Source organism: Schistocerca cancellata, chromosome 2, assembly GCF_023864275.1.
Source record: "Schistocerca cancellata isolate TAMUIC-IGC-003103 chromosome 2, iqSchCanc2.1, whole genome shotgun sequence".
NCBI classification, from domain to species: Eukaryota; Metazoa; Arthropoda; class Insecta; order Orthoptera; family Acrididae; genus Schistocerca; species Schistocerca cancellata.
Window position 1 is genome coordinate 180,272,703 of NC_064627.1, and position 72,089 is coordinate 180,344,791.

Below are 72,089 nucleotides of genomic sequence, written 5' to 3' on the forward strand. Positions count from 1 at the left end.
TAAAACTACCTTGAGCAGTTAAACAGAGAACCGACTCGTGGCGATAACATATTAGACCTTCTGGTGACAAACAGACCCGAACTATTCGAAACAGTTAACGCAGAACAGGGAATCAGCGATCATAAAGCGGTTACTGCATCGATGATTTCAACCGTAAATAGAAATATTAAAAAAGGTAGGATGATTTTTCTGTTTAGCAAAAGTGACAAAAAGCAGATTACAGAGTACCTGACGGCTCAACACAAAAGTTTTGTCTCAAGTACAGATAGTGTTTAGGATCAGTGGACAAAGTTCAAAACCATCGTACAATATGCGTTAGATGAGTATGTGCCAAACAAGATCGTAAGAGATGGAAAAGAGCCACCGTGGTACAACAACCGAGTTAGAAAACTGCTGCGGAAGCAAAGGGAACTTCACAGCAAACATAGACATAGCCAAAGCCTTGCAGACAAACAAAAATTACGCGAAGCGAAATGTAGTGTGACGAGGGCTATGCGAGAGGCGTTCAATGAATTCGAAAGTAAAGTTCTATGTACTGACTTGGCAGAAAATCCTAAGAAATTTTGGTCCTATGTCAAAGAGGTAGGTGGATCAAAACAAAATGTCCAGACACTCTGTGACCAAAATGGTACTGAAACAGAGGATGACAGACTAAAGGCCGAAATACCAAATATCTTTTTCCAAAGCTGTTTCACAGAGGAAGACTGCACTGTAGTTCCTTCTCTAGATTGTCCCACAGGTGACAAAATGGTAGATATCGGAATAGACGACAGAGGGATAGAGAAACAATTAAAATCGCTCAAAAGAGGAAAGGCCGCTGGACCTGATGGGATACCAATTCGATTTTACACAGAGTACGCGAAGGAACTTGCCCCCCTTCTTGCAGCGGTGTACCGTAGGTCTCTAGAAGAGCGTAGCGTTACAAAGGATTGGAAAAGGGCACAGGTCATCCCCGATTTCAAGAAGGGACGTCGAACAGATGTGCAGAACTATAGACCTATATCTCTAACGTCGATCAGTTGTAGAATTTTGGAACACGTATTATGTTCGAGTATAATGACTTTCCTGGAGACTAGAAATCTACTCTGTAGGAATCAGCATGGGTTTAGAAAAAGACGGTCGCGTGAAACCCAGCTCGCGCTATTCGTCCACGAGACTCAGAGGGCCATAGACACGGGTTCCCAGGTGGGTGCCGTGTTTCTTGACTTCCGCAAGGCGTTCGATACAGTTCCCCACAGTCGGTTAATGAACAAAGTAAGAGAATATGGACTATCAGACCAATTGTGTGATTGGATTGAAGAGTTCCTAGATAACAGAACGCAGCATATCATTCTCAATGGAGAGAGTGATTTAAGGTGTGCCGCAGGGGAGTGTCATAGGACCGTTGCTATTCACAATATACATAAATTACCTGGTGGATGACATCGGAAGTTCACTGAGGCTTTTTGCAGATGATGCTGTGGTGTATCGAGAGGTTGTAACAATGGAAAATTGTACTGAAATGCAGGAGGATCTGCACCGAATGACGCATGGTGCAGGGAATGGCAATTGAATCTCAATGTAGACAAGTGTAACGTGCTGCGAATACATAGAAAGATAGATGCCTTATCATTTAGCTACAATATAGCAGGTCAGCACATGGAAGCAGTTAATTACATCATTTATCTGGGAGCACGCATTAGGAGTGATTTAAAATGGCATGATCATATAAAGTTGATCGTCGGTAAAGCAGATGCCAGACTGAGATTCATTGGAAGAATCCTAAGGTAATGCAATCCGAAAACAAAGGAAGTAGGTTACAGTATGCTTTATGAAGCCTAAGAATACCACTGCTCAGACTTTCTTCTCGTTGCCACAGGAAAGCTCCAAAATCAGAAACTCAAAGAATAAACTGCACGTAAATACTCGAAATTCAATTAAATACCACTGCATAACTGAGATATTTAAAATAAGATGGCAAATTATTCATGAACATTCTGAATCATTACCAAAATGAAAATATGTACCGGGTACTTACAATTAAACTTGCCCTATTTAAAACGTTATAACACGGAAACTACACTCCTGGAAATTGAAATAAGAACACCGTGAATTCATTGTCCCAGGAAGGGGAAACTTTATTGACACATTCCTGGGGTCAGATACATCACATGATCACACTGACAGAACCACAGGCACATAGACACAGGCAACAGAGCATGCACAATTATCGGCACTAGTACAGTGTATATACACCTTTCGCAGCAATGCAGGCTGCTATTCTCCCATGGAGACGATCGTAGAGATGCTGGATGTAGTCCTGTGGAACGGCTTGCCATGCCATTTCCACCTGGCGCCTCAGTTGGACCAGCGTTCGTGCTGGACGTGCAGACCGCGTGAGACGACGCTTCATCCAGTCCCAAACATGCTCAATGGGGGACAGATCCGGAGATCTTGCTGGCCAGGGTAGTTGACTTACACCTTCTAGAGCACGTTGGGTGGCACGGGATACATGCGGACGTGCATTGTCCTGTTGGAACAGCAAGTTCCCTTGCCGGTCTAGGAATGGTAGAACGATGGGTTCGATGACGGTTAGGATGTACGGTGCACTATTCAGTGTCCCCTCGACGATCACCAGTGGTGTACGGCCAGTGTAGAAGATCGCTCCCCACACCATGATGCCGGGTGTTGGCCCTGTGTGCCTCGGTCGTATGCAGTCCTGATTGTGGCGCTCACCTGCACGGCGCCAAACACGCATACGACCATCATTGGCACCAAGGCAGAAGCGACTCTCATCGCTGAAGACGACACGTCTCCATTCGTCCCTCCATTCACGCCTGTCGCGACACCACTGGAGGCGGGCTGCACGATGTTGGGACGTGAGCGGAAGACGGCCTAACGGTGTGCGGGACCGTAGCCCAGCTTCATGGAGATGGTTGCGAACGGTCCTCGCCGATACCCCAGGAGCAACAGTGTCCCTAATTTGCTGGGAAGTGGCGGTGCGGTCCCCTACGGCACTGCGTAGGATCCTACGGTCTTGGCGTGCATCCGTGCGTCGCTGCGGTCCGGTCCCAGGTCGACGGGCACGTGCACCTTCCGCCGACCACTGGCGACAACATCGATGTACTGTGGAGACCTCACGCCCCACGTGTTGAGCAATTCGGCGGTACGTCCACCCGGCCTCCCGCATGCCCATTATACGCCCTCGCTCAAAGTCCGTCAACTGCACATACGGTTCACGTCCACGCTGTCGCGGCATGCTACCAGTGTTAAAGACTGCGATGGAGCTCCGTATGCCACGGCAAACTGGCTGACACTGACGGCGGCGGTGCACAAATGCTGCGCAGCTAGCGCCATTCGACGGCCAACACCGCGGTTCTTGGTGTGTCCGCTGTGCCGTGCGTGTGATCATTGCTTGTACAGCCCTCTCGCAGTGTCCGGAGCATGTATGGTAGGTCTGACACACCGGTGTCAATGTGTTCTTTTTTCAATTTCCAGGAGTGTAATTACCACACGAGTACCAGACTCGGTAGCATTCACGTCCAGAGTGTGGGGTGCATGATCTCCACGCGTCACAGCACTACAGTCCAGTTCCAACTATGGCCACCAGGTGCAGAGATCAGTAATCGGAATTCATAGTCTCACACACCTGACCAGTCGCAGCGCATTTGTTGACGCGTCAACATGAGCTTGGACAAAAGGAGCAGGGCATTAGTGGTTAAGCTCTATTATCAAAACAACAGTAATGCTGAAGCTGCACTTCGAAAATATCGCAGACTGAAAGGATTACGGAAGGGTTCTCTTTCTCCTCCTGCTGTGCGGAGCCTGATGAAGTTGGAATCAACTGGAGAACTGGGCGTCGCTCCGGGAAGAGGCCAACGATCGGTTGCGCCACAAGTGGTTGATGAATTCGCTGTTGCTATGGCAGATAACACTGCGCGCAATTCACGATCGTCAGGCAGAGTGCGTGCTGTGTCACGACAGTTGGAAATCCCTTTGTCCACTGTATGGAAGGTGCTTCGAACCATTTTCAAACGAAATCCGCACAAGTTTCATATCTTACTGCAACTTGCACCACAGGACGCACAACGACGTGTTGACTTCGCTCTCCACTTTCTCGCAAGGATTGAAGTGGACGAGGGCTGGCCCTGGACCATCCTGTGGACAGACGAAGCTCATTCTTCGCTGACGGTTGAGGTGAACACACAGAACTGCTAAGTGTGGGAATCTTCATCTCCAGTCACTGTGCATGAAGTTTCTCTGTATGGAGGACGTGTCACCGTATGGTGTGGCTTCACGGTTACTTTCATCATTGGCCCATTCTTTTTTGGACCGGTTGGCGCACAAGGACCAAAGGCGTGCAGTGTGACTGGCCAGCATTACTGTGATATGCTACGCCACCATGTCATAAGCGCCCTACAGGAGAGAGAAGAATTGAACTCAACAGTTTTCATGCAAGATGGGGCTCCACCCACATCTCTCGTGAAGTTCACTTGCTTCTCTGAAACACATTTGGAAACAATCGAATTGTCAGCCGATCGTTTCCAAATGCTTGGCCGGCACGATCACATGATCTCACTCCCTGTGGTTTCCGGTTATCGGGCTACCTGAAGAACAGGGTTTACCAGGGGAACATTCACACACGTGCTGATCTGAAGCGCAGCATATCAACAGACCATGCTTCGTTCTGCAGTGCAAAACGCATTCCTGCGGTTTCCGACTCTTCTGGACGCTGATGGACGCCAAATTGAGCTCCTTTTGTAGCTGTAATGGTACCATTATGTAATGGTATAATCTACCGCAGCCGCACATTAGAAGTGTTTCAATCGAATTGATTCTGTATTATTTCTCTTTCCCATGTCCTTGACATTAATGCTACAAAGTTTGGTATTCGCACGGTAATTTGTTTCCGTTTTATGACGAGTTAAATAGGGAAAGTATAATTATAGCCACCCGGTAAATGCACAGTACTCTCAGCACTAAACCACATCAGTTTCACTCACAATTTTTTATGCCCTAAATTCTCATTACCGAATAAATAAATAAATAAATGAGGTAAATTATATTTTGCTCAGTCTCCTTAAACCCTTTAATTATTTGAAAATGCCTCCTCAATCCACCCTAAGTTACAACACCTTCACATGAATATGCGTGGAAGAGAGGGGAAGAAGGAACATATTTTTTCAACTCTGTTAATCAAGTTACCAAAAACTTAACCACCAGGCAAAATCACATCTCTGGAATTCTGTCTAGTAAAACAATGAACTTTAGCAGAAGACCACAAAAATTCCACCGATGGTTTCCCTTACTAAAGTTTGAGTCTCAAAACAAGTAGCAAATTCACAATTTTCTTTAATCGACAAGAGACAGCTGTAATGAACAAACGCTCACACTTGAAAATAAGTCCCAAGTGGCTCAATACTGTAATGAAACATTGCAAGAAAATCTAGCATGAAAAATAAGGGTCAATATTGCAGGAAAATCCAGCTTTCAGAGCAAAAACTTTCTGCTTCACCACACCGCAAACTATCTACCACATTAACATGAAGAGATCGAATAAGAAAACTGTATTATTTCATTCCATAATGTCCTGACAGTAATCTCCTAATCATTTAGCACTCTATTTCTACGTATTTTCAAACAAACAACAAAAGGAAAGTCAACTGCCAGACAGATTCATTGCGACAATCATCAGAAACTGTAGTCCACCCTCAAGGAGGTAGCTTACAGAAAGATTTCCACAGGCATGAATATCAACTTTTTGTTCCTTTTTTTAAAAAAATACAGTTGTTCATGGTGACGTTCATAAATCGTGTTGAATTCTTCAGTGATTTCAGTTCTTCTCATTCTTAATCACATCAATGCATTAACTCACACAACTGTTATGAAAAGTTCGTGGAATTCAATAATAAACCACAATGCTGCATTATAAGCATCACTTCGAAAGTTGATTTGGAACTCCATTTTTGGGATAGTTACCACAAAAGTTACTCCCGTAGGGCTCACAGCACAGGCTCAGCCTAGGAGTCTATAGGTCCTAAATGCGGTCATGCCCTTAGTGTTACCAGGTGTCCGGATTTAGCCGAACATGTCCGACTTTTTACGGCAAAATGTATATAAGTCCGGCTGTAAGGCATTTGTCAGGCTTCTCAGCGATAAAGTAGAGGACACACAACAAAGGCCAGTTCCTAGGTAATGACGTAAGTGCGAAGAATAGGTATAAAGTGGACTGAGGAGATATTCCATCAAGGTACAGTCATAGGTTCTTCGTTCCCTTGGTTCAACATGTGAAGTTTCGTCCATTTTTTTTCGTCGTATATAGGCGTATTTCTCCGCTTTAGTCCGATTCTCCGGGAGTGTGTACTTTCTAGTTCTTAGTTTTAAAACCAGGACACAGTACCTTGCAAGGTATGATTCGCATGTTAGTTTATAGCTGGTCATGGGCAGAAAATGGTTACTTCTCCAAATCGAAAAGGATTGTGAGTAATTATTGTGCCTAAATATTAGTCTGAGAATCTGAGAATTTTTCCTAGTGTTCGCTAACTGTCTTAAATGTTGAGATTAGTTCAAATTTGTATAAATTTTGTTCGTTACTGTGAAAGAACCAACTTCCAGAAGGTCCTCGTACGTGTACTTCAGGTCGTAATGCATATTTGCTAATTTTAATTTGATCTTCGATAATAATGGAACCCTGAAATAACTTATTTCCGCACGTTACAGAAATGTATGAAATATTAAATGATGAGCACTCAGAAGCTCTTTTCAGTGACAGCAATGCGAAACTCTCTAATTGGGAAGATGATGAATGGTCATTTTTGATTGACGATTATGCTGCTGAGCTTGATGAAATTGACTGTTAAACAATTAGACCGTCAATATGTCGTGCCAGTGCTGGAAAAGAGCACGTCCTCGTACAATGAATTCCTCTGACAGTGAAGATGTAGGTGATGTAGAAAATGTGAAAAAAAAGTCAAGAAGAGCTAGCTAGCAAAGCATTACAGAAGTTAGGTTTTAAAATACTGGCCGACTACCAAAATTTGTTGAAACAAGGAATGCTCAAAATACAGGAAATCTACTTGCATTTTCAAGATAACAGACATTTGCATCAAATGTGGAATGTATTTATGTATTATGAAAAATAATTGTTTTGAAGCTTATGATGAAACGTACAGTAAAGATTTGTTACCTCGCAACGGCAAATTATTGTCAGCATTTATTTCATGATTATCATTTTCTTGCGTTTATAAAGTTGTTTTATGACATCAAAAATGCTGAATAAAATGTTCTTTTTGAAGAAATGATAAAGAAAATACAAAGTAAAGACTAGTAAACTTTCACGATAAGTGAGACTTGAGGACCACATATGTGGACCTCCATTGAAAGGTACCGCGGGACTGCTACGGTCGCAGGTTCGAATCCTGCCTCGGGCATGGGTGTGTGTGATGTCCTTAGGTTAGTTAGGTTTAAGTAGTTCTAAGTTCTAGGGGACTTATGACCTAAGATGTTGAGTCCCATAGTGCTCAGAGCCATTTTCCATTGAAAGGTAACTTGTTTGGACTATTTAATTGATTGAGAATGTTGGCAAAATTTCGTGTAATAACAACATTTATTTTTTCAAACCAGATATTAATTATGCTAAACAAGTTATAGAATCAATTCCCTAAACAACTAACAGATGCTTTAATACTTCACTGGGTGGATACTGGTTCGCAAAGACAGTTTAGTAGGTGATCAGTGATTCAAGTACTCTGGCTCTAACAATGTAGATAACGCAAGCTGAAAAGATCTGACGCTGAGCAGATTCTGACTGATCAAATCTACTGAAGTTTCTCTACATAGGTGCAGCTGAGAGCAAGTGGCGATTGAGATCTGTATGCGCTGACAATGCCGGACCTGCAGTACATTACCCTGTTTACTTCATGCTGCCTTGTGACTAGCAGCTGGCGAGATGTGTGTTGCGGAGGAGGTGAGACTGAAGGCGGCATCTGTGAATCGATCGCGAAATAAATGCAAAAATCTCACGGTCTAGCAATCAGGCAGACGGATCGCAAGTTACTCTCTACCAGAGCCCTGAAATCACGGTAGATTTCAGTGTGTGAAACACCCTTTCGCTGGTTGTCCCAAGGACCAAATTGGCAGTACCAACCACACATGCCAGAGCTTCGACCAGAAGTCCCTTACAAGACCAAAGTCCTGCCTCCCAGTGCTTCACATCTCTCTAGGAAAAAAAAATCCGTTTTCCCGCAAAGTGCATTAACGACATTGTCTTCATCCCATCTTGAGCCAATCACCGGGTTCTAGAGGCGCTAAATCTCCTTTCCCAGAGGACAGCACAAACTCATACCGAACCTGGGCAAGAGTTAAGAAACCTGCATCTCTAAAAAAAAAAGGAAATCGCTTATTACTGGCTTTTTTACGTTTTCGTAGAGGGGGAAAGAGGTGATTTTCTCCAAAGTCGTGTCTCTTCCCATGGCAACAATCGAACAGATACAATCTCAAAGATCTTTATCTAAATCGCCTGTGCCTTGGAGTTTGCTAGTCCGAGCTATGAGGTGTAATAAAGATTGTATCTGTAAACGTTTTTCAGATACTGGAGTGTTCGTATGCAACAGGGGTGGTCGAGGGAAGTGGCTCACTGGCCTACTTGCACTATCGGCAAACACGAAAACATTTGAATTTTTATTACGCGTGGCTCTGCACACAATGCCCGGTTTATGACTCCACTGGATAGACGCATTCCTTTAGACTGTCGCCCCTGCCCAGACTTCTGCTGGCGCCGGGGCGGATATCGCGGCATTGTTCTGCGTGAGCACTGTCTCGAATAGGGGCTGCCCTGTACGTTTGTGGACCTGCCCAGCAAGATTTACTAAGGGGTAGGCTCGCTGCCAATTGCTTTCAACTCCCAACAAGCCATTTCAACAAGCTAAGAATCATAAAAATAACTCATGGTTTTAGCGCCCTACCAGATTCCATCAGCATCTGCTCAGCACGTTAGCTTTCTGGAGTCTCGCTCAAGGTGCGTCGGGTTGTAAAAACACCTTTAATAATTGTCTGTATGCTAAAAATAGGTGGGAGAGTAACTTGTCCTCTCTCACTGCCGCCTACCTGCCGTTGAGTTCTGTATGGGTAGTGTCTCACATCAGCATTGCTTAGTGTGACATTAACCAGAGGAAATCGTTGAAAATAATAGGAGAATCTCATCCTTATAACCGATACATATATGTGAAAAAAGGGAACTTTGCCAGTCACATACTAGCTTGACCTCATTCATTCCAGAGGTCATTCACTCACATGAAGCTACAAACCAGCAGGAGTACATGTAGACATTGCTGCGAGTAGTATGAATTACGTTAGGCCCAGGGGTCATTGCTACATCACAGACTTCCATTAAACATTTGACATGTGGTTAGAAGGTCTTGCAGTAAAGAAATGTACCCATTCACACCATATCCTGAGGTCAGAGACATCTGATGTCGCTTATCATTTACAATGTCCTGGAGTATGAGCTGTTCTCTGCTCATTGATTTACCCCTTCTCTATCGCTCATTTGGTCTCAATCATCAAACACATACATTGTCAAATTCTGAGTTAAGAAGGAAATAACATGTATAATCTGTTTGTCTTGTTACCGAAGTTGTGCAAATTTGTATTATTTTCTATGACATGAAAACAAATACAGGCATACAATCAGTAGCGAGAGCATTATTAAATGTGCAGAAAAAACGTAGACCTCACAATCAAAACAGTTCAGTTGATACATACAAAAACACAAAAAGATATTACATAATGATATTATAGAAAGGTATCCTATAGTTCCCTCCACAAGGATCCCTGGGGAGACAATATTTACAATTGAAAATGTCACATGAATTGAGAACATGGCACTTATGCACACGCACAAACTGTGACTGGTACGACTGAAGAACAGCAATTTGCCCCAGATTGGAATGGCCTCCCACTAAGCGCATGACGTGGCGGAAGTGACGGCAGAGGTCTCTGGCGTTCCCTCTCGTCTCTGGCAGCAACTGGCGTCTTGACAGCATCTGGCATCTTTGGCTTTTCTGCACAGCAGCTGGACCCTGGGCCTCATCCTGGTCAGGCAGCAGTCATCCATCAGGAACTGGCATGACAGTGTTGCATTTGACGTGCAACCCACCGCTGGTGTAGAAATCATTTCAGCTTTAGCAGGACGTGGGACGGCCCTACTCTTCCCGTTCGCCTCTGCATCAGAACGCGTGCCTGCTGGCGCGGGACATCAGATTAGTTCGCCTTTTGTCGACGGGACTCGTCGCTCTCGGCACCTCGCTGAGTCGGTTGTGCTTCGTTGTGGTGCCTCGCAACTCGCTTGTCCCTCGATTAGCGGCCAGGCGGGTCGTTGGCCTCTAGGGGGTTGTTACCGGCGCGTGGTGGTGTCCCACTGTCTGCACTGGCTTAAGACGTACCACCTCCACTGGTAGATGACTAGGCTGTGTGATGTAGGCGCATCAGCTTGCAACGGCCGGTTCTGTAGCTGTGGGTGGTCCCCCACACCTGGGCTGCTGCAGCTGACTCATTACGGCTGCCTAGTCCATTCGCCCCTTTCTGGATGGTGTGGACCGTGACGTCCAGTCTGCTGTGTTGGTTTCAGAGTCTGAACAATCCTCAAGTGTGGTCAAGTGCCACATTCTCTCACAAATGCCATTACATCGATATAATCAATTTACAGAAAAAATTATGAAGAGTAAAAAATTTTATTACATTATTTTTTCTATTTTTTGTAATATTACTAAGGACACAGTATCAAAAAATAAATTAATGACTGCTGGGCCCGTTGATGTAGTATGGACGTACATTATGTGGTGTGAGGTGTCTTTGTTTGTGTGTGCTTGTGTTTTTGTTAGTTTTTCGTTAGTTCTACTCCTGTCATGCACCCTAATTTTACGCTGGCACTATCTCTATACCTCCAACAAATGTGTACACTTCTCCCAATACTAAATACTAACTTATTGTACAACCATACGCCTTCGTTGATACTACCGAAGCGAAATTTCGTTAATTTTACCCCTTGTATACTCCTCTTTTGGCCGGCCGCTGTGGAGGAGCAGTCCTAGGCGCTTCAGTCTTGAACCTCGCTGCTGCTATGGTCGCAGGTTCGAATCCTGCCTCGGGCATGGATGTGTGTGATGTCCTTAGGTTAGTTAGGTTTAAGTAGTTCTAAGTCTAGGGGACTGATGACCTCAGATGTTAAGTCCCATAGTGCTTAGAGCCATTAGAACCATTTGGACTCCTGTTCTATTTTTCGATGTCTGGCGGTGTTGTCTGCTGACGCGGAAGTGGCAAGAAGTGCGTCTACTCATTCAGATACTGGTGATTTGCCCGAAATCTTTGTAGTGGCATTTTATGATTGTCTACACATAATTTCACATAGTATAAGGGTGCCTCCTGTCACTTATAGATTGAATTCCCTAAATAACTAACAGATGATTTAATACTTCACTGGGTGAATTCTGGTTGGCAAAGACAGTTTAACTAGGTGATCATTAAGTCAAGCACTCTGTGAATAACGCAAGCTGAATTAATCTGACGACGAGCAGACTTTGATTGATCAAATCTACTGAAGTTTCTCTACATATGTGCAGCCAACAGCAAGTGGCGATTGAGATTTGTACGCCCTGACAATGCTGGATCGGCACTACATTACCCTGTTTACTTAGTGCGGCCATGTGTCTTGCAGCTGGTGAGATATGTGCAGTGGAGGAGGTGAGACGTGAAGGCGGCACCTGTGAATCGATCGCGGCCACGAAAGAAATGCAAAAATCTCACGGTCTAGCAATCAGGCAGACTGATCGCAAGTTACTCTCTACCAGAACCCTGAAATGACGGTAGATTTCAGTGTGTGACACACCCGTTTGCTGGTTGTACCAAGGACCACATTGGCTCACTTATATGACAACGCGCACAAGGATACCAAACGTCAAGACTGGTAAACCGAAAGCAATAAGTGTGGGTTTGGCAAACAAGTAGTCTGAGACATTTGAAGTCACACTGTCGTTACAGTAAGAACTTCACTACAGGCTCCCCAGTTTAACTACTCGCAAGTGAAGTCAGTATCAGGACAGGTCCAATGTAACATCCGCAGATGCCAGAACTTCGAATAGAAGTCTTTACCAGACCAAAGTCTTGCATCCGACTGCTTCACACCTCTCCAGAAAAAAAAATTCGATTTTCCCACAAAGTGCATGGACGACACCGCCTTCAACCCATCTTGAGCCTACCACAGGGCTCTATAGGTATTAAATCTCCCCTTCCACAGGACAGCACCAATTGATGTCAAACCAGGGCATGAGTTAAGAAACCTGCATCTCTAAAAAAGGGAAACCGCCATTACTGGCCATTTTAAGTGGTAACAGATAGGTAAGAGATAATTTTTTCTGGAGTTGCGTCACTTCCCACAGCAACATGCAAACAGATCTTGAAGATCTTTATCTAGATTGTCTGTGCCTTGGAGCTTGTTAGTGTTGTTCAAATGTGTATGAAATCTTATGGGACTTAAATGCTAAAGTCATCAGTCCCTAAGCTTACACACTACTTAACCTAAATTATCCTAAGGACAAACACACACACCCATCCCCGAGGGAGAACTCGAACCTCCGCCAGGACCAGCTGCACAGTCCATGACTGCAGCGCCTTAGACCGCTCGGCTAATCCCGCGCGGCTGGAGCTTGTTACTCCTAGATGTGAGGTGTAATAAAGATTCTATCTCCAAAAGTTTCTCAGACACCTGAGTTTTCTTATACAACCAAGGAGGCCTAGGAGAGTGGTTCACTGGCCTACTTGCACTGTCAGCAAACAAGAAAACATCTGAATTTTTACTATGCATGGGTCTGCACATAATGCCCAGTTTATGACTCCATGATGTAGACGTGTTCCTTTAGACTGTCGCCCTAGCCCAGGCTTCTGCTGGCGCCGCGGTAGGTATCATGGCATTGTTTTGCTGGAGCCTCATCTCGACATGGGCTGCCGTGTCGGCCCTGTAAGGCTGTAGGCCTGTCCAGCAAGATTTACTAAGGGATGGGCTCGTCACCAATTGCTTTCAACTTCCAACAAGCCGTTTCTACAAGCTGTGCTTAGTAACTCTGCTTTGGCAGCACTGTCTTCGATAGTATCTCCATTGCTATTGTGCAGAGAAGGCACTGACTGTTTCTTGCCGCTAACATACTTCACATACGACCAGAATCTCTTTGGATTTTCTGCCAGGTTTCAAGACAAGGTTTCATTGTGGAAAGTGTTATAAGCATCTCACATTGAAGTCCGCACTTAATTTCGACCTTCTGTATAAGATCGCCAATCTTGAGGATTCTGTGTCTGTTTAAACTTGGCATGTTTGTTTCGTTGTTTTTGCAACAGTGTTCTAACCCATTTTGTGTACCAAGGAGCATTAGCTCCATCGTTTGTTAATTTATTTGGTATAAATCTCTCAATTGCTGCCGATACTATTTCTTTGAATTCGAGCCACATTATATTATTAATGCTGCCGATACTATTTCTTTGAATTCGAGCCACTTATATTATTAATTTGGAATGAGTGGAGGTAGTCTCTCAGGAAGGCGTCAAGTGAATTTTTATCTGCTTCTTTGAATAGGTATATCTTCGCTTATTTTTCAAGAATTTGAGGATTACAATATTCAATGTCGTTACGACAACCCTGTGTTCACTAATCCTTGAATCGGTTTTGACGCTCACTATTAACGCAAGATTATTTTATGCTAAGAGGTCAAATGTGTTTTCACAACCGTTTACTATTCGTGTGGACTCATGAACTAACTGAACGAAATAATTTTCAGAGAATGCATTTAGCACAATTTCGAATGATATTTTATGCGTACCTCCGGAATTAAACATGTATTTTGCCAACATGTCAACGGTAAATTAAAGTCACCACCAACTATTGTCGTATGAGTCGGGTATGTCTTTGAAATCAAACTAAAGTTTTCTTTGAACCTTTCAGCAACTGTTTCACCTGAACTGGGAGGTCGGTAACAGGATCGTATTATTATTTTATTCCGGTTGCCAACAATGGCCTCTGCCAAATCTAACTCCCAGGAAGTATCTACTTCAAATTCGCGAAAAGTTAAACTACTTCTAACAGCAACTAACACGCCACCGCCAACCGTGTTTAGCCTATCCTTTCGGAATATTGTTAGGTTCTTCGCAAAAATTTCGGCTGAGCTTATATCCAGCTTTAGCCAGCTTTCAGTGCCTATAACGATTTGAGCATCACTGCTTTCTATTAGCGCTTGGAGCTCTGGTATTTTCGCAACACAGCTACGACAATTTACAACTGTTATACCAATGGTTTCTGTATCTACGTTGTTCCTGTGTTCAGCTTGCACCCTTTGTGACTGAAGCCCTTCTTGTGCTTTCCCGAGACCCGTTAACCTAAAAAAAAAACACCCAGTCCACGCCACACAGCCCCTGCTACCCGTTAAGCCGCCCCCTGCGTATAGTGGTCACCTGACCTATTCAGAGGAACCTAAAACCTAACCACCCTTTGGCGCAAGTCGAGGAATCTGCAGCCTACATGATCGCAGAACCGTCTGAGCCTCTGATTCAGACCCTGCACTTGGCCCTGTACCAGAGGTCTGCAATCGGTCCTGTCGACTATGCTGCAAATGGTCAGCTCTTCTTTCATCTTGCAAGCAAGACTGGCAGCCTTTATCACTTCTGTTAGCCGCTCTAAACCAGAGAGAATCTCTTCTGATCCAAAGTGACACACATTGAAACCTCCCCTTAGAAAAATTTATGAATTACTGTGCTGATAAACCTCTTACGTTATTTGATTTTCAAACAGCTGAGCAAAACTGAACATACACAGACATTTCTCTATTTATTTATTCTGATAATCACTAAACTGACACGCAATATTTTTAGCCCAACGCAATCTGACTTTCAGTAATCCCTACAAAAGAATGGCCGTGACTAACAATAACCCATACCTTTCGTGTATCACTTACCTCACAAAAACCTTCGTTACTCCAACTACTGCAATACAGCGAGCGCCAATACTACCAGCTAAATAAAGGATTCCAACTACTGAAGGCACTAACTACTGATAGGCACAGTTAGCAAATGAAAGATTTTGATAGAGAACAAACAATGCATTTACCTTGATAGTGTTCAAAAGTCATAATATTCTTCCCATATCCACCACTGCTGGCGGCTCACCAACTGCGCAACGCTACGTGCTGTTCACATCCAACTGCCCAACACTACAATAGCGAATATTCCAACAATGCCAACCAGCCACAGACTGCACACAGAACGGCCAGTGATTTTCATACAGAGCGCTACGTGTCGTTACTCACATAAAAACCTAAACAGCCTACTTACAACATCATTGGTACCGACGTGAGCAACCACCTGCAGTTGGCTTCACCCTGTGCTCTTCATGGCATCCGAGAGAACCCTTTCCACATTTGGAATGACTCCACCCGGTATGCACAGGGAATGCACATTGGTTTTCTTTCCCTTCTTGTCAGCCAAGTCTACATCTACATCTACATCTACATTTATACTCCGCAAGCCACCCAACGGTGTGTGGCGGAGGGCACTTTACGTGCCACTGTCATTACCTCCCTTTCCTGTTCCAGTCGCGTATGGTTCGCGGGAAGAACGACTGTCTGAAAACCTCCGTGCGCGCTCTAATCTCTCTAATTTTACATTCGTGATCTCCTCGGGAGGTATAAGTGGGGGGAAGCAATATATTCGATACCTCATCCAGAAACGCACCCTCTCGAAACCTGACGAGCAAGCTACACCGCGATGCAGAGCGCCTCTCTTGCAGAGTCTGCCACTTGAGTTTGTTAAACATCTCCGTAACGCTATCACGGTTACCAAATAACCGTGTGACAAAACGCGCCGCTCTTCTTTGGATCTTCTCTATCTCCTCCGTCAACCCGATCTGGTACGGATCCCACACTGATGCGCAATACTCAAGTATAGGTCGAACGAGTGTTTTGTAAGCCACCTCCTTTGTTGATGGACTACATTTTCTAAGGACTCTCCCAATGAATCTCAACCTGGTACCCGCCTTACCAACAATTAATTTTATATGATCATTCCACTTCAAATCGTTCCGCACGCATACTCCCAGATATTTTACAGAAGTAACTGCTACCAGTGTTTGTTCTGCTATCATATAATCATACAATAAAGGATCCTTCTTTCTATGTATTCGCAATACATTACATTTGTCTATGTTAAGGGTCAGTTGCCACTCCCTGCACCAAGTGCCTATCCGCTGCAGATCTTCCTGCATTTCGCTACAATTTTCTAATGCCTCAACTTCTCTGTATATTACAGCATCATCCGCGAAAAGCCTCATGAAACTTCCGACACTATCTACTAGGTCATTTATATATATTGTGAAAAGCAATGGTCCCATAACACTCCCCTGTGGCACGCCAGAGGTTATTTTAACGTCTGTAGACGTCTCTCCATTGATAACAACATGCTGTGTTCTGTTTGCTAAAAACTCTTCAATCCAGCCACACAGCTGGTCTGATATTCCGTAGGCTCTTACTTTGTTTATCAGGCGACAGTGCGGAACTGTGTCGAACGCCTTCCGGAAGACAAGGAAAGTAGCATCTACCTGGGAGCCTGTATCTAATGTTTTCTGGGTCTCATAAACAAATAAAGCGAGTTGGGTCTCACACGATCGCTGTTTCCGGAATCCATGTTGATTCCTACATAGTAGATTCTGGGTTTCCAAAAACGACATGATACTCGAGCAAAAAACATGTTCTAAAATTCTACAACAGTTCGACGTCAGAGATATAGGTCTATAGTTTTGCGCATCTGCTCGACGACCCTTCTTGAAGACTGGGACTACCTGTGCTCTTTTCCAGTCATTTGGAACCTTCCGTTCCTCTAGAGACTTGCGGTACACGGCTGTTAGAAGGGGGGCAAGTTCTTTCGCGTACTCTGTGTAGAATCGAATTGGTATCCCGTCAGGTCCAATGAACTTTCCTCTGTTGAGTGATTCCAGTTGCTTTTCTATTCCTTGGACACTTATTTCCCTTGGACACTTATTTCCCTTCCCCAAGGGGCCCCATAACGCGCCTAACGTTTGAGCTCCCAACTACCAATAATCCCACCCTCTGTGATTGCCCGGATCTTGCAGGCTGAGTGGTTTCCTCTGTAACAGTAGAGATGACAGCATCTGGCTCAGCGACAGTGTCAGCCACAGACAGCACCTGGAACCTGTTTGTCAGACAAACCAGAGAGGCCTTACGTGCGGCCGCCTGGGAAGTCTTTCGCCGCCTGCTTCGACCTGGGGCGACCTCCCACTCGACCACAGGTGAGGGGTCAGCCTCAGCGCGAGCAGTAACTGGATTGGCCACCGGTGAGGACCGATGGGAGGGCTCGGACGTGCTGGACGTCCGTTGGATCCCCACAGCCAGCCCACAACAGTGGTGCACATCTACTGTAGCCTCAAGCTGTGTAACCGAAGCCATCACAGCCTGAAGCTGAGAGCGAATTGTCACCAACTCGGCTCGCATGCGCACACAACAATCGCCGCCCCTGTCCAAAGTAAAGACCGTGGAAAACTAAACTATACAGGTAAACGGACTACCGGCGCGTGCTGCGCAACTCTACTGAAGACCCTGGAGAAAACGCAGGAACTGTGTCTAATAATATGTAGATATTCGAAAACCTAATTACCGAAACACTCAGATGAAACTAAATATTTCGCCCCTGATTAGGAACTTGTAATAAGTCACAAAATCGGTTTACTTTCCGACGCAAATGAAAACGCGAGAACAGTGGCTATTAGATATTAAATTTACACGCAGAAACTCAAGAAACTAAAATATTAAAGCACACAGATGATACAATAAAATTCGCTCCTGGTTAGGAACTCGTCAATGTCACAAAAGCGGTTACTTCCCTGTTACTGCGTCTGTCTCGGTAGCGTACTACTGCCTTTACAGGTCTGTTGTTAAACTGATTGTGAGAAAAGAAGCAAAATATCACATTTTATGATTTAAAAAAAAGGTTTCTTTCAGACTGACCACATGATATATAAGCTATGCAATACGAAGTGTTTTCGAATACAGAAAACAGTGAAGTTCTACGTGATTATTTCTGTAACACTAAATACAGTTCTTAAGTTTTGCACGCTTTGTGGTTTTTAGTGGATACAGGAGCGAGGAACAGATGCCGCAACCGTAAGCTAACAGAGAATTCAGGTATTAATTTGTTCCACATCTCGTATCAAATAGTAAAAATAATACATAACCCTGTCTCTGAAGACAGCGTCAGTTGCTAACAGTAGATTTTAATGTAGAAATATATACAGATACAAAAGATTCACAGACCTTTCCCTCTCCAGTACAGTGTCTATTCACAAGATGTCGAGCCAGGGCCACTAGAAAGCCTATAAATGTTATTCAGTTGGTAAACACACAAATTGGGTTAGTGCATGAATGTTTGAACTTAAATACACCCGCCGCTGCAGCCCCGGAGGGGAGATGTTTGCACCTCATTGGCGGCGGCGTAACCGATCATGGCAGCGCCCTCATGCCGCAATGGCAGCTTTAGGTAACGCCGCGGTGTGACTGTCAGAGCGCGTATTCGCCAAGAGCGGCCGATCGGATGGCCGCCGATACCGTACCAATGAACGCGGCTCCGTGGCCGAGGACGAGCACTGCATATCAATATTCATGTCTCGCTATTGGCACATCTGTGTCGTTATCCAGTGCCTTAAGTTTCATGGTGTCGAAGCTTCTTGTAATGAAAACTGCCGTTATCATTTCCGGTTTAAAATATGTCCAACGATATGATGCCATGTTCATTACTGACAGGCGACTCCACTGCATATAGCTCGGATACTAAAAATCGTGTCACACAAATGAGCCAACTAAGTTTTCAAATTATGTGAGAAACTGGCAATAAGTGCCGGTCTGCAAATCTAACTTCGGCGTTTACCAACCAGGTATCCGAAACCCATATCGGAATTCGCAATAAACCTTCAACACTTTAGTATTTTTACTCTACGTCCATAGCCAAACAGAAGCATCTACGGTATGCTGATTTTAATTACATACCTCATGCTGCAATCCATATCTGGTGGTATCAGGACGCAAATGGCCCACGTCTTTCTGTGGTGATGTAGTCTCTCTGAAGTCTCTGAAGTTTGGCTTTGTTTCTTACAAGACACCCAAACTCGCAAAGAGCGTAACAGCCGTCTCTTTGACGTATCCAAGTCGCTATATTCGCGAACAGACTGCAGAAATTCCTTAACTAATGGATTCTTATTCTGTTTCAGAGCACACGATGTCTTATCGACAGCAGATGTTTTCGACAGGAAATCAGAACTAATGCTAGGCAACAGCGCACACGGACGCAGGAATATTGCATTGTTGTAAGTGTAGCCCGGGAGCAACACTACAGAGCAATACCATTTCTTGCAAGCGGAGCTGCAGTGCTTCGTTGCTGACATCGTGCTACCATTTTCAATAACACCGACTGTTTGGAATAATAAAACAAATAAAAAACCCCACTAGATTTAGAAGGGAAGTTCTGAAGAAACTGGTCTGGAACTTAGGTGTTTAATAAACACTATTCTTAGTGGCGAGAAGTCGTTAAACATAAAGGTAACTTAGGGCCTAGCCTAAGGGAGTATTGCATGCCAGTACTTTTCACAAAACGTATAAATGACCTATTGGATGACATCTGAAGTTCCATGAACCTTTTCGTGAATGATGCTGTTGGATACAGAGAAGTCTCAACACGAAGTGCAGGACGACTTGCAGAGGATCCACACTTGGCGCAGGGGTTTGCAGTTGATCCTTGATATAAAAAATGTAGCACATTATTTGGAATAGGCGGAAACCCCTCTTTTTACGATTACACTATTGCCGAATAATTACTGGAAGCAGTCACAGGATTAAATACCTAGGTACATGCTTTCCGTGCGATTTAAAGGCAAATGATCACATAAAACTAAATGCAAGGAAGACAAATGGCATCTGAAATTTATGGTCAGAATGCAAAAGATCTGTACCCAATACACAATGGAGATAGCTTATAAAACCCTCTTTCGACTGACACTTGAATGTTGCTTGTCAGTTTGGGAACCGTACAAGGTAGAATTGATGGAGCAAATAGAGAATATCCAAATAAGAGCAGCACTATTCATCACAGGTACGTTTAGTAAGGACGAAAGAGTCACAGATATGGTCATCCAACTGTCGTGACTGACGCTACAATGGAGATGAGCTTCGCGGAGCGGTTAACTGTTAAAATTCCGATAGTGTACGCGCTTAGAATAATCAACCAATGTACCTTCCTACCACGTACACCTAGAAAAAATACTGTGGAGGTTAAACATGAGAGAATCGAGTTCAGACGGAGCCATGTCAACAATTCTTTTTCCCTGTCACCATCCGCGACTGGAACAGGAAAGGCGGAAGCGACAGTGACACAAAACTCCCCTCGTTATACAGTGTTAGGTGGCGTGTGGAGCATAGATTTGCATGCAGAGAATTCAGCTGGCCGTGGTCAGCACATAGCCATATCTCTAACGCATTAGAAACATCTGGTCATGGATGGCGACAGACTGGCACATCCCATTCGTTCCTATTTATGGTTCAAATGGTTCAAATGGCTCTGAGCACTATGGGACTTAACTTCTGAGGTCATCAGTCCCCTAGAACTTAGAACTACTTAAACCTAACTAACCTAAGGACATCACACACATCCATGCCCGAGGCAGGATTCGAACCTGCGACCGTAGCGCTCGCTCGGTTCCAGCCTGTAGCTCCTAGAACCGCTCGGCCACAACGGCCGGTGATCAAGGAGCGCCATGCTACTTAAAAGATGCAACATTTGCATTCAGCAGTTTCATGCGCTGCTGGTAGAGAGAGAAGCAACTGCTCATATTGCGTCTGCTTAGTCGGCTAATAGCTTTAGCACTGCTAGCGCCTAGAAATTGGCACAACTGCCTAATGTAGCGTAGGGCCCCCGCGAGCCCGCAGAAATGCCGCAACGCGAAGCGGCGTGGGTTCGACTAATGTCTGAAGAAGTGGTGGAGGGAACTCACACCATGAATCCTATAGGGCTATCCAAAAGTCCGTAGAAGTACGAGGGGGTGCAGATCTTTTCTGAACAGCACGTTGCAAGGCATCCCAGATATGCTCAATAATGTTCATGTCTGGGGAGTTTGGTGGCTAGCGGAAGTGTCTAAACTCCGAAGAGTGTTCCTGGAACCACTCTGCAGTAATTCTGAATGTGTAGGGTGCTGCGTTGTCCTGCCCACATACGTCGGAATGCACACTGGACATGGACAGATGACCAGGCAGGATGCTGACGTACGTGTCACCTGTCAGAGTCGTATCTCGACGTATCAGGGGTCCCATATCACTACAACTGCACAGCCTACACACCAACACAGCGCCTACACCAGCTTGAACAGTTCCCTGCTGACATTCAGGGTCCATGGATTCATGAGGCTGTCTCCACACCCGTACACGTCCATCCGCTCGATACGATTTGAAACGAGACTCGTCCGACCAGGCAACATGTTTCCACTCATCAACAGTCCAACGTCGATGTTGACGGACCCAGACGACACGTAAAGCTTTGGTCGTGCACTCATCAAGGATACACTACTGGGCCTTCGGCTCCGACAGCCCATATCGATGATGTTTCGTTGAATGGTTCGTACGGCTTCCTCCGTCGGGGGTTCGAGTCTTCCCTCGGGCATGGGTGTGTGTGTGTGTGTGTGTGTGTCTGTGTGTGTGTGTGTGTGTGTGTGTGTGTGTGTGTGTGTGTGTCGTCCTTAGCTTAAGTTAGTTTTAGATTACGTAGTGTGTAAGCTTAGGGACTGATGACTTCAGCAATTTGGTTCCATAAGACCTTACCCAAATTTCCAAAAATTGGTTCGTACGCTGACACTTGTTGATGGCTGAGCATTGAAATCTGCAGCAATTTCCGAAAGGGTTGTACTTCTGTCACGTTGGACGATTCTCTTCAGTCATCTAAGGTCCTGTTCTTGCAGGGTCCTTTACCGGCGGCAGCGATGTCGGAGATCTGATGTTTTATCGGATTCCTGATATTCATGGTACACTCGTGAAATAATCGTACGGGAAAATCCCTATCTCGGAGATGATGTGTCCCATCACTCGTGCGCCGACTGTAACACCACGTTCAGACTCATTTAAATCTTGATAACCTGCCATTGTAGCAGCAGTAACGCTTCTAACAACTGCGCCAGACACTTGTTGTCTTACACAGGCGTTGCCGACCGCAGCGCCGTATTCTGCTTGTGTACATATCTCTGTATTTGAATACGCATACCTACACCAGTTCCTTTGGCGCTTCAGTATATATCACACGAACACACTCTAAAACTGCAAAGAGATATCGAGTCCTTTCTATTGCCTTTGTAAAGACGTGTTAGCCTAAGACAGTGATAAGAACGTCGCGTAATATGAGAGAATCTTATGCGATATTCTTTTCACATGGATTTAAAAAATATGCTTTCGTTTCTTTATTCTGGTTGAATACTTGTCACTTATGCAGGGTGAGGCGACGATCACAAGCCTGAATAAATGCACACAGAACGACCAAATATATTGTGGTTCTAGTTACAGTTTCCTATAGCGGACAATGTACCGAAATTTCTGACTATCGTACAGCACTTTCTTCAATTTTTTTAGTTGAAGATTTATAGGGACATGTGGAGACATACTAATTTTTACAAATCTTCGCAGATTCAATATTTTATCAACATTACTGCTAATGTTGCATAAATTACAAGCTACGAAACCTTCAAATGTTACTAGCTATAGGTGCTCGTTGTAGGTTATATTCTTGAGGGGTGGCCAGGTTCAAATATGGGGTAAATGGCCAGGTGCTTGCTGTATCTAGGCCTTACCTCACAGACGACGTGTTGCAGCTCTATGAGAGGTGATGGGAAAGGCTAAGGAGCGCCTAAGTGTTTTTCTAATACAGAGGATAGTGGCTCTTCAGTATTCAGACCTGGCGGTTCCAGACGCCAGGGACGAAATGTTATAAATTTAATTTCATCAAATTGGACTAGAAAATTTTTAGTTCATGGATTGTTTTTTGGAAACAGACAGACGTCGTTGGGGAACAACATCTCCACCACCAACAATATCTTCGTAGAACATTACTGCTGCATTATTTTGCATCGTAACCTTAAAACAAGCAGAAACAGAACGACAGTATCGGCCGCATCGTTTCAGAACACAAGCGGCTTTTTGTTTGTATTTAGTTCTCTTCCTCGCACTCCCCGTATGCTCAGATTTACGAAATTGGAATGACAGTAATCGATTATACCTATGGAAGCTCTGATTATCACTACGGAACAGAAAGGAAGTAGTTGCACTGATGTAAGACGCACCATAATTGTTGTTGTTGTTGTCTTCAGTTCTGAGACTGGTTTGATGCAGCTCTCCATGCTACTCTATCCTGTGCAAGCTTCTTCTTCTCCCAGCACCATCATTATATAAATAAATGTATGAGAATGCTTGTAGGAAGAAGTAGTTACTTTCATCTTGTGGTGTTGCGGTTGTTGTTACATATCATAATTCTTCATCCATATCAGGAGCTTAGTTCGCGATGTTGTCGTTATTGGTGGTGGTGTTGCTGTCATGGTGGTGGTGGTTCACAGTCCGGAAATGTGTTCAATGCAGTTCATCACCTTAACCCACCATGTGAGGGTTTTTTCGTCACTGTACAACTACCGAAGCCTGCGTCTATTTGATCCTGTTTATAGTAATCAGTTCTTGGTGTCCCTCCCAAATTCGCATCCCCTCCCCCAACCCTCCCCCAACCTCTTCGTTACACTTCTCTCCATTACTAGATTATCTATTCCTTTGCGCCTGAGGATGTATTCTGTCAACTTATACATTCTTCCAGCCAAGTTGTGCCAGAGAACTCTTTTTCACTCCATTATATTGATTACCTCTTTATTAATCGCTTGATCTACCCATTCAATCTTCAGCAGTCTTTTCAGACGCCATGTTTCACATGCTTGAATTCTCCACTTGTTTCTACTGCTTGTGATCAGACGAATACTGTCCTAAAAGACTTCCTAACACTTTTCAGCAAGGCCTTTCTTGAAACTGCTATATGTATCTCTTAAGCTCTTTGATTCAACTACCATCAGTTATTTAACATCCCCAATACCAGAAATTATCTTCCACTTTTTCTAATCTCAGAGTTATTTGATTCAATCCGGTTACACTCCGTTCCCCTTCTTTTATTCGCACTTTTATTGATCTTCATCTGATAAACTCGTTTCAAGAAGGTATCAAGTCCATTGATCTGCTCTTACAGGTCCATTTGCCGTCTCTGACGGAATTACAATATCTTCGGAAACCTCAAAAATTTTATTTCCTCTCCTTGACCTCACTTGTTTGCTTAACAGACTAATTGTAACTTGCACATACACTTTAATTCTGTATATCTTCCCACTCAGATGCTCTGCACCATCCCATGGAATGTCAGGCAATATTGCTGAATGTATTATTTAACGTCTGTCTTACGAAAGGCAACATATATCCTGAAGATTATGTGGCAGTTTCACAATAGAACAAATTAGTGTATTTTTACTGTCCTTACTAATCTAAAAGAAATTATCCCTTTAATGTGATGTGTTTTTGTAATCAGCGTGTCTGTTCAATGTAATCTGTTATGTAGTGTATTCATCTTCAGAAATTTTTATTTTTCTGATGTAGTACTAAGTAAGAGGGTGATCTGCAAACAAAACTCTAACTTCTAAGAATAAATTAATTAAATCTCTTGGGGTGGGTTCTGTCTAGTGCATCGTCCACTGAATGGTGGTCCTTATTCATACCAACGAAACGTTAAAAATATCGAAAAGAAACAAGAAATACTGTAGATTCAACCAACGGAAAAATGCTCCTATTGGAGCACAAAAAGGCGAATATGATGATGTTTAAAGGAGTCTGACTGAAAAGTGAAGTACTAGCTGCCTCGTTCTACCTTCCTAAAAACCTTTTAAATTTTCCCAAAATTTTAACATTCGAATATATTCGCACTCTTTTTAACATGCATCTCGCCTCTCACTCCTAAAAGCTCCCGTAAATGTAATGTCTCCTGTCTCACAGCCAGTCTTCGTTCTGCCCTCTAATACTGTATCCTCTTAGTTACTGTCACTGTCTCCCTCTTGCACTCTCTTAGTTCTAATATCCCATTCAGTGATTCCCACAGTTGCTCCCTCTTCTCACTGTTACTACCTCTATCTTCCTCGTTGACACTGTCATATTCTGTCTCTCAATATCACTGGCTCTCACTCATTACCAGTTTGTCCTTCTCTTTATTCCCGTCTCAGTGATACTGTCTATTTCACTCTTTTCCTAGCACTGTTCTTAACGGTCGACTATGTTCCACTGAACTGTGTCCCTCTCTTTCTCCCACGCTACCATTGTCCCCTTCGCTCTTTCTGTACAACAGTCAATGTCTACTCTTTTCCAGAATTTATTGCTTTTCCGTATCTTTCTCATTAGCACTGTCTTCTCCTTTCTCAGATTGAGAAAGAACGAATATGTTCGCATGCCACAGTTTTTGGGAAAATTTTTGAAGATGCTGAGGAGGGTGGAATGAAACACCTGGTGCGCCACTTTTCTGTCATAGCCTTTTAAACAAGGACATACTCGCTTTTTTTGTGCTCCGATAGGAGCAGTTTTCTGCTAAGTTCCCTTCTGTTCCATGCCACAGCAGGATATGTCACTCGTACAAAAAGAGCTTTATGGATCAGTACAATTTTTGTGGTTTAGTTATGTGAAACTAAAATAATGTAAAACTAGTTATTACACGTCGTACAGAATTATACGTGTGCAAAAATTTTACACGTGCTTCAGTACTACAACATCTGGTACCCTTCTGATGATAACGAAGAAGTTTTGCAGCATATTTCTTCGTGCTTCCTCATTTTATGAACTACTTTCCGCCTTACACAGTTTCTTAGGTGTGTATTTTACGTTTACAAGTTCGGTACTTCGAACCTCTGTATCTCGGTAACGGTTGTTGTTGTTGTGGTCTTCAGTCCTGAGACTGGTTTGATGCAGCTCTCCATGCTACTCTATCCTGTGCAAGCTTCTTCATCTCCCAGTACCTACTGCAACCTACATCCTTCTGAATCTGCTTAGTGTATTCATCTCTTGGTCTCCCTCTACGATTTTTATCCTCGACGCTGCCCTCCAATACTAAATTGGTGATCCCTTGATGCCTCAGAACAGATCCCTTCTTCTAGTCAAGTTGTGCCACAAACTTCTCTTCTCCCCAATCCTATTCAACACCTCCACATTCGTTATGTGATCTACTCATCTAATCTTCAGCATTCTTCTGTAGCACCACATTTCTAAAGCTTCTATTCTTTTCTTGTCTAAACTATTTATCGTCCATGTTCAACTTCCATACATGGCTACACTCCATACAAATATTTTCAGAAACGACTTCCTGAAAATTAAATCTATACTCGATGTTAACAAATTTCTCTTCTTCAGAAACGCTTTCCTTGCCATTGCCAGTCTACATTTTATATCCTCTCTACTTCGACCATCATCAGTTATTTTGCTCCCAAAATAGAAAAACACATTTACTACTTTAAGTGTCTCATTTCCTAATCTAATTCCCTCAGCATTACCCGACTTAATTCGACTACATTCCATTATCCTCGTTTCGCTTTTGTTGTTGTTCATCTTATATCCTCCTTTCAAGACACTATCCATTCCGTTCAACTGCTCTTCCAAGTCCTTTGCTGTCTCTGACAGAATTACAATGTCATCGGAGAACCTCAAAGTTTTTATTTCTTCTTCTTGGATTTTAATACCTACTCCGAATTTTTCTTTTGTTTTCTTCACTGCTTGCTCAATATACAGATTGAATGACATCGGGGATAGGCTACAACCCTGTCTCAGTTCCTTCCCAACCACTGCTTCCCTTTCATGCCTCTCAACTCTTATAACTGCCATTTGGTTTCTATACAAATTGTAAATAGCCTTTCGGTCCCTGTATTTTACCCCTGCCACCTTCAGAATTTGAAAGAGAGTATTCCAGTCAACATTGTCAAAAGCTTTCTCCAAGTCTACAAATGCTAGAAACGTAGGTTTGCCTTTCCTTAATCTAGCTTCTAACTTAAGTCGTATGTTCAGTTTTGCCTCACGTGTTCCAATATTTCTACGGAATCCAAACTGATCTTCCCCTAGGTCCGCTTCTACTAGTTTTTACACTCGTCTGTAAAGAATTCGCGTTAGTATTTTGCAGCCGTGACTTATTAAACTGATAGTTCGGTAATTTTCACATCTGTCAACACCTGCTTTCTTTGGGATTGGAATTATTATATTCTTCTTGAAGTCTGAGGGTATTTCGCCTGTCTCATACATCTTGCTCACCCGATGGTAGAGTTTTGTCAGGACTGGCTCTCCTAAGGCCATCAGTAGTTCTAATGGAATGTTGTCTACTCCCGGGGCCTTGTTTCGACTTAAGTCTTTCAGTGCTCTGTCAAACTCTTCACGCAGTATCATATCTCCCATTTCATTTTCATCTACATCCTCTTCCCTTTCCATAATATTGTTCTCAAGTACATCGCCCTTGTATAGACCCTCTATATACTCCTTCCACCTTTCTGCTTTCCCGTCTTTGCTTAGAACTGGGTTTCCACCTGAGCTCTTGATGTTTATACAAGTGGTTGTCTTTTCTCCACAGGTCTCTTTAATTTTCCTGTAGGCAGTACCTATCTTACCCCTAGTGAGATAAGCCGCTACATCCTTACATTTATCCTCTACCCATCCCTGCATAGCCATTTTGCACTTCCTGTCGATCTCATTTTTGAGACGTTTGTATTCCTTTTTGCCTGCTTCATTTACTGCATTTTTATATTTTCTCCTTTCATCAATTAAATTCTGTTACCCAAGGATTTCTACTAGCCCTTGTGTTTTTACCTACTTGATCCTCTGCTGCCTTCACTACTTCATCCCTCAAAGCTACCCATTCTTCTTCTACTGTATTTATTTCCCCCATCCCTGCCATTTGTTCCCTTACGCTCTCCCTGAAACTCTGTACAACCTCTGGTTTAGTCAGTTTATCCAGGTCCCATCTTCTTAAATTCCCACCTTTTTGCAGTTTCTTCAGTTTTAATCTACCGTTCATAACCAATAGACTGTGGTCAGAGTCCACATCTGCCCCTGGAAATGTCTTACCATTTAAAACCTGGTCCCTAAATCTCTGTCTTACCATTACATAATCTATCTGAAATCTGTCAGTATCTCCAGGCTTCTTCCATGTATAAAACCTTCTCTTATAACGGATAAAGATACAAATAAAATTCTCTAGGTTATCGAGATCGGTATTTTGGAAATATATCGTGAAAGTATCTGTCATTTGCTGTGCTTAGCCGTCTTGTGTACCACATAAAATGCAAAAATAACCATATGGTTTTCTCCATTTGCCTAAATAGGAGGAAGTGTTTAAAAAAATGGTTCATATGGCTCTGAGTACTATGGGACTCAACTTCTGAGGTCATCAGTCCCCTAGAACTTAGAACTACTTAAACCTAACTAACCTAAGGACATCACACACATCCATGCCCGAGGCAGGATTCGAACCTGCGGGCGTAGCGGTCGCGCGATTCCAGACTGTAGCTCCTAGAACTGCTCGGCCACCCCGGCCGGCGAAGTGTTTAACATTCACGCTTTTACCCTGTACTGTAGCACAGATACAGTAAGATTGTCCTTCTATCGGATATACAAATGGTCCCTGAGCCTAAATTTCCGTTACCAACAGAACCCGAATCATGAGTGCCCGAAGAATCACGTTCTTATTAGCGGCGTTTTCGAATATATTAGGTAGCGCATTCTGTCCCATGCGTACCGAAGTCTCAGAGGTTTATTGATTGCTGAAAGTTCGTACGTATTACATGCCTTTCGGCTCCTCGCCGTAGGGTAACTCATTACAGAATAAAAATATTTTCTGAAAAGGTTTATCCCAGCAAGGGAAATTACATTAATCAGAAAGGCTTAAACGTTTTATGAGTCGTAAAAGGATATTGCCATCAGTCGTTGCTAGCTAATCGTAAACTTTAAGCGCGCTGGGAAGTGTAACAGCCCCAGCATAGCAGAGGAAGCGCGCAGCTATACCAGCAAAACGACCGTTAAAATATACGTTTAGAACGGCGGACAACGGCTTTTTACACGAAACTGGAAGAGGCGCAGCTGCGTGAAATAATACTGGACTCCTGCAGGTCGTTACGGGGGTCTGAAACCTGCTCGGACGTTCTGAGTTCGTCTTCCCTTAGAATTCCATACCGCTGTTCCGGGCTGCCGGACTGGATCGTACCTCCAGAATTCCTCTTTCTATGTTCTCCCGAACCTCCCTGTTCACCCTGTATTATAAAAATTTATGTATGTACGTTCCACATCTCCTCTTAAACCACAGTACAGATGATGGTTTGTTTGTGGGGCGCTCAATTGCGCGGTCATCAGCGCCCAAACAAGGTCCTAATTTTTACATAGTCCAATCTAGTCACTGTCACGAATGATGATGAATATGAAATGATGAGTATAACATAAACACCCAGTCCGCAGGCAGAAAAAATCCCCAACCCGGCTGGGAATCGAACACGGGACACCGCGATCCAGAGGCAGAAACGCTAGCTAATAAACCACGAGCAGCGGACAAACCACTGGTCAGATCTGAAACAAAGTTCTTACACATATCCCTTGCTGTCAGGCAACAATCGCTGTGACGGTAAGAAACACCTAACATAGTTCTGGAGAAATTAAGTTATAAACAATGAGATGAAAAAAAACTGCAGCATCATGCATGACGTTTAAATTTATAGCGCCTGTGCTACTAACACTATTCTCAATAAATTTCGCAGACAGTATCCACATATACTATTAAATTGGTCTACAAAATAATATCATGCTGCCACCCATCACTACATATTACGTCATTAACAATGAGAGCTTGAAAAACTGCCGCATTGTGCATGACGTTTAAATTTATTGTTTCTTTGGTACTAGCTCTATCCGCAATGCATTTTGCAGACAGCATCGACATATGCCACTGAATTTACCTACAAAATTATATAATTGTATGACACATAGAACAGGAGATATGACGTCATAAACACTGTCATCCATAGAAAACTGACGCATCATGCATTATGTATAAATTTATTACTTCTTTGCTACTGGCCGGCCAGAGTGGCCGTGCGGTTCTAGGAGCTACAGTCTGGAACCGAGCGACCGCTACGTTCGCAGGTTCGAATCCTGCCTCGGGCATGGATGTGTGTGATGTCCTTAGGTTAGTTAGGTTTAATTAGTTCTAAGTTCTAGGCGACTGATGGCCTCAGAAGTTAAGTAGCATAGTGCTCAGAGCCATTTGAACCATTTTGAACCATCTTTGCTACTAACTCTGTTCCCAATGTATTTCGGAGAGTGTGTCCGCATACGCTGCTGAATGTACGTGCACAAGTATAGTTCTGGAGATATGACGTAATAAACTCTGAGATGCATGAAAAAATGGTGCATCATGCATGAAGTTTTAGTACATCCATCTGCATCTACGTGATTACTCTGCTATTCACGATTAAGTGCCTGACAGAGGGTTCAATGAACCACCTTCACGCTGTCTCTCTACCGTTCAACTCTCGAACGGCGCGCGGGAAAAACGAGCGTTCATGCATTACTAAAAAGTTTACTGCATTACTGCAGTTGAATCAACTTACGGAAATCCCTGTCAGCTGGCAGCGGTTTTGACAGCTTTGAACTTAAAATCGCCAACGGCTGTAGGCATCGCTATCGAAAAGTTTACAATATCACATTATATGTACGCGAAGCAACTGCACCCAACGCCTGAATCTGTTTAATAAATTCAAAGATGTTTCGTGAATACACGAAAATGAAATTTATTCAATATTACACTACATTTTTTGTTTTTGTTTCTAGTAGAAAATTGACAGAATGAATACCGCGACTATGCCGGGTTTGTCTGCTAGCAGATAAATAATAGAGGTCCTGAAATTTGGAAATTTAGAAATGAAATAGAGGCACACAAGAAGATTTCGTGTCAGCAACTCTACTTCAGCTTGACTAGAGGAAGTCCTCCCATGCTTAAAACGGGGCAATGAAGAAGAAATTGCTTGTTAACGCCTGCATATTCTGGTGAATCAAAACATTATAACCACTGCCCACTTCGAGACAGAATGCTGACTGACGGGATTGCGGTCACGTGACATGGTGAAGAACCAATACAAGCGGAGCAGAGATGAATGGGAAATCATTTTAATGACGATACGCGCTGCAAATGTGGAAATCCACTGACGTAAGAGACTTTGAGAAAAGGTCGGTTGTTATGTCCTGACAATCGCAACGAGCATCTCCGAAAAGCCAAAGCTGCTCGACTGTTTGCGTGCTAGTGTCGTGAGCCTCTACGTAAAGTAGTTGACGGACGCTGAAACCGTTAGTAGCCGGAAATATGTTGGACGTCCAAGGCTCATCACAGCATGTGGAGGTCGGACGCTCGTCCGCCCTGAAAAGTATGATGACAGTCCGTTTTTGGCAGATCTGACGATTATTTTTAGTTCCCATGCACAAACGTACATAAAAACACAGTTTATGCAATTGTTGACATATCAGCACAGTTTATGTAACCTTTGGCCCAAACTTGGCCACTTCGAGTACGTTTTCCGTTGCCTGCTGAATGTCACCTTCCGTGCAGGTGACTGGACACAGTCCACACTGAAGCATATGTTGAACAGTTTGTTCCTTCCAACAGACAAATTGGGTTTTTTGTTCTTCAATGTATTCCCATTTTGCCAGGTTAACGCGTGATCTGGCCATTCCTGACCTCGGCCGATTCAAAGACTTCCAGATTGGCCAATGCTCATCATGACCAGGGGTAAATATTCTGAAAATCTTTCCAACCAGGAGGTGTGGGTTGGCACAGCACAGTGGCAGTCTGGCTTCTTCATCAGAAGTTGTTAGTTTCTCCGATGGTCTGAGAAACCTTTTCCTTGACCATAGTTGTCGTGATCTGACGACTGAGTGCAGTACCGATGCAGGCACACGTGTTTCGGTGCATACTGTACAGCGCTCATTGGGAATTTATGCCAGGCGACACCTTGTCTCATGCTGATCCGACGATGTCATCTATTATGACTGCAGTGCGCACTGCATCATCGAAATTGGAACGTCTATAAACAGAAACGTGTCACCAGGTTGAATTAATCACGTTTCTAACTACACAAGGTCGATTGTCGTGTCCGGTTATACCGTCACCCAGACGAATGGTTTCTCGAAACATGCACAGCGTCACAGTCACAGACGCAGGCCGTTGGGGGAAATACTATGCTATGGAGTTCCCATGGAAACACATGGTAGAAACCGAAGACAGATTGAGAGCTGTGGAATACGTTATCTTTCATCACGTTTTTGGAGAACGAATATTTCCCCTATAAAAAATCATCATGTATTCTAGAAACAGAGACCCTTCGAAACTCAGTGCGCTCTTTTTCTTCAGGAGATCCATAGCGCTGAAGACAATCGGCGCTCGGGTTGACGCCGTCTTCCTTGAGTTCAGGAAAGCATTTCCTACCGTTCCGCACTGCCGTTTAGAGCAAAAACTACGAGCTTTTCGAGTATTGTACCAGATTTGCGACTAGATTCAAGACTTCCTTACAGGCAGAACTCAACACGTTTCTCTCAATCGAACAATATCGTCAGATTTAAACATAATTTCCGAAATGTCCCATGGAAGTGTGATAGGACCTTTATTTACATCTGCATGATTACTCTGCTATTCACAGTAACGTGCCTGGCAGAGGGTCCAATGAACCACCTTCAAGCTGTCTCTCTATCGTTCCACTCTCTAACGGCGTGCGGAAAAATGAGCACTTAAATTATTCTGTGCGAGCCCTGATTTCTCTTATTTGATCGTGACGATCATTTCTCCTTATATAGGTGGATGCCAACAGAATGTTTTCGCAGTCGGATTAGAAAACGGGTGACTGAAATTTAATGAGAAGATCCCGTCGTAGCTAAAAACGCCTTTCTTTTAATGATTGCCACTCCAATTCATGTATCATGTCTGTGGCGCTATCTCCCCCACTTCGCGATAATATAAAAAGAGCTGCCCTTATTTGTACTTTTTCGATGTCATCCGTCAGTCCCATCTGATGCGGATCCCACACCGCTCAGCAGTACTCCAGAATAGGGCGAACAAGCGTGGTGTAAGCAGTCTCTTTAGCAGACCTGTTGCACCTTGTAAGTGGTCTGCCAATGAATCGCAATCTTTGGTTGCCTCTACCCACAACATGCTCTATGTGATCGTTCAAATGTAGGGTATTTGTAATTGTAATCCCTAAGTATTGAGTTGAATTTACAGCCTGCAGATTTGTGTAACTTATCGCGTAATCGAAACTTAGCGGATTTCTTTTAGTACTACAACTTCACACTTTTCTTTATTCAGGGACAATTGCCACTTTTCGCACCATACAGGTATCTTATCTAAATCATTTTGAAATTCGTTTTCCGATGACTTTACAAGACGGTAAATGACAGTATCATCTGCAAACAATCAAAGACGGCTAATGAGATCTTCTCCTATGTCGTAAATATAGATCAGGAACAATAGAAGGCCTATAACACTTCCTTGGGGAACGTCGGATATTACTTCTGTTTTACTCGATGACTTTCCATCTATTACTACAAACTGTGACCTTTGTGACAGGAAATCAAGAATCGAGTCGCACAAGTGAGGCGATATTCCATAGGCACACGTTTTGGTTAGAAGACGCTTGTGAGAAACGGTGTCGAAAACCTTCTGGAAATCTAGCCTTCTGGAAAGCTTGAAGCTACTGCCTTTTGGTGGCTAATCCCTGTAATCGTCACTATACTCACTATTTGTCCAGGATTATTTCTTGCCAAGAGATCAAGTATGCTTTCGCAACCGTTTACACTTCGAGTGGGCTCATGAACTAATTGTTCCAAATAATTTTCTGAGAAAGCATTCAGTACAATATCGGATGACGTTTTATGCCTGCCACCGGCTTTAAACGTATAATTTTTCCAGCATATCGAGGTTAGATTAAAGTCACTAAGGACTATAATTATATGAGTGGGGTACCTATTTGAAAGAGACGCAAGTTTTCTTTGAACTGTTCAGTAACTTTATTGTTTACATTGTATATAAATGGCCTAGTAGAAAGCATCGGATGCTGTTTAAGACTGTTATCAGACGACGCGATTGTCTATAAGAAGGTAGCAGCGCCAGACGGTTGTATAGATTTGGAGAATGATATGCTGAGATTTGATGAATGGTGCAGGCTCTCGCAATTGACTCCGAATGCAAATAAATGTAACACACCGTGAATACATGGGAAAAGAAAGCCACTCTGCACAACTATACTATTGATGAGAAACTACTGGAAACAGTACCTACCGTAAGATATCTACAAGTATCTATCCAGAGCGATCTTAGGTGGAATCACCACATAAAACAAATGGTAGGACGAGAAGATGCCAGAATGAGATTTATAGGAAGAATCTTAAGGAAATGTAATTCTTCCACGAAAGATGAGCCTTATAAGTCGCTTGTTCCACCGATTACTGAGTATTTTTCATAAGTATGGAATTCCTACCAGGTAGGACTAATAAAAGAGAGAGACAGAGAAGATCCAACGAAGATAGGAGCGTTTCGTCACGGGAGCACTTAGCCGGCACGAGAGTGGTACCGAGGTGCACAACAAAATTCATTGGCAGCCGTTGCGAGAGAGACTTTGTGCATCACTGAGAGGTTTACTACTGAAATTTCGAGGGAGCACTTCCGGGAAGAGGGGATCAACATATTGCTTCCTGGCACATATATCTCGCGTAATGACCACGACGCGAAAATTCGAGAAATTGGAGGATTACTGACTTTCGTTCTTCACACGCGCCATTCGCAAGTGGTACACGGTAGGGGGAATCCGTTAGTGGTGCCAGAAATGCCCTCCGCCCCCCTCCATGAGATTGATTGTTGGGTATGTCGTAAATATACAGGGTGTTTCAAAAATGACCGGTATATTTGAAACGGCAATAAAAACTAAACGAGCAGCGATAGAAATACACCGTTTGTTGCAATATGCTTGGGACAACAGTACATTTTCAGGCAGACAAACTTTCGAAATTACAGTAGTTACAATTTTCAACAACAGATGGCGCTGCAAGTGATGTGAAAGATATAGAAGACAACGCAGTCTGTGGGTGCGCCATTCTGTACGTCGTCTTTCTGCTGTAAGCGTGTGCTGTTCACAACGTGCAAGTGTGCTGTAGACAACATGGTTTATTCCTTAGAACAGAGGATTTTTCTGGTGTTGGAATTCCACCGCCTAGAACACAGTGTTGTTTCCAACAAGACGAAGTTTTCAACGGAGGTTTAATGTAACCAAAGGACCGAAAAGCGATACAATAAAGGATCTGTTTGAAAAATTTCAATGGACTGGGAACGTGACGGATGAACGTGCTGGAAAGGTAGGGCGACCGCATACGGCAACCACAGAGGGCAACGCGCAGCTAGTGCAGCAGGTAATCCGACAGCGGCCTCGGGTTTCCGTTCGCCGTGTTGCAGCTGCGGTCCAAATGACGCCAACGTCCACGTATCGTCTCATACGCCAGAGTTTACACCTCTATCCATACAAAATTCTAACGTGGCAACCCCTCAGCGCCACTACCATTGCTGCACGAGAGACATTCGCTAACGATATAGTGCACAGGATTGATGACGGCGATATGCATGTGGGCAGCATTTGGTTTACTGACGAAGCTTATTTTTACCTGGACGGCTTCGTCAATAAACAGAACTGGCGCATATGGGGAACCGAAAAGCCCCACGTAGCAGTCCCATCGTCCCTGCATCCTCAAAAAGTACTGGTCTAGGCCGCCATTTCTTCCAAAGGAATCATTGGCCCATTTTTCAGATCCGAAACGATTACTGCATCACGCTATCTGGACATTCTTCGTGAATTTGTGGCGGTACAAACTGCCTTAGACGACACTGCGAAGACCTCGTGGTTTATTCAAGATGGTGCCCGGCCACATCGCACGGCCGACGTCTTTAATTTCCTGAATGAATATTTCGATGATCGTGTGATTGCTTTGGGCTATCCGAAACATACAGGAGGCGGCGTGGATTGGCCTCCCTATTCGCCAGACATGAACCCCTGTGACGTCTTTCTGTGGGGACACTTGAAAGACCAGGTGTACCGCCAGAATCCAGAAAGAATTGAACAGCTGAAGCAGTACATCTCATCTGCATGTGAAGCCATTCCGCCAGACACGTTGTCAAAGGTTTCGGGTAATTTCATTCAGAGACTACGCCATATTATTGCTACGCATGGTGGATACGTGGAAAATATCGTACTATAGAGTTTCCCAGACCGCAGCGCCATCTGTTGTTGAAAATTGTAACTACTGTAATTTCGAAAGTTTGTCTGCCTGAAAATGTACTGTTGTCCCAAGCACATTGCAACAAACGGTGTATTTCTATCGCTGCTCGTTTAGTTTTTATTGCCGTTTCAAATATACCGGTCATTTTTTAAACACCCTGTAGATGTGAATATACTTGGTCTCTTCCCCGACGCTGATGGCATCGTTCAGCTGTATAACTGTCTGTGTCATAAAGCGCGAATCGTGCTGTAGCGGTTTGAACAGCATGACACCTTGATGTCTAGGCTTCCAAATTCGTCTTACCTGAACCAAATGGAACACGCCTTTGACGCTGTTTGAGGCCTTCCTCACACCCAAAAACCACGAGCCAGTAATTAATAGGAATAGCTTGACCTTGCGTAAACATTTGGTGCTACACACCACTAGGAAACTACTAGTCTGTAGTATTCCATTTGCTCACTCGTTACTCGTATTACTTTGGTTAATTTAATGTCACGATTTATTCGGAGCTATGTGACATACTGCTGGATTTGCTTATTATGTCAGGGTTTTCATGGAAGGTGTAGGATTTGCCTGACACTTTACACCATTTGTGTCACGGAGCATTTCTGTAGCACTCACTTCTTGATCAAACCAACCAATAACAAATCTTACAGATCACCTCTGAATTTCTTCGATATCTCCCGGTGAGGATCTCAAACACTCGACCAGCACTCAAGAAATAGTGGCACAAGGGTTCTGTAGGCAAGCTCCTTTCAAAATAAACTACGCTTTCCTAGAAAATTCCCCGTAAACCGGAATCCAACCATTCATCTTCCATATACGTTGGTAAGTCAATTATTATCCGCAATTTAGTTACAATTTTATTTTGGTAGTACTGTCGTTTTATGTTCGTGACGCATGCTTTGTTTATTTGTTGTTATGTCTTTGCAAATTTCAAGCTGCTAGGTTAGTTTCGTTATCGCTGCCATGCTGTTAATCATGGCTGCTCCGCTGTCTATTTGCACCCAAAGAAGAGCAACGTTCAGTGATCCGTTTTTGTGGTCGGAAGGTGTATCAGGGCCGAAATTCATCGAAGACTTTCGGTACAGTACGGGAACAGTGTTTTGCCACAACGGAGTGTCTACGAGTGAACTGAAAAATCCCGAAATGGTAGCACTAGTATTACGCACGATGAAGGAGCCGGTCGACCGTTTACCACCACAAATGAAGAACCTATTGCGCATTCACGTGAAATGATTCTCTTAGACAGACGATTAACTATTGACGAAGTGGCACAGCGTCTGCAAATTAGTCACGGTTCTGCCCACGAAATCATCCACAACAGGCTTGGGTTTCATAAAGTTTGTGCAAGATGGGTCCCAAAACAACTCACACAGCTGCATAAACAAACGCGCTTGGGCATCTGCTAAAAACATTTGGATTGCTATGGTAACTAATGGGACAACTTCTTAGACAGGATCATTACTGTTGACGAAACATGGATCCACACTACGAGCCGGAGAGTAAACAGCAGAGTATGGAATGGGAACGTCCAAATTTGCCATGGCAGAAAAAGTTCAAAACTCAACCGTCAGCAGGAAAACTGATGCTTATTGTTTTTTGGGACGCACAAGGTCCAGTATTGGAAGATTATGGGGAAATGGGCACAATAATAAACAATGTACGTTACAGCAGGATGCGTACTGCCAGGCTAAAGCCTGCAATTCGAAGTAAACGTCGAGGATTGCTGTCAAAAGGTGTTGTGTTGTTGCACGACAATGCCCGTCCGTATACTGCTGCCCAAACTGCTGAAGTGCTCCAGAAACTCAAATTTTACGTACTGGGCCATCCTCCATATAGTCCCGATCTTGCCCCTTCTGACCATCACTTGTGTGGTCTACTCAAACAGGTATTAAGGGGTCGTCGATTTGCCTCGGACGAACCAGTGGAAGAAGCGGTAGATTCCTGGCTCGCAGCTCAACCGAGAACCTTCTTTTATGAGGGCAGCAGGAAGCTTGTACAACGATGGACCAAGTGCGTTGAAACGCAAGGAGATTATTTAGAAAAATGATGTTCTTGTAAGTTTCCTATTTCATTACAATAAAATTTTATAACTACTTTGCGGATAATAATTGACTTGCCCTCGTACTTATATGTTATGCCTAAATATTTAATTGATGTGATTGTTTCCAACAGAACAGCGCTGATGCTCTATTCGAACATTACAGAATTCTTGTTAAAACTCATTTGCATTATCGTATATTTGTCTACGTTTAGAGGAAGCTGCCACTGATCACACCAAACAAACTCTATTCAAGTCTCCTAGATCTTTCTACTGACACGCAACGACCACGCTTTCCCGTTCATTTTACACCCTTCTTATATACTAGAGTCACCTTCGCTTTCTTCCAGTCGCTTGAGACTTTACGCAGGATAAGACATTAGGGACAAATGCGAGCTAAGTAAGGGGCTAATACCAACGAATACTCTTTGTGAAGTCGAACTTGGATTTCGTCCATTCCTAGTCACTTATCTTCTATCTATTCTTTCAGGCATTTCTCGGCGCCAGGGATGTCTATTACTATGTATTCCATACGGAAATCAGCGCCACAGTCAAACTATGCTATGTACGTACGATACTCCAGCGTGAATGATGTTATAAATACGTAATTTAACACTTCAACTACCTTTTTTCCGTATTGTGTTGTCAGGCGAGTGACTGAACAGGTCCCCGATCCGCTTAGCGATTTTGCGTAGGACCAGATCTCTATCGGATTCTCGACAATATCTTTCACTAATCTATGACCGTGGATACTGTTCATTTCGATTTTTTACATAGGCACGAATTTCTGCTGTCTTTTTCCTGTCGATGTTTCCGCGCTGTTTTTTAAACCAAGATAAAGCCCGATAAAAATAAATTTAAACTTTGAAACTTCCTGGCAGATTAACACTGTTTACCGGACCATGACTCCAACCCTTTCGCCCACTGCGCTATCGGAGCACGAGTCACGACCCGTCCTCACAGCTTTAGTCCCGACAGTACCTCCTCTCCTACCTCCCAAACTTCAGTCATCTCGTGAAACTTGAGGGACTAGCGCTCTTACCCCCGAAAGATTCAAGGGAGATGGCGAAGTTTGGAATGTAGGAGATAAGGTACTGGTGGGAGTACAGCTGTGAGGACGGTTCGTGACTCGTACTCGGGTAGCTCAGCTGGTAGAGCACTTGTTCACGAAAGGCTAAGGTTCAGAGTTCGAGTCCCCATTCCGCAAACAGTTCTAATCTGCCAGGAAGCTTCATATCAGCACATATTCCGCTGCAAAGTGGAAATTCAGTATGGAAATTTAAACTTTGTCCGTAATATCTCTAGTTTCATCGTGTTGTTGTTGTGGTCTTCAGTCTGAAGACTGGTTGGATGCAGTTCTCCTTGCTACTCTATCTTGTGCAAGCCTTTTCATCTCCTAATAACTACTGCAACCTACACCCTTCTGGTTGTTACTACAGTATTCACCTCCTGACCACTCTCTAAGATTTTTACCACCTACGGTTCCCTCCAAATCTAAATTGGTGATACCTTGATGTCTCAGAATGGGTGCTATCAACTTATCTCTTCTTCTAGTCAGTCTGTGTCACAAATGTCTCTTCTCCTAAATATTCTGTCCAGTACGTCGCACTAGTTAGGTGATCTACCCACCTAATCTTCAGCATTCTTATATAGCGCCATATTACGACTGTTTCTATTCTATTTCTATCTAAACTGTTTATCGTTCACGTTTCACTTCCACACGTGTCTGTATTCCATACAAATACTTTCAGAGCCTTCGTGACACTTAAATCTACACGCGATGTTAACAAACTTTTCTTCTTCAGAAAAATTTTTCTTGCCATTGCCAGTCTACATTTTATATCCTCTCTACTTCGGCACTTATTTTGCTGCTCAGATAGCAGATTCATCTACTACTTTAAGTATCTCGTTTTCTTATCCAATTCCCTCAGCCTCACCTGACTGCCGGCTGGAGTGGCCGAGCGGTTCTAGGCGCTACAGTCTGGAGCCGCGAGACCGCTACGGTCGCAGGTTCGAATCCTGCCTCGGGCATAGGTGTGTGAGATGTCCTTAGGTTAGTTAGGTTTAAGTAGTTCTAAGTTCTAGGGGACTGATGGCCTCAGATGTTAAGTCCCATAGTGCTCAGAGCCATTTTGAACTCACCTGACTGAATTCCATTACATTACATTATCCTTGTTTCGCATTTGTTCATATTCATCTTATATGAGCATTGGAACTTAAATAGTGGCAACTATTTTTTTACTACCGATCCTAAGAGTTACACTTTTCACCTGTTACTGTCCTTCAAAGTAGTCACCAGAGTTGTGTAGAACCCGTTGCCAGCCATGTGGAAGGCGTAGTATACCGTTAGCAGAGCCTGTTCTGTTGATGGTGCGAATGGAGCGATCTTCTGCCTGTCGAATCTCTGGAACAGTTCTGAAGCGAATGCCACGAAGTGGTTCAAATGGCTCTGAGCACTATGGGACTTAACTTCTGAAGTCATCAGTCCCCTAGAACTTAGAACTACTTATATCTAACTAACCTAAGGACATCACACACATCCATACCCGAGGCAGGATTAGAACCTGCGACCGTAGCGGCCCCGTCGTTCCAGACTGTAGCGCCTAGAACCGCTCGGTCACTCCGGCCGGCGAAGTGGCTCCTTCATCTTCGAAATCAAATCAAAGTCACAAGGACATAAGTCTGGGGAGTATGGTGGATGCTACAGTACTTCCCAGTCCCATCGACCGAACAGAGCAGCCGCAGGTTGCGCTGTATGCGCCCGCGCATTGTCGTGCAAAATGATGGGTGGGTTGCGCAGAAAGTGTCGCGGCGAAAGTCGAAAGTGCGTCAGAGCCCCAGTATGGTGAAAGTTATGGTGGTTCTCGTGTACGACTGTGATGGTGTTATCCTACGTTCCTCCACGGCAGACCGTCAATGCACAGTACTACTGTTCGTTTTTGGAGCATCACCTGCGACCAACTTTGCGAAAGAAGCGGCGACACATTCTGCGCAGCCCACCCATTATTTTGCACAATTTAGACTGTGGTTTCGCCTTGCTTTCAGCAGTTCACAGTAGCAGTGCCAGTTTTGGTTGACGTTCAAGGCCAGATCAGTCATCGAGACTGTTGCCCCTGCAACTACTGGAAAGGCTGCTGGTGGCCCTTTTCAGGAACCATACGTTTGTCTGGCCTCTCAACAGATACCCCTCCGCCGTGGTTCTACCTGCGATACGGCTATCTGTATCGCTGAGGACGCAAGCATCCCCACCATTGACAAGATGCATGGTTTATGGGGAAAAGGATCCATCACATTGGAACCAAATAAAGTCCAGGCATCATCTGAGTTGCATTTTAAACATTGTATTTTTAAAACTGTTTATCGGCGCCTTCCACCTTAAAAAAATCTCCTGGCCTTTATTAACTTTAGTGACCCTAGTCAGTATAATGAAATCATGATCATTTATCCCTGTGTATCGACACTGCCGGTAAGGTCAAGCTTGTTTGTAGCTACAAAGTCTAAACTATTTCCATTGCCTGTGAGCTGTCGAACTAGTTGTCCAATACAGTTTTGGGAAAATGTGTTCCAAACAGCTTCAATAGACTGTCTGTCCGTAATACCTGCAAAGTCTTAGGCTATACGTGGGAGGCTATATTTGCGTAGCAAAATGGGGGCACTTCCGCGCTATTTAACATTGCTTTTCTTTAGTGAAGCTACAACTCTACAACAATAACAGCGGAATCGGGTGGCCAGTAAAAACTTAGAATTATTAATTTATGTTTACCTAGGCCGGTTACTTGCGTCAAGACAAGTTCGCATTTAGATTCAATTTCACCCTCGATAGACACAAAACGTTTCCCGATTGCAATCTTTTCGGTATAAATTCTGTGCCTCATTAAGCTACTTCGGAGCTTTCTACTGCGGGCTTTACTCAGCTCTCGGTTCCGAATATAATCTGAGAGCGAAAACTTTCCTGGAGAGCGGTAAATTCAGGGACTGTATTATACATGCTTCGGCAATTTATTGCTGAAACCTTCATACTCGAAGTTTTATACATGATCTGATTTCTCTCTCTGCGTATCGACCGACGTGCGTTCACCAAAGTATCGCAAACTGCTACATAGAAACAAAAAATTTTACAAAAATAAAGTGTACACTACACAGTTACTCTGACGCCTGAGCAGCTGTTTAGTCAGTGCAGCGCAGCTTTGACCTACCAACGGGCATCCTGTAATCCTCCACCCCGTGACGCAGGTCCAGAAACTGTATAGCATCCCGATCAATTCTGGGTACGATACTACAACTTCTAAGCTCTGTTCGCAATTACGAGCAAGGCTGTAGCCTTCAGCTCGTATGACCCAGGAGACACGATTCACTGGTGTCCGCACGAGCCACAACTTTCATGTGATTGCACCCTGCAGCCTCAATAACCACAGGAAGAGCCTCCTCCACATCTGGGATGAGATTCTTCCTCTTCCCCCACGGATTACCGAGTGCCAATAGACTTTTTTCAACCCTGGACACTACTTCCGTGAGAAGCTGCATTATGCTCCTAACACTGCAGCTCCCGACCGGAGTACTATGGTCTGAAGCTTTGAACTGTAAAAAGCTTGGCGAATGATTTACATATAAGAGCAAAGGTCTCAACACAGAATCTTGTGTAATTTCTTATCTTACACTTAAAAAATTAGATATTTGTATTTGTGTATGACAACCATCTGGTTTATATTTGGTAAATATCATTCCAGGACTGGTAATGCATACATAGCCTTTAACTCCACTGTTCTCAGGTTCGTTTATATTACTATGTGATACATTCTCTAAAGCTTTTCTAAGGTCTGCTAGAGTTTAGTGGGAGTTCTGTCTATTTCTAAGCCATGTACGGTAGACAATACCACTTCTTGAACTGACTCAGTTGTATACCATTTCGAAAACCATTCTGGACCTTCTTTAAGAGGCTATTAATCTCAATGTAACAGGTAGATAGTTTTTCATTGTGTCTTCAATAGTTGATGATTTACTGTTGCTGTTACGATATGCCATGCGAGCTCCCTTGCTTGCTCACTTCGTTGATAATTGCTCCTCCTCTGGTCGATTGTGGATTATTTCTTAGTTAACATTATATGATGTGTTGGGTGGCGTCCGTGAAGCATGACTGACTGGTATCTAACTACTAGTTTTAATATATTTCGTTGCAGTCGATTATTTACTTATAGTAGCAAAATTATACCACGAAATTCGGATAAATCTTTAACTTTGACACCTCCCTGAATTTTTGACGACATTCCTTGATTGTTAATTTCTGATGTCTTTTCATTATACTTTGGCCGACGACCGACCGTAGTATTCAGTACACTACTCATCTACCATTCGATTGCTTCCTTCGACCGACTGCTCACGTCCAACCTCACTTGCAACTACCGCGCAGGCAGTAGGTCCCAAAAAAGCTATTGTTAAGCAGGGGATAATTAACAGCTCGTTGACCCGACTGACAGAGTTTGTTATCATTTAAATCGAGGTGCTGCAACAGTAGCTTCAGAGACTAATGTTTTCGGATTAGTAATTGCCTCCATACTTATCCAGAAGCAGGAGCATGTTTAAAGATAAGCAGTCTGAAAATGTGCCTCTTTATGCCTCAAGCGTGTAAGGGAACTCAAGGAATGACTGTTTCTACAGTCTTTTTAAGAATAAATGTAGGAAAACTACGCACGTTCTCTCTTCTCGAGTTGCTCACTCATGTGACAATATGAATGATATCCTAGAGTGGATCACTTACCACTGAAAGCTTTCTAACCCTGCGTTTATATTATCCTTAATCGACAAAGCAACTTTCCGTCATTTTCGTAACTACCCCCAGCGTTATCTTTCCCTATCAAAGAACATTTTGCAGTATTTATGAAGCTGTTAAGAAACTCACTTGGCCTTAACGGAAAGGTAATTTCTCTCCAGTCACATTAGTATCACGAACTCCATGCAGCCTTGCATTTCTTACTGGAGTTAGGAATGTAATCATCATTGGTCTTCCTTAAAGCAGCTGTTATTTGTTTTCTGTATATCTGTTTTAGTTTAGCATCAGAAAATTTAAAGAGATTATCCATGTACGATTTTTCATAATTATGCCCTCAGGAAAATTTCTAAATTATGTAGGTACGGTGTATACCAGTTTGACACTTCCCTTCCGTTTATTGGCAAGTATCCCGTTTTCTTTTGTTTTCGGGTTACAAATTGCACTGAAGATATTTACAGTAGTATGTATGAAATAATAAAATGCTTCAGTAAATGAGCCATTATCAAATACACTGGAATAACAATCTGTGCTCAAAACTCTATGTGTTTCATTGATTATATTCGAGTTATGTATTTGCCTCACCTTTGCTTGTTTAGGATCTTCACAAAGCTCAGTTAATTCCAGAAACATGTAATCATTAAGCCTACCACAGATACTGGCCTGAGAACTGGCAGCCATCTTTTGTGACGCAAGCAAAAGAAATCTGTTGAATCAATCAATTTCTGTACTACTTGTAAAACTTCTCATTGTCTGGGTGTTACTTGTTATCTTCAGCCACTAAAAGTGAAGATTATGAAGTTGCACTTCCACTAATAGAAAGTAGTTACTACGATTTCTTAATTACCAGTGACTATTTCCAGTCATCTGTCACATTTTTTCCATGGATACGTCTAATGTTATTCCATAAATTAACTAAACATACTAAAACTTTTGGAAATACGTGCTCGTTTACATTTTAGTAGCTATATTAAAAGTCGAATGCACAGACACTAGAATGCTAAGGTGCTGTAGTGCAGATGGGTATAAAAGTAGTTACAGATTACAAAATGAAACTGTCAACACATTTTCTTTATTTAGGGATGAAGAACAAAATGAAACTGTATACACATTTTCTTTATTTAGGGATGAAGAACAAAACGAAAATTGTTTTCGAAAAATTACAGTCTTTTCAACGTTAAAAAAGCCCTTAAGAAGCATGAGACGTTGCACTGAGGAGTGCGTAGTAAAAACAGACCAGTTTATAATTGATGGAGAAATTAAGGTGTTTGAAGGATTTTATCTGAAACTGAAACCAGATGCATTGCCATCAGTTTTTCGTATTTGCTTCAGTACGTGACGACAGCTGCATCTTCCTGCAGAAGGTTCAGTGATATAGACAGTGAATTCCGAAAAGCAATAAGCTTGGAAGACTATTGGCAGTGCGGAGAGTGAAATTATATTGACAGCTTGGGAGACATAAAATTAATTTTCCAGTTATATATGTAAAACAAGAAACAGTGGTGGTATGCTGAGTGAGAACTGGAGACAGCACTGTTTCACTGATGTCAATGACGAAATACTCAATTTTCTTGCTGAAGTAACTGTTAAGATAGATCATAATATTTACCTTTCCGTGAAAGAATCTAAAAATCCCCCAGCATGAAGAGGCCAATGGATAAGTCTCATAAGAATCCAAGAATTTGTTTGGTAGTGTAATTAAATATGTTGAGTCTTCTGAAGGAGACAAGCTGAAAAAGAGTTTTGTGGTTCAGAACATAATGAATATGTTACATGAAAGTTTTGCAGGTGCAGCTGTCCACGGCTGAAATTGATAATGGAACATATCCAGTTTATAAATACGAACGACAACAGTGGCAGGTACAGTGGGACTAAATCACGTTGATAGCTTCTCATTATGTTGGTTCACCATCAGCATATGCTGCTATGAAAGATCGTGAACATTCACTGTTGTTTAAAGGAGATACAATCCATGGTACCAGTAAGACTGATAGTAAGGGTACTGCTAAAACTACTAATGTTTGCAGGATATCTATTGGTTTTTCTGTATTCAGTGGCAATGTCACTATCGTACCTGTAAATAATTTCACGGCTCAATAGTTGTAATACATGTTATTACATATAATTAATGGAGCAGCATAAGTCAGATTACTCTGTTGGCTTCACTATTGAATGCTAATGAAGTAAACCGAAAGCTTAGAAGTTTTTTGCTCCCAGTTTTATATTACAGCCTTGTAGTGCACATACAGTTCACAGTAAAAGAACGTTTTTCCAAATTTTTCACACTAACAACTAAACATGACAGAGCGTTCAAGTTGCCTGATTTTGAGCATTTTGATGTTACATTTACTGCAAATGTTTTATATTTTCAGTCATGTACAAGGAAAAAAAGTATCATCAGCAAAAGAAAGATTTCCAGGGTGTAGAATAAGATCCTTTACCAGTCACAATGGAAGGTAATTCATTTAAGACATGATCGTTTCGAGCTTTTGGCCATCCTCAGGTGATTATAAACTCATTTTCATGTTTCCACATTTATTGTTGGAATTCTGTGTTTAAATAAAATACGCTGGTGTTGACTAAATACACACAAGTGAAAGAACTGGGAGCGGCTATGTGATATTGGATGAAAATATTAGTGTACATACACATAATTGGAGTATCGAACTCGTACTTGCATACTTGTCACATTTCGATTTTCACAGATAAACTGAACATTTGTGACAATAATTATTATTTCGCCTGCGATATTACACGTTTCACATGTTAATGTCACTTTAGATGCTAATATTAACTGCAGATAAGACATGAACTCGCAACATCCAAAGTGTTTACATTGTGGAATGCAGAGGCTGTGGTCAAAGAACTTGGATCCAAGCAGTATAGAAATGTTACATACTGAATCATAGCAGATACTAGAAATTACAAAAAAGAAAATTGGGACATGATCGTGGAACCACCACACTGTCACTTCTAATACATTACATGAACGTTGGCAAATTGTCTTAGGTTAAAGAGTCATTGTCAAATAATGTATGTCAAATAAATTGGAAGTAAGTGTAAAATGGCATATTTTTATATGTTGGACTTTCCTTGGATTTACACAAATCAAACATTGATGTGAAATTATTTTATATTGTTAGTGATTTAATAGTACAAGATTATTTGATTACTAGTTATGAGGGGGCGTTTTGTTCAAATTGTTGTTTCTAAATATTTTGTGAAAGATATGCAGAAATGATGTGCTATGCAGAAATGATGTAGTATTTGCTGATTGTCTTTAATGGCTGTGATTGAGTGGCCAATTTTCTTTCATTCAAGTAAATGTATCAAAGTTATTCAACTGAAAATCGTCAACGTGTTCCCGGTGTATTATATTGAAACTCCTACCTATCTAACCTATGTAGAGCAGTGGGGAATTATCATATAAAAGCTTGTAAATACGTGAACTGCTGCTACGTTGGGTGTTTGTCTTGCTGCAGTGAATGATGTGCTGTTGTCACTTATTGTTAGTGCTAAAGGATATTTTTATTTTGCGTACACACTAACCTCTTTAGTGTCACAGTCGGATAAACTTCTCCTTTACGGTTGTCTGTTTGTACTTTCCCAGTTACTCCTGAGTGTTCTGTTTATATTTTTTGATACCTTATTCAGTTTTCGTTGCTTTTTTCTTTTTCGTTTTTACACACACAGTACGCTATGGATAGGACTGTGCTTGTTGTCTGTGAGCGGACATAAGGAGAAATGGATCCAGCCCATAAATAACTGGAAACTGTGCTGGTTATGGCCAACAGTCTGCGGCGACATCAGGGCGCCATTAACAAGACCTGCGACACTTTTGGTATCGTTAAAACCCCGGTCCGTCTATTCGCAACAATGTGTGACAGACAGTGGTGGAAACTGTGCTGGTTATGGCCAACAGGCTACGGCGACATCAGGACGCCACTAACGTGACCTGCGACACGTTTGGTATGGTTGGAATCCCCAAATGATCAGATTGCCGCTGCATCTTGAGACTCGCAACGTCTGAACAGTCCGTCTATTCGCAACAATGTGTGACAGACAGTGGTAGGTTCGTGCTTCACTAGGCGAAGAGGAAAGAGAACAGACAGCAAGGGTTGCTTCTTACACCCTAGCAACAGGTGCGAGGTGCCATCTAGTGTTGACAATACTTCTACGCCAACTCGGAATGCTTCACCTGTTGGGCCAGCGGCCAATTTTTCTGGCCAGTCAGATCAAGTACAGAAGCCAAGTATGCTAGTTATTCGGAGCCGCAACGTTAGGTGAGTAATAGAACCTCTCAGCGAAATAATTTGCCAGGGCGGTAAAGAATTATTGTGTATACTCGACATGTTTGTCTGGGCATCTTGTCCAAGACGTGGAGGAGGCCCTGTCGGCGGCTATCGAATCCACTGCGTTGCAAATGGTGACACATGTCAACACGAATGACGCCTGCCATTTGAGTTCTGAAGCCATCCCCACTTTCTTTCGGCGGATGGCTGATTTGACGAAGGCAACTAGCATGGCGCACTAGTTACAGGCTCAGCTCACTATTTGTAGCGTCCTCTGTTTTGGGGCAGACTGGAATGTCTAAGGCAAGGGCTCAGATCATTCTGTGACGTTAGCGGATGCGAAATTTTCGACCTTCGCTATCGAGTGGAGAATCGTACGCTTCTCCTTAATGGATCGGCGTGTACTACATGCAGGAAGTGGCTGCCAGTGTACCGAAATACGTGTGGAATGCACATGGGGTTGTTGTAGGTTAGAGGAATCCACCCTTCCTCGGGGTCAGAATAGGAAGGAATCAAAACCACTTGAGATTCCTGCAAGATTCTACAATGATTAGGCGAAAGTACTTGCTCCCATCTAGCAACAGCTTATCGTAGTTAAATTCAAATTGCAACTTCTAAAAAATTTTATTCATTTAAACAGTAACGATTGGAAATCGACTGAGGAAAACAATCGATCTTATACAAAAGTTTAGTGTTAACGAAACCTCTATAACTATGACAACATGTAAAAGTGTAGTGTCTGTGACAAAAGTTCGTTCGAAAAAGAGCATATTTTGTCAAAAATTAATAATTGTATGGAAAATAAAGTATAGAAATGAATGTAAGTTTTCAATGTACTGATGTAACATTCTAAGGATATTACAACATGTAATTGTTCACCCCTGGTAGCTGAGTGATCAGCGCGACGGAATGTCATACCTAACGGCCCGGATTCGATTCCCGGCTTGGTCGGAAATATTCACCGCTCAGGGTCTGGGTGTTGTGTTGTCCTGATCACCGTCATTTCATCCCCATCGACACGCAAGTCGCCGAAGTGGCGTCAACTCGAAAGACTTAACACCAGGCGAACGGTCTACCCGACGGAAGGCCCTAGCCACACGGGATTTCCATTTCCAACATGTAATTCATTTAAACAAAATGAAATCAGAAAGGTAGGGAATCCACTGCGGGTTTTCGACTGCCAGTCTTTTGGATGACCCTGGCACGAGCACTGAAGGGAGGAAAGGAACGGAAAGCCAGAAGCAGCTCCAGTCGAACCTTGGTACTGTACGTGTCGTGATGTGCCATGTCTGGTGATGTGAGCATTAAACAGGAACATTCGGTGTTAAAGAGCTTAACACTTAGTGTGACAGAGTCATATACTGATCCAAAGTTCCCTGTCTATTTTGTTAAATGTAAGTTTTGTGTCACTCTGTACGGTCAAAAGATCCGAGTTAATTAATTTTGGTGTTACGACAGTCTTGTCATATAAAAGTAACTTCCAAGAGTAATTGTTTACTTTCAATCTGAAGAGACAAGAAGTGTGATCGCTTTGATACATCTCTATAAATTTCAGTTTAGTAGGATTTCTTACCTTTAAATCTTCTTCACCAGAATGTTAACTTTCTGTAATTATTCAAAGTGAAGATGGCAGCCATTAAGCCCTGTAAGAATACCTCAGTCTGTCTACATCTTGTTATCAAGTAAAGTTGTTGCCACAAAAGTTATTATTGTAAATTTACTTCTGGCAGATTTAAGGAAATATAAACTGAAGTAAAGTACTGAAATTGCTCCTTCAGAGCTTACGACCAAAACATTCTTCGTAGATGTGTTTTTCTTTCAGTGGATCTGTTGTAAGGCTACATAGTCGCAAGCTGTATGCTACAGGGATGCAGATAAAACCTAATCCAGGTAGGCCATATAAAGAGTTGTGTGTGTAATAACTTGTGTCGCGTACCAATCCTGAAAAATCGAAGCCCATTACCCACAGCTCTTTGGGGAGAAGTTTAAAGCATAAATGGGTGCCGTGCTAATAATAGTATTCTGTTAGTTAACAAGTGTCAAAATTTGTATTTGAGATTGTTGTTACTGTTTGTAAGAACAGTGTATCGTTGTGCAGTGTTAATGAAAATGCTCTACTCGGCGAACTAAAAGCTTTATTTTTCTGAGAAGCGACACGTAATCGAGTCGGAAGGGACTTCGGTTCAAATGGCTCTGAGCACTATAGGACTTAACTTCTGAGGTCATCAGTCCCCTAGAACTTAGAACTACTTAAACCTAACTATTCTAAGGACATCACACACATCCATGCCCGAGGCAGGATTCGAACCTGCGACCGTAGCGGTCACGCGGTTCCAGATGGTAGCGCTTAGAACCGCTCGGCCACCCCAGCCGGCGGAAGGGACTTCGGTTCGATTTTGTAAGGCAGTCCTGGCAGGTAGCAATAGACGCGCGGATTGTCGTAAATCCGACCGCTAACCGGTATCACTTACCATACCGCGGCAAACGCCGTATTTTTACTTCTGGAGAGATACATAAATTATTCTGCACATTATTACTTCCATTTTAAGCAATATTAGCGGGTGACACAGCTAAATATTGTCACGTTCCTAATTAAAAAGCATCCCTTTCCCTGCCACGTAACGTTAAAAACGATTCGATTACAGACGAATCGGACATTTAAAACACAAAGCAGAATCGGTCACACGTGGAATCTGCGTGTTCGTCTAGACGGTCCGACTGTAGCACGACTTTTCATGGTGAAAAGAATTTGAGTTGTGTAGGTGAGAACCGAAATACCAAAATCAATTGATAAAAGTCCATGACAACAGCTTGCAAGGTAGTGCAGCAAAGACAGTTTTTGACAGCATTACGGTGTCTTTTAGACTGCATTAGAGTTCTTGTGGGACAAGAAGAAGATTTAGTAAATATGGCTGGTTTTAACGGCAATTCAGAATCGGTGAAAATCAAGATGGAGCAGGACAGTGTTAGCAATGAGGCAGCACTTGCTGATGGCTCATGCGTGGCCGGAAAGAGTGTCACAAATGGCCAACTGACAGAGGGATCGATATTACAAGATCATTTAGCGAATCAACACCGGTACTGAAGAAAGTAGAAGAGGAGACCTTAACTTCTTTTCAGCAGTATGCTGATACAAAGCAAAGAGTAGGGGCAGATTATCAAACGTATACCTTTGAATTAATGAAGATATTGCGAAACAGGTCGAAGAACATGTTGACAATGAATCAAAATATGGCGGTGATAAAATCCAAAATTAAGTCTCAACTTCAATCAGATGGTAAAAATACTCAGACGGAGATAAAAAACTGGAAAATCAAATTACGACTCAAATCGAGACAAGAATTTCAGTGTGTGATGACAACCTAACAGGTGAAACAGAAGCGAATTTAGCCGTCGTGAATGTATAAGAACTCTGTTCTATTTCGTCAGTAAAAAGTGACGTGATAAAAGTCCAACACAAAGTAGTAAGTATCACGAAAGACTTAATAATGATGAATAGCAGTAGTAAGTATCACGAAAGACTTAATAATGATGAATAGCAAAAAATAGAAGGTGGTGTAGAACCGATAGTAGTAATCAAATGGCAGGAATTGATACCTGTAATAAAGACTAAGATTACAGACGAGACGAAAGCAGACGTTGTGGCACTTGAAAATACTATTACGGAAGTACAAAAAAGTGTAGGTGATGAAACCACTCAAACAGGTAATAAAATCGAATCATTACGTATCGAGTTCCAAAGCAAAGAGAGCAGGACACCTTTTATGGTGCAAAAATGAATTATTGAGCGAAGAGCAAAAATACAAACCTCAAACGAAACATGGAGTTTGGCATCCAATGGATTTCATAAAGAACTGTGAGCGGGTTTTATCCAAGGAAATGAAGGATAACAAAAAGATATATTTATTAATAGATGCGATTACAAGTGCTACCAAGTCGTGGGGTTTGAACCTCGATACGTCGAATATAACGTTTTCACAGTTTATGGTCGGTGCAAAAACAGTATAAGTTGTGTGCGAATTTGTCGTCGCAAAAATGCTATCATGGACGAAGTACATGAAAGATAACTGCGAAATCTGGTTCAAACGATTAGACGATCTGAAAGAACGTCTAAGAAACAAGATGGCTAAAGCAGCTGAGAGTAGGATTTGTCAGTATGACGAAAACTTAAAGTTTCCAAAATTTAAAGTAGATAATTAGGTTCTCATGAAATCTTATGAGATTAACCATGAGATAAGCATATTTAAGTTTGTGTATAATTGTCTGTACAGCACAGTAAATATAGCACACACCATTGCTTATTACTTAGAATACACAATATCAGAAAAGAGATTCGGTATTTTGAATGTGGTCTATCTGAAAAGGCACAAACCAAGGCTTTGAAACGCCAACGGTCAAACGTAAAATACATTACAGAAAGAAAGAAAGAAAGAGAAAGAAGTACAAAATCAATACTGTAATTATTTTAATTATTGCAGATTTATGTTCAAGTATACGTTAATAGTAGTGAATAATGTGTAAAGTATTTTACAGGTTTCAGGGAAACAAAACGGTACATAAAGATATTGTAAGAAGGACTGAGCTCCTATAATGGAAAATAAAATGGAAAGTAAAATAATAAGCAGTGACTTGTCAGGACTCACAATGGAGTTAAAAAAGTGCAAGTCGTGGGGACTGAGGAAGAATCACTTAGTTCTCCATGAGCATAAGGAAACAAATGGAAATTAAGTGATCAAGAGATGCTCTAGGGCGCATTAGCCTCTTTATTGTTCTATCCCAGCAAAATTTTCGAATGTAATGGGTAGTTTGCAGAGTATTTGTGTTTAGTAGTAAGTACAAAAGAGTAATGTAATAAAAAGTGTTGAGTCAATGGAAAATGTGGTAAAAGACGTTTCTGAAAGAAAATTATAAACGATTTATATTGTGAAAAATGTATACTGTATGGTTAAAGAACTTTAAACTGACACTGAAAAGGCGTTGTACAATAAGAATTTCCTTTATGTTAGTTTAAGGTAAACTTGTTTTCTCAATGTATGTTATCTGGATGGAAAATTTATAATTTTTTAAGTGCCTTATGGGCCCATAAGGAAAGTCCTATGCCCAGAAAAAATTTATGTGAACCCATACTTTTGGGATAATTCGACGAAATGTAGAGCTTATGTGATGATATAGTTAAATTCAAATTGCAGTGCGCAAATTTTTTTATTTATTTAAACAGTATCGAGTCAAAATCGAATGAGTAAAATGATCGATCTTACACATAAGGTTAGTGTTAAGAAAACCTCTATAACTATGTCAATATTCAAAAGTGTAATGTCTGTGATAAGTGTTCGTTCGAAGGAGAGAGTATATGGTGAAAAATGAATAATTTTCTGAAAAATAAAATATAGGAATGAATGTAAGTGATAAATGTACTGATGTAACATTCTAATGGTATTAGAACATGTAAATCCTTTAAACAAAATGAAATCATGAAGGTAGGCAATCTGCAATGAGTTTACGACAACCAGGCTCTTGGACGACCTTGGTGCGAACATTGCAAGGGAGGAACAGAACAGAAAACCAGAAGCCGTTGCAGTCGAGCCTTGGAAGTGTATTTCTGACGATGTGAGCATCAAACAGCAACATTCGGTGTGGAAGAGCTTAACATTTGGTGAGGCAGTGCTTATAGTTCCTGAAGTCATGTCCAGATGACTTTGTGTCAGAAAGCAAGAATATCCGACTGGTTAAACAATGGGATATGGAGCCAATGATACAGCAAGTTAACATGGCAACCACATGTTTGTGAGAATTATAATTTAAATCAATCACTGTGGCGGTGAAAAGCCTATCCAAATTATCATACAGCAAGGACAAATTCAACAGCGATACGGCTGTGACGAAAAAGACAAGACATTTTCGTACTAACAATCCTTTGCAGTGTATCAGAATGTTATAGTCAACACCATGATTTGCCGAAGTTCTAATATAGTTTTGTTAAAAGTATTTGTTAGAATCATTGTCCCAAAGTCATATACCGATCCAGAGTTACATGTTCATTTTGTTAAATGTAAATTTTGTGTCACTCTGTACGGTCAAAAGATAGGAGTTAATTTTGGTGTCACGACAGTCTTGCAGTGTTATATAAGAGTAACTTCCAAGAATAATTGTTTACTTTTAATCTGAAAAGACGGTAAGTGTGGTCGCATTGATATGTCATTGTAAAGTTCATTTTAGTAAGATTTCTTACTTTTAAATCTGCTTCACCAGAATGTTAACTTTCTGTAATTACTCAAAGTAAAGATGGCAGCCATTATGCAACGAAAGAATATCTCAGTCTGCCTCCATCTTGTTTCCAAGCAAAATTGTTGTCAAAGAAGCCATAAACGTAAAATTACTTCTGGCACGTTTAAAGAAATATGAACTGAGATGAAGTATTGAAATTGCTGCTTCAGAGTTGGCGACTAGAACAATCTTAGTATATAATTTTTCTTTCAATGGATCTGTCGTTAAGGTAACGCTACATAGCTACAAGCTGTTTGCTACAGGGATGCGGATAAAATCAAATCCAGTTAGGCCATATAAAGTTTTGTGTGTTTGATAACTTGTGTGGCGTACCAGTCCTGAAAACCGACCCCCATTATCAACACCTCGCCCTTTGGAGAGAAGTTTAAAGCACAAATAGGTGCCTTGCTAATAATAGTATTCTGTTAGGTAACACGTGTCAAAATTTGTTTTAGAGATTGTTCTTAATGTCTGTAAAAACAGTGTAATGTTGTACAGTTTTAATGAAAATCGTCTACTGGGCGAACTCAAAGCTATATCTTTCTGAGAAGCAGCAGGTAATCAGCGAGGGAGGGACGAAGGTTTTTTTTTTGTAAAGCAATCCCAGCAGGTAGCAGAACACGTGCGGGGTGTCGTGAACCCGACCGCTAACCAGATCCACTTTCCACAGCGCGGCCAACGCCGTATTTTTTCTTCTGGAGATATACATAAATTGTTCTGCACGATATTACTTCCATTTTAAGCAATATTACCGGGTAACGCAGGTAAATATTGTCAGTTTCGTAGTTAACAGCATTCCTTTCCCTGCTACGTAACGTTAAAAACAGTTTGATTACACGCGATTTGGACAATTAACACACGAAGGCGAATCGGTCACACGTGGACTCGGCGGGATCAGTTGCAAGTTCGCTGGAGCAACGAAGGGAACCTAGCGACTGGAAACAAACGTAGATCAGTCTCATTTTGAAGAAGGGTCGTAGGACAGGTACCACATAATTTTTTTCTGTGACTGGCAAGAAATTAGATAATCTGTATCAAATTCTTGTCGGGTTTCTTTTCGGTTGTGCTGATAACGAAAATGTTAATGAAAATGCTCTTGTTCTGAAGTTATGATAGCTTAACGTTACTGCCCATTTAAGCTTATGCGTGAATTTACCTTGGTGTTATCCCTTGGAGAAATGTAACTGAAGGCGCAACCACTTTGCCTGGAGTTTGTAGTTTTCTGCTGGTAATTCCCTGATTAGTTTACAGCAGTAAACGGCTGACCCCGATGTATTGTAAGTTGCCTGGTATCTTATTTCCATGTCCGAAATTTGCTGGTGGAAACATTCTCTGTGTTCGTCGGTTACAGCACCACAGTTGTCAGGAAATACGTCTAAGTGAGAATCTAGGAAATGTAATTTTAAGGACATGATGCACCCCAGTCCAATGGAGCAGTGCAGAAGATTTGTCAGGAGAGCTTTTCAGTTTTCTGCCCCCTTATTTCCTACAAAGCTGGTTGAGACTTTAAAAAATGCAACCCAAGCTAATTTTTCATCATCTGTCAGTGCGGTTTTGAAATGCTCAACTTTGTTCAGTTTGTGTACCTGTGGACCCGCGAAAATCCCCTCTTTCATTTTCGCCTCACTAAAACTTGGAAATTTCTCTTGCAAATAGAGAAATACTTCCACTGTTTTGTCCATGGCCTTAAAGTTTTTCATTAGGCCCAATTCCTTACGAAGAGCAAGCAGAACTGTTTTCTTGGATTCGACAGATGCTTCGTGCATAGTGCTGTGAGATCCAGGTTCAAGTGCTTGAAGCTTTTTCTTTTATAGTGAAGTGCTTTGTTTTGGCTATTCCAGAGGGACAGGAAGAAACATAATTGTGTGTAGCCGTAATGTAGCCCAAGTAGTATACATATGTCTTTCAGATTCCCGGAAATCTGCTATTTGAACTTGCCATAGTTCAATCGCAATAAGAACTGTTTCACGTTATCATATGTTTGTTTCTTGTAAGAAACCAATCGGTGTCGATGGTAACATGTTGCCATTAAGCAGTACCACAGACTTGAGACTTACTTTGGAGGAGTTGATGAACAACCTCCACTGCTCACTTTTATAGTCAGTGCCATCAGTTCCCATACATCACTACAAATTACCAAGTTCTTTCCAGTTCAGAAAAATGGAAGGAATGGCATATGGTGGATACGGAACACCATTTAAAGTCTTATCAAGACAATTCCACCATTGTAGTCTTGACGCTAAATGTTCAGTTTTACCTTTCAACAATTCCAGTTCTCTCACTAGGTGATTAAGTTCACACTGTGTTATTTTGTGAACCTACGCGTACTCATCGTTACACACAAAATCATGACCTTTTGAAGAACCTCGTCACTATCACAATCAAGTGGGACAGAAACAGGCAATCTGTCTCCGCGAGGAACTGGTTACATTGCAGATGCTTTGTTAGCACATGTCCAGGAAGACTTTTTCTTCCTGCAAATACCATGTGTTAATGGAGTTTTCATACAAAAGACACGCAACTACTGTTGCCTGAAACTTCATAACTCTGTTTACCATCAGCGGGATTTCGAAGCGTATATGGGAAGAGATTGACAATGAATGCCAATGAAATATAATTATAATTAAAGGCACCGCCTTTAACTTGGAAACGAGAGAGAATTCGAGTTTTCATTGTCGTTTGGGTTATCAGTGTTGACGATATAGTTAGCAAACACGTATTTGATCCCAGTTATAGTTTCACTGTTGGCTTGTGTTCTAGACCTACATCGTTGGCGACAGTCTGCTGTAGAATTATGTATCATGTTTTATGCCCAAGAATTATGACTTTTTGGAGAATGAAAATCCGTTCGATGAAAACCAACATGCATTCCGTAAACAGAGATCTTGCGAAACTCAGGTGGCTCTGTTCGTCCATGAAACCCATAACGCTGTAGACATCGACGCTGAATTTGGTGCCGTGTTCCTCGACTTGAAGAAGGCATCTGGACCCCGTCCCACACTACGTTGATGAAAGAAATACGAGCTCCCGGGTATCAGAGTAAATCTGGATTCAAGACTTCCTTGCAAACAGAACTCAACAAGTCGCTCTTAACGGGGCAAAATCGACAGATGTAAACGTAATTTCCGGAGCAACCCAAGGGAGTGTGATAGGACCGCTACTGTTTACAGTTATACAAAAGATCTAGCAGACAGCGTCGAAGCTCTCTAAAACTGTTCGCAGATGACGCGGTTGTCTATAAAAAGATAGCAACGGCCGAAGACATTATCGATTTGCAAAATTACCTTCAGAGGACTGATGAATCGTACAGGCTCCGGCAGCTGACCTTGAACGTAAATAAATACAACATATTGCGCATTCATAGGAAAAGAAATCCACTACTGCGCAACTACAGTATTGATGACAGATTGCTGAAGACAGAATCTACCGTAAAATATCTAGGAGTAACTGTCCACAGCAGCGTTAAGTGGAATGATCACATAAACCAAAGAGTAGGAAAAGCAGATGCCAGACTCAGATTTATAGGAAGAATACGAACTAAAGGTAATTCATCCATTAAAAAAGTGATTTACAAGGCACTTGTTCGGCCGATCCTTCAGTACTGTTCGTCAATCTGGGACACTTACCAGGTAGGACTGGTAGAAGAGAGAGAGAAGATCCAACGAAGAGCGGCAAGCTGCGTCACGAATTTGTTCAGTCAGTGCGAAAGCGCTAAAGAGCTGCCCGACGAACTCCAATGGCAGAAACTACAAAAGAGGCGTTTTGCTCCACAGAGAGGTTTACTATTGAAATTTCGGATAACATATTACTTCCTCCCATATACATCTCGCGAAATGTCTATAATGAAAAAATTCGAAAAATTAGAGTTAATGCAGAGGCTTGCGGGAAATCGTTCTTCCCAAGCGCGATTCGCGACTGCAGCAGAGAAGGAAGGATCAGTTACTGGTACCAGAATTACACTCCGCCACATACCGTTAGATAGCTTGCGGTATATTGATGTGTATGTACGTGTATCCATATTCAGACATAGCTACTGCTGAGTTTCTTTTGCCAGACTTCACTACAAGAGTAGTGCTTTCAAACAGTTTTCTATTAATATCATTGAGCAAAATGGAGTCAGTTTTCACACTTCTGTGTGTTTCTTTTTATTATTTTGCAGATTTTTGTGCATTACATTCCTAACTACGAGACCAATACTAATCTCTTCATTACTATTCATTTCAGTTAAGTCACATGCCACTTTGTAACAGACAATTAAATCCTTGACATTGTTATTATTGAGCAATGGTGGAATATTGTGTCTGAGACGCCTCTCATGAAATTCACTTTCGTATTTATCAGATGTGATGGTGGTGGAATTTATCACCCTGTCATAAAACATTTGTTCTGGTGCGGAAAGAGATTTCAGTGGTCTTTTCTTATAATTGAGATCAAACAATTTTGATCACTAGAGATGGGCACAAGCCCAAAACCAGCCGTCTCTTAGATAACTCCATTTGTAACGTAGCGGAACTTACTCCACACCCTATAAAGAAACCCTGACAGAGTTCAGCAGCACTCATTGTGGATAAAATTCACTTATAGACATTTGATTTCATTTAAGCCCTTGTCTCTACCAGTATTCGGAAGCAAAATATTAACCTTGCACCCAAGGTTTTGGTCAAAGAAATGCGACTATCTTAAAGGTCTTGGGTTTTAGGGACATTTAATGGTCTGAGCACGCAACATCAGTCATAAATATCATTTGTAACTGGTGGCAGATTGTGACTGTAAAAGGTACAGATAACGGTGAAAGATTTAATAATCAGAACAGGCAATGTGTTAGGGTAAAAAACTTCTCACAATTACATTTATAAGAAAACTGTCATTGTGGCTGAAAAATTAGAGGCGTCATGTTACAATCTCTCAGCCATTTCAGTCATTAATCAATACTCTTTATGCATGTTTACATTTGATTCCGTAAGTATTTCACTACTACAACACAAGTTACATATTGCTGAGTATGTTTCAGAACGACAATGTAGAATGAGGATTCCGCCATTACTGTCAACTTCTTCTTTCGATGGGATAAGCTTTGGCTCTCCAGCCACAGCTTCCTCTCTTCAGCATTTCTCTTCATCCACATGAATGAAAAAATCACATTTCACTTATCATATTTTATGATAGTACATTCTCAGTCGTAATCTCGTTTACTTATTGCCTTATAATTTTGCTGTGCTTTCTTCTCTCGTATTTTCTGCAGAACCAACTCTTTCGCTTCTCTCTCAGTCCAACTAGTTCTAATTCACCTCGGTATATGTTTCTGCAGCTTCGAGGCGAGCTTTATCATGCTATTTTAACGCCCAGGGTTCACAGTGGTGTGTTAGAACACACCATAGAAAGATCTTTACAAATTTGTTCTTAGTGTGAAATCTGAGATGCTTCTTCAGCAGAAGGTGGCTATTATTTTGGAAGAAGCCCATTCTTTTACAACTACATCTTCATCTACTTGGATACTATGCAAATCACATTAAAGTGCCTGGCAGAGGGTTCATCGAACCACCTTCACAATAATTCTGTATTATTCCACTCTCGAACAGCACACGCAAAAAACGAATACGTATATATTTTCGTGCGATCTCTTATATCCCTTATTTTATCGTCATGATCATTTCTCCCTATGTAGATCGGTGCCAACGAAACATTTTCGTATTCGGAGGAGAAAGTTCGTGATTGAATTTTCGTGAGAAGATTCCGCCGCAACGAAAAACGCCTTTCTTTTAATGGTGTCCATCACAGATCATGTATCTTGTCCGTGACACTCTCTCCCCTGTTTCGCTATAATACAAAACGTGCTGCTCTTCGTTGAACATTCTCGATGTTCTCCATTAATCCTGTCTGCTAAGGATCCCAGACGCGCAGCACTGTCCCAAAATAGTAGGCAGTCTCTTTTAGTAGCTCTATTACATTTTCTAAGTATTCTCCCAATAAAACGCAGTCTTTGGTTAGCCTTCCCCACAACATTTTATATGTGTTCTTTCCAGTTTATATTCTTTGTAATTTTAATTCCTAGAATTTAGTTGAATTTACGATCTTTAAACTGATTTATCTTGTAACCGAAATTCAACAGATTTCTCTTAGCACTCGTACGGATGACCTCACTTTCCATTATTTTCGCACCTTTCACATATCTATTCTAAAGCATTTTACAATTTGTTTTGATCTTTTTATGAGTTTACTAGACGATAAACAACAGCATCATCTGCAAACAACATAAGACGGCTGATCAGATTGTCACCTAAATAGTTTATATAGATTAGGGACAGTAGAGGGCCTTTAACACTACCTTGGGGAACGCGAGAAATCTCGTCTGTTTTACTCTATGACTTTCTGGCAATTACTACACACTGTGACCTCTCTGATAGGAAATCACGAATCCAGTCACGTAACAGACGATATTCCATAAACAAGTAAAGTCACTACAAGCCGCTTGTGTGGCACAATGTCAAAAGCCTTTTGTAAATCTAGAAATACAGGATCAATTTGAAAACCCTTGCTAATAGCACTCAACACATCGTGTGTGTAAGAAGGGGTAGCTATGTTTCACAAGAACGATGTTTTCTATACCGTGTTGACTGTGTGTCAATAGACCGTTCTCTTCGAGGTAATTCATGATGTTCGAACACAATACATGTTCCAAAATCCTGCTGCGTATCGACATTAATGATATGGGCCTGTAATTTAGTGGATTACTCCTACTGACTTTCTTGAATATTGGTGTGACCTGCGCAACTTTCTAGTCTTTTGGTACGAATCTTTCGTCGAGCGAGCGGTTGTATATGATTGTTAAGCATGGAGCTTTTGCACCAGCATACTCGGAAAGGAACCGAACTGGTATACAGTCTGGACCAGAAGACTTGCCTTTATTAAATGATTTGAGTTGCTTCACAACTCCAAGGATATCTACTAAGTTATTCATGCTGGCAGCTGTTCTTGATTCGAATTCTGGAATATTTATTTCGTCTTCTTTGGTGAAGTAATTTCGAAAGGCTGTATGTACTCGTAGTAGCTCTGCTTTAGTACCACTTCATCGATAGTATTTCCATTGCTATCGCGCAGAGAAGTAACGTCTTGCATCTAGCATACTTTACATACGACCAGAATCTCTTTGGAATTTTTTCCACGTTTCGAGATAAAGTTTTTTGGAAACTATTATAAGCATCTCACATTTGATATCCGCACTAAATTTCGAGCTTCTGTAAAAGATCGCCACTGTTGGAGATTTTGTGTTCGTTTAAATTTGGCATGCTTTTTTCGTTGTTTCTGCAACAGTATTCTGACCCATTTTGTGTACCAAGAGGGATCACCTCCTTCGTTTGTTAATTTAGTTTGTATAAATCTCTCAATTGCTGTCGATACTATTTCTTTGAATTCAAGCCGCATCTGGTCTACACTTACACTGTTAATTTGGAAGGAGTGGAGATAGTCTCTCACGAAGGTGTCAGGTGATTTTTTATCTGCTTTTCTGAATAGGTATATTTTCCGTTTATTTTTGGAGGATTTGGGGGTTACAATATTCAGTCTCGCTACGACAACCCTGCGTTTGGTGCTCGTTATTAGCTGAATTTATTTTTATGTCAGTTCCACCTCCTTTATTGTCTATAACTAAGAATTTCGCCGTCTTGGTACTTATTTTTGCTTTAATTTCTTTTTCTCTTGATTTAAGACCTTAACTATTTTATTTAGTCCTTTCCCTGAGCCTACACTACTGAAATGTCACCAGTAAATGTGATGCAATGAGCATGCATACCAGTAATTTTGATTTCCGTAGTCTTTTCGTTCATTGTTGTTATTACCTCCTCAATGAATATATTGTACAAGTAAGGTAATAGAAGACTTCCCTGTCTCTCTCCCCTTCCGAAGTTTGCTTCTTCCTTGCTACCATTAATATCCACTTCAGGATATTGACTTCTGTGTTTGCTCAAAATTAGCCACCTGTACTTCCAATCAAATCCTACTTCCCCCAACACTTTAAATAGTAACTTTAAATTAACCAAACCAAATGCCTTTTCTAGTTAAATAAATGATGTGTAACTTTTATTCTCTACTTATAGTCGTCTTTCCGAAACTTAGCATGGTGCCAGAATTGCTTCACTCGTTCCTTTCTCTCATCTGTAGCCAAACTGATCATTGGAGACGTTCCAACTGTTTTCTTTGTAATCCCCTCTCATATTAGTGACAGTAATATTTTTTTATGCGTGAGACTGAGGTGCTAGTTCTCTATAGTCTGTGCAGTCCCTTGCGTGTGTCCTCTTGGGTTAAGCCGTAGTTCTACTTTCTGTGACGTCAGTCGGTATAATACTTTCTTCATAACATACAGGTACTGAAATATGGGAACAGGACAGAGATCCAGGAGTGGGGTCCACTAGCCCATAGAAGCAAAAGAAAATTTTTATTTCTCACAACACTCCAATAATAAGTACTCTTGGGGAGACCCCAAGCGCGATACACAATATGAAATAAGTGAATAAGAAGCAATTATTTTATAGCTCCCTCTTACAAAAGAGTACAATTCTAGAAAAAATTTGAAACCTTGAAAAATTTTGAGAACTTCTTAATTAAGAACAGTTAAGAACAGTTAAAAAATTCCAGTAACCCTTTTTACAAAATACAATTTCCAGGTATCAAAAACCTTAAATTATTCAAGAATCAACCTTTTTTTAAGAGATTCCAAACCAAAAGAAATTTTTTGAAAGCCTTCAAAACGCACCTTCAAGAACATTTCAAATTCTTAAAATACTTTAAGAACACCAAAATCAGAAGCATTTATATAATTCCAGAACAAATGATGGCACCGCCAAATTAATCAACTATTTCAGCTTTTAAAATAGTATCTTAATTTACAATAGGAACTAAGAGTCTAGGTTACAATGACAGCAGAAGTTTTATTGACGCGTTTCACCATTTTGTGGTGCCTTCAGAATTTCTGCATGGTTAAATACATAAAAACAGATTAGAAATATGTTCCTATCTACAATCCTGGAAATGGAAAAAAGAACACATTGACACCGGTGTGTCAGACCCACCATACTTGCTCCGGACACTGCGAGAGGGCTGTACAAGCAATGATCACACGCACGGCACAGCGGACACACCAGGAACCGCGGTGTTGGCCGTCGAATGGCGCTAGCTGCGCAGCATTTGTGCACCGCCGCCGTCAGTGTCAGCCAGTTTGCCGTGGCATACGGAGCTCCATCGCAGTCTTTAACACTGGTAGCATGCCGCGACAGCGTGGACGTGAACCGTATGTGCAGTTGACGGACTTTGAGCTAGGGCGTATAGTGGGCATGCGGGAGGCCGGGTGGACGTACCGCCGAATTGCTCAACACGTGGGGCGTGAGGTCTCCACAGTACATCGATGTTGTCGCCAGTGGTCGGCGGAAGGTGCACGTGCCCGTCGACCTGGGACCGGACCGCAGCGACGCACGGATGCACGCCAAGACCGTAGGATCCTACGCAGTGCCGTAGGGGACCGCACCGCCACTTCCCAGCAAATTAGGGACACTGTTGCTCCTGGGGTATCGGCGAGGACCATTTGCAACCGTCTCCATGAAGCTGGGCTACGGTCCCGCACACCGTTAGGCCGTCTTCCGCTCACGCCCCAACATCGTGCAGCCCGCCTCCAGTGGTGTCGCGACAGGCGTGAATGGAGGGACGAATGGAGACGTGTCGTCTTCAGCGATGAGAGTCGCTTCTGCCTTGGTGCCAATGATGGTCGTATGCGTGTTTTGCGCCGTGCAGGTGAGCGCCACAATCAGGACTGCATACGACCGAGGCACACAGGGCCAACACCCGGCATCATGGTGTGGGGAGCGATCTCCTACATTGGCCGTACACCACTGGTGATCGTCGAGGGGACACTGAATAGTGCACCGTACATCCAAACCGTCATCGAACCCATCGTTCTACCATTCCTAGACCGGCAAGGGAACTTGCTGTTCCAACAGGACAATGCACGTCCGCATGTATCCCGTGCCACCCAACGTGCTCTAGAAGGTGTAAGTCAACTACCCTGGCCAGCAAGATCTCCGGATCTGTCCCCCATTGAGCATGTTTGGGACTGGATGAAGCGTCGTCTCACGCGGTCTGCACGTCCAGCACGAACGCTGGTCCAACTGAGGCGCCAGGTGGAAATGGCATGGCAAGCCGTTCCACAGGACTACATCCAGCATCTCTACGATCGTCTCCATTGGAGAATAGCAGCCTGCATTGCTGCGAAAGGTGGATATACACTGTACTAGTGCCGACATTATGCATGCTCTGTTGCCTGTGTCTATGTGCCTGTGGTTCTGTCAGTGTGATCATGTGACGTATCTGACCCCAGGAATGTGTCAATAAAGTTTCCCCTTCCTGGGACAATGAATTCACGGTGTTCTTATTTCAATTTCCAGGAGTGTAGTTTGAAAAAGTGGTAAAAACTTTTAAAAACACTACAAACACACAAAGGGGGGCCCACGTTGACGAACTGCGGGTAACGCATTAGTCACAAGCAGCCAAAACTGTTGATGAGCACCTAAAATCCAAAAATAATACAATTTTTAAAAACGTCGCCCTAGGCTGGCAACTAAGAGCCAGACTGGGAGTGGAAGCGTGAAAGAGACGACGATTCTCACCTCCTTCACAGTTTGTGCCTGCTAAGACATTGGCATGGATGGCAGCCAATGTATTAACAACTGTTGTATCTGACATTTGAAAATGCCTTAAAGAAGGCGATACGCTTTATTGGAGAAATATAAAATAATAAATCCTGTTTTGTAACCAACTCTGTTTATCTCTTCAAAATACAATAAAGCGGCAAAGAAATTGGTATAGGTATGCTTATTCAAAAACAGACAGAATACGGCGCTGCGGTCGGCAACGCCTATATAAAAGATCGAGAGTTTGGTGCAATTGTTAGAATGGAGACTGCTGCTATAATGGCAGGTCATTAAGATTTAGCCGGCCGGTGTGGCCGAGCGGTTCTATGCGCTTCAGTCTGGAATGGCGCGACCGCTTCGGTCGCAGGTTCGAATCCTGCCTTGGGTATGGATGTATGTGATGTCCTTAGATTAGTTAGGTTTAAGTAGGTCTACGTTCTAGGGGACTGATGACCTCAGATGTTAAGTCCCATAGTGTTCAGAGCCATTTGAACCATTAAGATTTAAGTGAGTTTGAACGTGGTGTTATAGTCGGCGCTCGAGCGATGGGAAACACCATCTCCGAGGCAGCGATGAAGAGAGGATTTTCCCGTACGGCCATTTCACGAGTGTACCGTGACTATCAGGAATCCGGTAAAACATCAAATCTCTGAAGCCGCTGCGACCGGACAAGGATCTTGCAAGAACAGAACCAACGACGACTGTAGAGAATCATTCAACGTGACAGAAGTGCAACACTTCCGCAAATTGCTGCAGATTTCAATGCTGGGCCATCAACAAGCTCCATTGTGCGAACCATTCAACGAAACATCATCTATATGGGCTTTCGGAACCGAAGGCCCTCTCGTGTACCCTTCACGATTACACGACACAATGCTTTATGCCTCGCCTGGGCCCGTTAACACCGACATTGCACTGTTGATGACTGGAAACACGTTGCCTGGTCGGACGAGTCTCGTTTCAAATCTTATCGAGCGGGTGGACGTGTACGAGTGCGGAGACAAGCTCATGAGTCCATGGACCCTGCATGTCAGCAGGAGAATATTCAAGCTGGTGCAGGATCTGTAATGGTGTGAAATGTGTGCTGTTAAAGTGATATGGGACCCCTGATATGTCAAGATACTACTCTGACAGGTGACACGCACGGAAGGATCCTGTCTGATCACCTGCATCCATTCATGTCCATTGTGCATTCCGACGGACTTGGGCAATTCCAGCAGGATAATGCGACATCCCAGACGTACACAATGGCTGTAGAGTGGCTCCACGAACACACTTCTGAGGGTAGACAGTTCTGCTGACCACCAGACTCCGCATACATGAACATTATTGAGCACATGTGGTATGCCTTGAAACATGCTGTTCAGAAGAGATCTCCACCCCCTCGTATTGTTACCGATTTATGGACAGCCCTGCAGGATTCATGGTGTCAGCCCGCTCCAGCACTACTTCAGACACTAGTGTCCATGCTACGTCGTGTTGCGGTACTTCTGCGAGCTCACGGGGGCCCTCCACGATATTAGGCAGGTGTACCAGTTTCTTTGCCTCTTCAGTGTATTTGTTATTGGTTGTTTTAACATCCAACTGTGAATGGGAAAAAATTCCTATATTTAACAACAATTAAAGAAGAAATAAAAAGTTGAACACATGGCAGCTACTGCTGGCGTCATTAGTAAAGAGAAGAAGTCCTTAAGAAATAATAGGAATTACAGACCCTTTAGCAAAAAAGCACAAAATATATAAAAAATTCTTTAAAGTTTGTTTAAAATGTAGGACATAGAAACAAATTAAATCTTTATGAGGAGAGTTGTGCCAATACTCAGCTATACTCTTTAAGAAACTGGCATTATTGAATCATAAAACGTCTGATTCTTGGTAATCAGTTGGTCATTAAGACTTATATATTTAGCTACATTGAGAGTGTTTCACAATCTTTACTTCCTTTGCCCTCGGATGCACGACGCAGAATTTGGTGCGAATCTATTACAGGTATCCGCTAGCTTTTACATGCTCGGCGAAGGAAGAAGTATTTTTAATTGCACTTTCTTAAGTGAGCATATGCTCCTGAAGTCTCCTTCTAAACATTCGGTGTGACCAATGTGAGACATAGGAGATTGAGTGGATGTTAGTTTATGAACGTTTTAATGAGAGAATTTGTCTTTATGTGACTGCTCGTCATGAACAAAGTGCTACTTGGTCTTGTCATTAGTAGTGTAAGCTGCTGTAACATTATAGCTCCTAAACAGCCTAGTCAGCAGATACGAAGTGTTGCCCAATGACAATAAACTTTGCTTTTGGAATTACAAAAGTAGTGTCTGTTGAACTACCACTTTTCTCTATTTTCTGTTTGTACAACTTACCGACAAAGTTCGGGTTATATCCATAACTACTTGCAGTGATCTGTAAATTTTCTTGTTGACAGTCAACAGCAGCAGGGGTTAAAGGAAGTTCGCACAGGTGGTCTGTCATGGCTATTTTGCGCTGATATGCCCGGCGTGAAGACACGTGAATTATTGAGTCACTGGTGGTTCGCCTGAGAAAGATGTCAAAATTAATTTCATTACTGGCGAGGTCGAGTTTTACATCAAAATAATTATTCACTTTGTCTGGACCCATTAGCTCATAAATGAAAGAGACACAATATATACATTTTACCATCTACTCATGCTACATAGGACGATACCTCTAACTGTTTTTATGTATTTTCCCATGTGGAAGTTCTGAATATCCCTCTAGAAGAAGAAAAGCACGAATAAAGCTTCTGCAGTCGTTGAAATCTGGAGTGTTTTTATTCCGTTTAAAAGATAACATGGTTGCTGCACCAAGGCCAAAGAGTGGGATTATTTGTGAATCAATTTACATAATTTCAGAAAATACGTAAATGGTGCTACACATATACTAACACACCAGCGGGCACAAGCAGCTGGGACCCAGGTGACCCCACTTTATGCGCCCACTGTGCATTCGCTGCAGTCCACATCAGGACAGTGCACGTAACATGAGGGAAACAAAAAGTTTGTAAAAGAGAGAAGAATCAATCAGCTTTAAGCTCTTAACATTCTGAGACAGCACAAGACACATCAAAATACATTTTATCAGAACACCTTGCCAAGACGAAATTAGTTCACACCTATTCAGTACATGGGTGAGAGCTGTTGCACAATTAAATTTACAAATGGCAAACACCTCGCCTCTTTAACTACATGAAACAAATTAAGCTAAAACACGTTCATCAGTATGTGTGAGAGAGTTCCTGTACAATTCAATTTACTAATGATAAGCGTCTTGCATTTTTAATAAAGTATGATCATAACATAAATAAAACAGTCATTCAGTGCAGAAGAGAGTTGCGGCGTGACTAAATTTACTGAGGACAAAAGCGCTAATCCACGGATATTGTAACGGTAGCATCCTTTGGGAGATGGAATAACAGCTTAGCGGTGAAGTCTTCTAGCCCTTGATGATTACAGTTTCAACTTTAGACAAGAGCAGACATGTAGTACTGACGGATAACAGACAGACAATCAGTAACCTAATGTTACGCTACCAAAGTACCCCATACACAAGATAGCAAAGGATGCTCACCATTTTCAAACTGAAATCCGTGCAGATGCCGGACTATCGAGCCTCATGAAGCAGGCAGTAGAGCACTGCTGCCGACTGCTGAATGCGCTTGAATAGCGCTCGTCTACATCACTCGCTATGCACGCGCAAGCACGCGGCTGGCGTTTCACTCACTCGGTATCATGCAGCGCTCACTCATGAAGTGACAGACAACAGCCACGTGGCCTTGCCGTGCGGGCAGGGAAACGTATTTTCTTCCTAAACAGCTAGCTTTGACTCAATGTAGCGGCATTAATGGGCCACACAAGCGTTCGAATGCATTTTGAATTAGAATTTCTTCTTAGCTGTTAATTTTGCATGTTTTCTATAGAGAACGTGTGCACAGTACACCAGAGATTCACAAAGTGTTACAAAATTATAACGAAAATTGAAAAGATAAACGAATTTTGTAAGTTACTGAAGATAACTTTTTTAAGTTGTGAAACTGCGTATTTCCGTGAAGTAACAGCAAAGGAATTAATGTCCACTTCCAGTCACCTGCTAAAATTGCACTGACATTTAGACATTTTGAACAGAACAAATTAAAAAGATTTTCGCTGAATGTGACAGCAGACTTAAATGGTCAACTTTGCTTATAATAAACTAAAAATCTTCGTCCAGCTACACCGTCAAGAAAGTGAACTAGTACGTCTCATTACAATTGATAATATGAACAGAAAGACAAAAGAAGCATATGGTGTAGTGGTGAAAAGAGATGAGTGTTATTCGAATAGATTTCTATCTAGCTAATTATTCGAATAAGTTGGTCATTCAAATAAATTTCTTTATTTGACTGGTGCCTTATCATGCAGTTGCAGGGCATTGTTAGAATCGGATTTGGCAAAGTTAACGGTTAAAGGATGGCCGGATGCCCTTCCTGCCGCCACCCCATACCCCCCACGGCGGCTTAATAGCGAATCAAAGAAAATCCCACTGTATTTTGTTTGTTTACTTCTTGTACAGAATTAGTACACTATTGGCCATTAAAATTGCTACACCAAGAAGAAATGCAGATGATAAACGGGTATTCATTGGACAAATATATTATACGAGTACTGACATGTGATTACATTTTCACGCACTTTCGGTGCATAGATCCTGAGAAATCAGTACCCGGAACAACCACCTTTGACCGTAATAACGGCCTTGATACGCCTGGGCATTGAGTCAAACAGAGCTTGCATGGCGTGTAAAGGTACAGCTGCCCATGCAGCTTCAACACGATACCACAGTTCATCAAGAGTAGTGACTGGCATATTGTGAAGAGCCAGTTGCTCGGCCACCATTGACCAGACGTTTTCAGTTCGTGAGAGATCTGGACAATGTGCTGGCCAGGGCAGCAGTCGAACATTTTCTGTATCCAGAAAGGCCAGTACAGGACATGCAACATGCGGTCGTGCATTATCCTGCTGAGATGTAGGGTTTCGCAGGGATCGAATGAAGGGTAGAGCCACGGGTTGTAACACATCTGAAATGTAACGTCCACTGTTCAAAGTGCCGTTAATGCGAACAAGAGGCGACCGAGACGTGTAACCAATGGCACCCCATACCATCACGTCGGGTGATACGCCAGTATGGCGACGACGAATACACGCTTCCAATGTGCATTCACAGCGATGTCGCCAAACACGGATGCGACCGTTATGATGCTGTAAACAGAACCTGGATTCATCCGAAATAATGACTTTTTGTCATACGCGCACCCAGGTTCGTACTTGAGTACACCATCGCAGTCGTTCCTGTCAGCGTCAAGGATAACCGCAGCCATGGTCTCCGAGCTGATAGTCCATGCTGCTGCAAACGTCGTCGAACTGTTCGTGCAGATGGTTGTTGTCTTGCAAACGTCCCCATCTGTTGACTCAGGGATCGAGACATGGCTGCACGATCCGTTACAGCCATGCGGATAAGATGCCTGTCATCTCGACTACTAGTGATACGAGGCCGTCGGGATCCAGCATGGCGTTCCGTATTACCCTGCTGAAGCCACCGATTCCATATTGTGCTAACAGTCATTGGATCTCGACCAACGCGAGCAGCAATGTCGCGATACGCTAAACCGCAATCGCGATAGGCTACAATCCGACCTTTATCAGAGTCGGAAACGTGATGGTACGCATTTCTCCTCCTTACACGAGGCATCACAACAACGTTTCACCAGGCAACGCCGGTAAACTGCTGTTTGTGTATGAGAAATCGGTTGGAAACTTTCCTCATGTCAGCACGTTGTAGGTGTCGCCACCGGTGCCAACGTTGTGTGAATGCTCTGAAAAGCTAATCACTTGCATATGACAGCATCTTCTTCCTGTCGGTTAAATTTCGCGTCTGTAGCACGTCATCTTCGTGGTGTAGCAATTTTATTGGCTAGTAGCTTATAAATGGAATTGCATTTCAAATTAATCTATTTTCGTTAACTTTTTTTATTCACAGATGATGAAAAGGTGTTTTTACTCAAGTAAGTGAATACTGTTTCGAACAATATTTGTTATTCACTAGAAACGATAATAAATTGATCTCTATTCGTTGTTCGTCATTCACATACATTTCGCCCAAGTCTCGTGCTAACAGAAGGGCATCGCGCGTATGCACACTGTAAATTCGCAGCCTGTGTGCAAGTGACTGCCGGTGCCTGAAATCTGCGTGGCTCGCGCGGCTGTGCCAGCCGCGTGTGTATGTGCTCAAGAGGCTGTCATTAGCATCGGTAATCTTCGGTAACTTCCGCCAACGTTCGCGAGACGTATCAACGCTCTCACTCACACGCCACAGGGACATACGGGCCACGCGGTTAGGGCGCACGTTGCTCTACCAGGCAGGCCATCTCAGTTGTGTTGGCTTACTGGCACCACAGGAGGGTGACACCCTTCATCCAATTCACTGCCATACGTCGCCTGCACACGCAAAGCAACAAGCTGTTGCACCTGTCCCTCTGCACCGCCTTCGACGTTTCCCACGGTGGACTGATCGTTAACTTTTCACGAGGACCAGTGGTGACCTCTTGTTGCCGAA